Source organism: Chenopodium quinoa, unplaced genomic scaffold (assembly GCF_001683475.1).
Source record: "Chenopodium quinoa cultivar QQ74 unplaced genomic scaffold, ASM168347v1, whole genome shotgun sequence".
In the NCBI taxonomy this organism is placed as follows: Eukaryota; Viridiplantae; Streptophyta; class Magnoliopsida; order Caryophyllales; family Amaranthaceae; genus Chenopodium; species Chenopodium quinoa.
In genome coordinates, this window is record NW_018742963.1 from 1,078,089 (window position 1) to 1,150,177 (window position 72,089).

Below are 72,089 nucleotides of genomic sequence, written 5' to 3' on the forward strand. Positions count from 1 at the left end.
ACAACAACAACAACTAATGATCTTTGTGGTGGTTCTACGGTGGCGCAGCAGCAGCAGCAACAACAACAACAACAACAACAACAACAACAACAACAACAACAACAACATTAAACGCGGCGGCCTGTCACCCACTTTGAAGGTTTTTTGTAGATCTAGGTTAGATTGTAGATCTAGTTTTATTTTTTGTAAAAACAATTGTGATTATAATTAATTTTTGATGTAATTGTAAAGTTATTTTATTAATTTCAGAAGATAATTGTATATTTATTTATTTTGTTTGATTTCAATATTTTTTTTTTGTTTATTTTTTCCGAATCTTTGTGAATGGTCATGGTGGTGGTGGGTGGCTATTTTTGTATTCTGATTTTATTTTGGGGGGCTGTTTTTTTATTTTGGGGGTTCAGATTGTGAGGTGGGTGGTGGTGGTTGGTAGATCTAGGCGACGAGGTGGAGATAAGAGATTATTTGGGTGGTGGGTTGAGGATATGTGTTAGGGTTAGGGTGGTGGGGAAGGATACAGGTTAAGGTGGTAGGAGGGTTTTTCGGGCAGGTGGTTTGGTTGGAAAATGGGTTGGGAAGGTGATTTGGTGGGAAAAGGGTGGACGTGGTGGTGTGGGGTGATTTTTTTTTTTTGTGGTAGGATTTTTCGTCGGAAATTTTCGGCGGAATATAGTCCGTCGCAAATTTCCGACAGACTTTTCCTTGCCGGAAAATCTCTTTCGACGAAGGAATTCCGTCGGAAAAGTATTTTTGACGGAAATTCCGTCGAAAAAGGTCGTTTTTTCTACAAAATCTTTTCAGACAACCGATTCCGGCGGAATTCCGTCGAAAAGGTGTTTTCCGACGGAAATTCCGTCAAAATGGGGTTTTCCGACGGAAGTCAGGGTATTTTCGACGGAAATGGCATGTATTCTAGTAGTGGTTATTGATTATTACTATTATTTTTCATTTTGTGCTTTCCCGCTTCGACCCTGTGATCCGCCCAATAACCAGGTCTAATTGTTACTATTATTTTCCATCATTTAGTGCTTTAATTAAAATAACACCTATAATGATAATTTGAGGAGAAAAAGAGAGATCAAATGATTCAAATCATTGAATTAGAACAAAATGAAATTAAAGATACTACTATTTTTTATTTTATGATGATAAACAAACTTTATTCGTTCCTCTCAATTATTATATGAAAATAGGGAGAGGCAAGTGCACATTTAGGTTCAAGCTAAGCTAAAACTTTAGCATAAATAAAGTATGTATAACTTGGTTTAATAAAAAACCAAATTAACAAATAATGACTTTACAATCAAGTAGAGTCAAATAACTCTTACGCTACACATATCCATAGATCCAACTACTTAACAAATTGTTAAGCTATGTTAAAATCCCCATATTATTGTAATCTTATAGCTTCTAGATGTGATTTTCCATTGAGCTTACTGGCAAAGAACTCCTTGTAGTATTGTATCAATGGTTGCGTTCGGAAAACTGGAGGATTAAAAGGACCAATAATACTCTTAGCTGGTCCTAATTCGGAATCAATGTTGGGGCTATTAAATGTGGCAATTGATATCCTCTCTTTCGTCGAATTCACTGTTGCTTTGTGCTCAATACTTCGATATATTCCATTGCTCAAAATCTGTCAACCATGAAAGAAGTTAAGGGTATGAAATTAATCTACGGAGTATATAAGTAAATTAATTTTAAAAAAAGGCGAATATGAATGTATCAACCTAGAAGCAAGTTAGAGTATTAAATTAATCTATATAAAAGAAATTAATAAATATAAATTAAAAAGACGGATAGAAATGTTTTATACTTGAAAACGTTTAGAAGGATCCTTGGATATATTTTTTCGTTCTCTAACAAATACTACATTTTCATATATTAGCAAGTTCTTATTAACAAATGCTACATTTTCCTATATTAGAAGTTCTATCCATCAATAAGTTACTTGTGTGAATAATATATAAACTAAAGTCCCATAATTTCTATTCCAATCATAAATACACTCATACAAAAGTAATTATATATAGTATCATACTTTAAAGTATATACTACTAGCAAGCATGCATACCTCTAAAGCGTCTCCAACGTTTAGCACAAAAGCATTTTCAAGAGGCATAACGGGCACCCAATTGCCATCTTTCTTGATTTCGAGGCCTCCGATATCATTCAGCTGATAGAGGACAGTAAGGGCATTTGCATCCGAATGAGGAGTGAGCCCTATGGCCTTGTCAGGCTCGGGACATGGAGGGTAGTAATTCATTCTCATTGTTTGATACTCTTCATTGAATAACTCTGTCATTTCACCCTCGTCGATCCCTAATGCTTTAGCCATCTGGTTTAGGAGAGTTTGAGCTAAACCCTTTACTGCTGCTACGTAAGCTTCCATTGTTACCCTGTCACACACATTTTATTAACAATCTCTCATCCGTCAAAGATAATACAAGTTTATAGCTTTGATAAACAAAATTTGGAGGAAGCCTCAGTTTATCATAATGACAAACAAAACTTATTTATTTAATGGTAGAACTATAAATAAATCAACAAGTTTGCCCAATCATCATGACGTTTTCGTAATTAACTCAACATTTGTGTGGCCATTTTTTATAAAAGGTTGTTGAGTTAATCACAGTTTTGCCAATGGATAAACAGATTTTGTTTATCAAGGTGATAGATTTATATTTTCTCCAAAATTTGTTGGTCAAGGGGTAAAACTATTAATAGTGCGAGAATATAGTAAGTTTAAATATTGGCACCATCTTTTATAAAATTTGTCATTTAAACATAAGAGGATAGTAAAATTTAATTAACTCTATTAAAAAGAAGTTATTATAGAGAGAATTAGAGAGGAACCTTAAGTTTTGAGGCAACTTATTGTAAAGCTCAGGCTTTCTCAATTGAGGAGGAAGAGTAATTAAGAAGAACATATCACACCAATCAAGTTTTTGGTCTTCCGAAACGACAAACAATTGCCCAAATCCCTCATGATTGTCTTCTGTTTGCCATAGTTTCTTCTTTTCCTCCATTGGAAGCTTCAAGAAATTGGTTACCTCTAACTTGAATGTTTCCAACAATGAAATACTAACTCCGTGGTTTGTTACCTAGCAAAATTATTGTTCAACAAATTAAAGCACATTACTTGGGACTAGAGAATAGGATTATAGCGGTTTACAATACAATTTCTTTCGCGATTACAACTTAAAAAGGCAAGTTAAATTGGATCATAGCCTTTATAATAATTACTGTTTAATTAGGGATTTAATTGCATTTCTATCTTCCATTATTGAAGTGGAGATTTTCTTCGTCCTTATACAAGAAATAAACTAACCCCGTTACAATGGACCAATGATTATAAAAGTGACGGATCTAGAATTATTATGTTGCTGGGACACTATTAATTACCAACAATATATGCTGAATTTATTTTGTAGTTTTTGTTTTAAATATGATAATTTTATAGCCGATGTAAATAAAATAAAAAAAATAAAAAAATGTCGCTCGATAGGGTGAGTAGTCCCGGTCTAGGGTCTCATAGTGCGAAAAAAACTTTATTCCAATTTCTCTAGCAATTTCATAATAATTTCAAGCCAATTAATTCTCTGAGATAGTTTTGATTGTTAAGAATGGAGGATGAATGGAAAATTTTCAATTAACGGAGGATAAAGGTGTTGTTTTGGGTGGAGACTATGTTGAAACCCTATAATCTAGAGGCGATGAAGCGTACCTTGACGAATGTATGGAAATTAAAGGAGAAGTTTGCTATTAGGGTTGTGGAAACAAATTTATTTGTTTTTCAATTCTTTTGTGGGGAGGATAAAGCGAGAGTGCTGGAAAGGTGTCCTTGGTTCTTTGATGAAAAATTGCTTCTGTTACAGGAAGTGAAGGGATATGAACAACCATTGGAAATAACCTTCAAACACACTCCAATGTGGGTGAGGTTGCTTGATGTGTCGTTCAATAAGCGCTATGTTTCAGTAATGTATGATGTGGGTGAGTTTCTTGGAGGCTTTATGGAGATGGATGACTCCGATCCTCTGGGATGGGGGGAGAATATGCGAATTAAAGTGCTTATAGACATCAATAAGCCCTTGAGGAGAGGATTATTTCTTGCTATGGGCAACAATCAGTCTCGTTGTATTGATATAAAATATGAACGCTTAGCTGATTTCTGCTTCTTTTGCGGGCGACTGGATCACACGGAGAGGGAGTGTCAGCAGAAGGAGCAAGCTAAGGATGATGAGAAGAAGATGGTTTATCAGTATGGACCTTGGCTTCGAGCTTCCCCAAAAAAGTTCAGGTTTGATGCGGGTGAAAAAGAATTCGAGAAAGCTTGGGTGGAGAGTTTGAGGACTTCGATTATCACCAGAAAGATCCCTACCTATAATGATCCTAATGTGATAAAGCTGGGACAAGTTGGTGCGGCGAGAAAATTATGTTTTGCCTCTCCAATTAAGCAGGGCAGTGAGAAGGGAGTTGGTGTTAAGCAAAGTAGGGAGGCAGGTCTGCAGGTGGTTAAAAAGGGGATGGAGGGGGAGATGGTGCTGCAGACAATTGGGATAGGCAAACAGGAAGACAATCATGAGGGATTTGGGCAATTGTGTCGGAAACTAGACTAAAGAAGCATGAAATGGAGAAAATCAAGACAAATTTGAAGTTTAGTAATTTTCTAGTTGTGTGTTGTGAAGGAATAGGAAGGAAAGGGAGTGGTGGGTTAGCTTTGTTATGGAAAGACTCGTTTGATGTGGAAATAAAATCCTTCTCTATGAATCATATTGATGCGTGGGTAAGATGGCCAAATATTGGAAGATGGAAGTTCACAGGGATCTATGGGTCCTCGAAGGAAGAAAATAAATTCAAGACCGGTCTCTTGCTTGATAATCTTCATAATAATCACAGCGGTCCGTGGATTTGTGGGGGTGATTTTAATCTCATGCTCACGTCAAATGAGAAAAAGGGGGGGAGGGAGTTTAACATTGTCGAAGCTGAGATCCTAAGAAATGTTGTTGCGGTGTGTGAGTTTGAGGATATTGGTTACATGGGACATGACTATACTTGGACAGACAATACAGGTGGGGAAGGGAATGTTCAAGGAAGGCTGGATCGTTTTTTTGCTAATAAAGAGTGGTGTGCCCTTTTCTCTAGATCTTTTGTGTCACATCTATCAAAACGAAAGTCAGACCATTTGCCTCTGCTTTTTTGTATTAGTGAAGGGGTTGGTAAGCCAAAGAAGAAAAAATTAAATACAAAAAAACATTACAAGTTTGAGGAGATGTGGTTAAGAGATGAAATGTGTGGGGATATTGTAGCAAATGTGTGGCACTATGGTGGTGTCATATGCTCAAAAATAGCTCATACCTCCATCAATTTGAGTGCTTGGAGCCATAACAAATTTGGCGATTTTGTGAAAGAGTTGAAAGATTGTAGGGCTTGTATGGAATGCCTTATGAAGGAGGATCAAACTGATGATACTATAGCCCAGATGAGAGCTTTAGATGACAGAATGGATAAGTAGGAACGAAGAGAAGATTTATTCTGGAGAAATAGAAGTAGACAGGACTGACTAAGGAACGGAGATAAAAATACATCATTTTTCCATCAGAAAGCAGGTCAGAGAAAGGCAAGAAACCATATACGGGAGATAAAAGATGCGGCTGGCAATCTTTATCGTGAGGAGGAACAGATTTATGAGGTTCTAGCAAGCCACTTCGAAGACTTATTTTCATCAGGGGGTCAAGGGGAAGCGAAGAGTTTCATTGATAAGGTCGATACAAAAATAACAGAGGAACAATTTGCTGATCTTGCTGCTCCGTTCAATGGTGAGGAAGTTCGTGAAGTGCTCTTCTAAATGTATGCATCCCACAAAAGTCGCGGGCCCTGATGGTATGTCTGTAATTTTCTATCAAAAACTCTGGAATATTGTCGGTGATGATGTGCTTAAAAGTTCTCTGAGTATTCTTAATAATGTAGGTAATATAAGTACTATTAATCAGACTCACGTTGTTTTATTTCCGAAAAAAAAAAGAATGCGAGTCTCCTATTGATTATAGGCATATTAGTCTGTGTAATGTCTTGTATAAGATTATTTCAAAAGCTTTAGCAAATAGGCTTAAGAAAGTACTACCTACTATTACAAAGACAACATTTTGTGCCGGGTAGATTTATTACAGAAAACATTTAGGTGGCTTATGAATGCTTTCATTATCTGCGGAAAAAGAAGACAGGGAAGAAAGGATTTTTGGGGTTGAAGTCGACATGAGAAAAGCATATGACAAAGTAGAATGAGATTTTCTGGAAAAAAAATGATGAAAAAATTTGGATTTCCTGAGATGTTTGTGAAAAATATCATGAATTGTGCTTCATCAGTCGGTGATGTTCTTGTGAATGGCCAACCGTCCCGGGTTTTCAGGCCTGGTAGAGGGCTCCGGCAAGGCGACCCTCTTTCCCCCTTTCTATTCATTATGTGTGCAGAAGGTCAATCGGCTCTCCTGAGAGATTCGGAAAGAAACAAATTGATCCATGGAGTAAAAGTTGGTAGATATGTGGAGCCTATATCTCACTAGTTTTTTGTAGATGATAGCCTTCTTTTTGTCTGGCGAATGAAGATGAAACTATAGATTCTTTCAACCTATGAAGTGGCGTCGAGCCATAAACTAAATATGGAAAAATTAGAAGTGTCTTTTAGCCGAAACATTGATCGTGAGAAGAAAAATGTGCTTCATATGAAGTTATCTTGTAAGGTTATCGAAGGACATGAAATATATTTAGGCCTCCCAAACTATATTGGTAGTCTAAAAAAATAGTTTTCCAGAGTATTTAGGATCGAGTTTGGAAGAAACTTAAAGGTTGGAAGGAAAAAAATTTATCTCAAGCGGGTCGAGAAACTTATTAAGTCTGTGGCTCAAGCAATCCCTACATACGCAATGCAATGCTTCTCAATTCCGAGTAGCATTCTGAAAGAGGTGGAGAGAATGTGCAGGAATTTTTTCTGGGGCCAAAAAGGAGAAGGAAGGAAAATTTGCTTGGTCATGTAGAACAAGATTTATAGGGCAAAGAATAATGGTGGCTTGGCTTCCAGAATATGCAGCTATTTAACAAACAAATGTTAGCAATTTAAAACAGGCTTGGCGTACCTTGACAAATGAGACTTCTCTTATGTCTCGGGTGTTAAAAGGTAAATATTTCCCTCAATCTTCTTTTCTATAAGCAAAAGTTGCCTCTAATTCTAGCTTTACGTGGAGGTCAATTTTGAGTGTGAAGGATGTGGTTGAAAAGGGGGCAAGGAAGAGTGTTGGGTTGGGGAGCAGCATTCATATCTGGAATGACCCATGGGTGCCAAAGCTACCTGATTTTGGTGTTATTTCATAGAGGGGAGAAGGAGAAAACATCCCAAATTTTGTCAACGAGCTATGGGATGATAAGAGTTGGAACCTGGTAGTGCTCAGTGAGAGCTATTTAACCAGAGGGAAGTAGTCAATATTAGCAGCATTCCTATTCCAACGTTTGATGACGGGGATGGTTGGACGTGGCATCATTCGAAGGATGGGAATTATAATGTAAAAAGTGCGTACAACTTAATGATTGAGGAGGAGGAGAGGGGAAGAGCTTCTACTTCAGTAGGAAGGAGTGAGTTCAAGTGGAGGACTATTTGACATGCTCACATTCCGCCAAAAGTGAAATTTTTTGCGCTTAAATGTGGACAAGTTGTGTCCAATGTGTGGGGAAGAGGATGAATCAATTTTGCAAATGCTGCAATTGTGCCTAACTGTGTGAGTGATTTGGAGATATTCGGCGCTAAGGTTGGATATTAAGCTTAAAGGGGATGGTGGGTTCAGAGAATGGTGTTCTGCTATGAAGGAAAAAATTAGTGAGGCTAGGTGGTGGGATATGTTTTGGTGTTTGGCTTGGGGAGTGTGGCTGAGACGAAACGGATGGGTTTTTTAAAGTAAGAGGAAGCTGGAGTTGGAAGTCATTCATAAGGCTGTCTGCCTTGTTGGTGAGTATGCTGATGAATTAAAGAAGGATGTGGTGAAGCAGCCTTTACTTCAGATGGGGTCAGTTTGGAAAGCCCCTGACAATGGCGTGTATAAGCTCAATACTTATGCTGCTTTCTTCGACCAGCGGAAGCTTGGGAGTGGGGGTATCTTGCGTGATAGTGTGGGAGATATAGTGTTGGCTTGCTGTGAGTGTGCTCATTGTGACTTCGAGGTTGATGTGGGCGAAGCATTTGCAATGAGGTAGAGCTTCAAGGTTGCAATTGAAGCGGGATTCAGAGATTTTGTGCTAGAAACAGACAACATCAAGCTATTTCATCATATGAAGAAGGGCATTACTCCTCCAAACGAGTTTGGCAAGCTGGTAAAGGATATTTTGAGGCTCTCGAAATTAAAGATTGTCGAAAGGTGTCTTTCTCTTTCATTAGGAGATCGGGAAATGAAGTAGCACATTGTTTAGCTAACTTAAGTTGCAATTTTAATGAGTTTCGTGTTTGGCTTGAAGAGTACCCTCTTGATTTACAAGGGGTCATTTGTAACGATATTGCAAACTTGGTGCCTTAATAAAATTTGTGCTCCGGTTTGTGTCAAAGAAGAAGAAGAAGAAAAAAAAATAGAAAATTTTATTGCCATTGTAATCTTTCAATTAGGATCATGTATGTTCAAATATTATTTCTACACTATCTATGAAATTGACCTTTTAATTATACCTTTCAGATTTTTGTAAAATGCTTGTATGACATCAAGACAATTTTAAAATAAAAGTAATAACAAAACAGCAACAACAACCGCAGAAGCAGCAGCAAGCCAGGAATATTGATTTGTCAAGTAACAAGTAGAATTGGACCACTAAAAATGGAAGTTTTAAAGAAAAGAGAATTAGAAGGAAAATTTTACTCTGTTATTTTATTTATTTTTTATTATTATTATTTTTTATGTTACTCGTTTATTTTTATTTTTTTTAAAGGTTAGATGAAAGACCTTAATGAACACCTCTCACAGGTTTAGCAAGCACCTCTCACAGGTTTAGCAAGCCTAACTTCGCACGTTGCACTTGAGAGTAGAGGGGGAAAGTAAGGGAATCCCCCTACTCCCAAGCATTTTGTAGTTAGTGGGACTTGAACTTGTGACCTCAAAGTCACAAGGTGAGTTCCCCACCAACTCCACACTTATTGTTTAATACACTTCATTGAATATAATTTTTGCTTATTATATTTACTTTTAACATTTTTTTTTTTTTTTACGGAGTATCATTTTAACACAACTATTATTGCTACGAGTACAATTTAGCGATACTTATTGAAAATCTAACATACTTTTTGTATAAAAAAATAAAAAATTTTACTTGTGTTAAATAATAAAAAATACCGTAGAAAGGACCTAAAACAATACTCCCTCCATTTTTAAACACTTGCTCTTTTTTTTCATGTGCGAAGTTTTAGGAGAAATTGGAAAAGTATTAAAATATGGAGGTAGTGGGGTATGTGAAAGAATAAAAAATTGTAAAAAGCAAAAGTAGTTGGAAGACTTAGAGGAGAAAAAATGTGAAATTAATAAAATATGATTTAGGTAGAGTCTACTAGTTGAGATAGATGAATTAAATATTGTAAGAGTTTTTCAAATAAGGAAATGGAGCAAGTATTTAAAAACGGCCGGAAATAGAAAGTAGAACAAGTATTTAAAAACGGAGGGAATAAAACAAGTTGGCAGATCGACCCGGCATGATAAATATTACACTAGTAGTACACTATGGAGTTTCAAAGTACCTGGAAAAATCCCCACTCTTTGCAAGCCAAGTGAAGTTTGTTTAGTTCAGAGTCCTTAGAATCACCATGGAGAAGCCTTTGAAGGTCAATCACTGGAACCGATAACGGCAATGAAGGGTTAATCGGATGATCCGGCTGGTCGCCGTTCTCTACCACATACCTTGAAGGGATATTGGTTATGGACTCCTTGGCTAGCTCTTTTACGCTTGGCACTATAATTGATTTTCCTAAGTTAACCCCTTTTGGTGCTTCTTTCTCCATGTTTCTTTTGCTCTTATCAAGCATTAAACACTCAACTATATATTGGTCTAAATAATATTGATTAGGATGAATATGGAAGTAATATACAAAGTATACATAATTCTTGACTATTACTTTTTGTCTTTATATGATTAAACACCACTATGTTAGAATATTCTAATTATATCACGGACAACCATCCACCTACCAAATCAATTGTCTTTTGTTGAATTTAATTATTTTATAATTAAGGGATACACATCAAAGTATGCCTTTATTTAGCTACACTAGATTAAACCCCGTGCAATGCACGTTTATTAAATAATTACAATAATAATAAATTTTAACAAATAAATTTATATAAAACATTATAAATAGACTTCATATTAAAAAAATTATGAAATATATGTGAAAGAAAATAATTAAACATGTAATAGTTATTTTGGGCAATTTAAGCAAGTTTAATTTAGATTTTGAAAAAAAAAAAAAAAAAAAAGTCATAATTTAAATACAACCTTAATTTTTAGGTTTTTTCTTTTAATATCTTTTCGCTTTTAGTATATAATGTAATTGATGGATCCCTCATTGTAATTTGCCATACACTCAACTTTGATGGCTTCGTAAAAAAATAACCTTTGCAGTCGCTGACAACATTCTACGCCGACTTTCAGTTGTATGTCATCTATGCTTGCAACCTTAAACCTAGGATTTGTTCCAGCATCTATTTCCGAAGGCCTCAACTCTTTAAAAGTGTCTCTTATTCGCAGTTCACCAATGAATAAGACATACTTCCTTAGTCCCCTTTTAAGTGGTGGAGTTGTTTTTTAAAATTTTGCTCGTAAGGAGTTGATAAGAGAGAAGAATGGTTGGGTCATTTAGATATAATCGTCTAAATAATATTGATTATGAAGAATATGGAAGTAATACACGAAGATTTAGAACGATTTTCCAAAAAATTATTAAAATCAAAATTAATTTCTACTTTACATCGTTTTAAAAACTTATTCCCTGAATAGTGTTTATGTAGGATCGGGTTAAATTTATGTCGGATTAATAATATCAATTCGGGTTAAAACAGATCGGATTAAATTGGTTATTTGTCGGGTCATTTTCGGATCGGGTTGAGTTCAAGTCGGGTCAAATCGGTTCGGTTTGAGTTCAAGTCGGGACATATCAGGTTCGGGTTGAGTTCAAGTCGGATCAAATCGGTGCCGGGTTAAGTTCAGACCGGGTTAAATTCGGATTCGGATTAAGTTCAGTCAGTTACAATCGGATTTGGGTCATGAATTTCTCAGATCAAATCGGATCGATTATTATTCGAAACGGATAATCTTTTTAGGATCGGTTCGATTTTAAGACCTCTAATCCTAATCTTATATCACGGACAACCAGCGACCTACCAAATCAATTGTCTTTTTTTGAATTTAATTATTTTTTAATTAAGGGATATACACCAAAGTATGACTTCATTTAACTACTGTGGGTCCCCCTTTGTAATTTGCCATTAAACTCAAGTTACTCAACTTTGATGGCTCCATCCAAAAAAATCTTTGTAGATGCTGACATCATCCCATGCGTCTTTTGTCACATGTCATCTTTGCTTGCAACCTTAAACCTAGGATTTGTTCTAACTTCTATTTGCGATGCCTCAACTCTTATGTGACTCCTAATCGCAGTTCACCAAGGAATAAAACGTACTTCCTTCTTCCCCTTTTTTTGCTCCAAAGGGGTGGAGCTACTTGTAAAAAGTTGATAAGAGAGAAATATAATGGTGGAGTTAAATATACTGGTTGTGACTTTCGAGTGATCCCATTACCAAGTATAATACGGAGTAAACTTAAAAGAACGGACTTAAGAAGAAAATGGGGCAAATATTTAGGGAGAAATGAAGTATTTGTATTTAGGTTGATAAACTCTTAGTAGTTAGCACAATCAATAATATAATATTTGGCAATAAGCGCCATGAAAGATACATACAACACATCATCAACGATATCCAATAAGTGGCCTAATATAATCCGTATTTCCTCTAGATTCTTACTCATGAGTTGTTAGATGTTGCCGTAGAGAGTAGGGCCTCCTAATATATTTTCTTCTTACCTATCAAATAAAATTAACTACTTCCCCCCCCCCCCCCACCCCCAAACCAACCCAACAAAAAAAGAAAAAAAAAAAAAAACACCTACAATATATCAAAACTTAAGGTTTGTAAGAATTAAAATAGCTAAAATTACTCAGTAACAACCTAGCTAATTTTGATTGTTCAATTCTAATTTTGATTGTTTTCCTCAAGCTTAATTTATTTATTTTTGTGATTTTAATTTCAATAAGTCAGATGTAAGTGTAAGAAAAAAGAGACATTGTTATTTACACCCGGTTACACGGTGCACCTAAGGATATTTGATTGCTCATTTGATAATAAAATGAGTAATTAATCATCGAAATGAGCAAACAATACCCATGGGTAAACCGTGCACCCGAGTGTATATAACAATTTCTAAGAAAAAAAAAATGGTACCTGGAAAAATCCCCACTCTTTCCGAGTAAGATAAAGTTTAATTGTCTAATTCAGTCTAAGAATCACCATGAAGAAGCCTTTGAAAGTGAATCGAACATGAATGCATCACAAACTACGCTCTAATATGACTAGTCCATCTAGCCACGCCATATTTAGAGCTCACTACCCTGAACGCACCACAACTCCAATCGAATGATCCAAGAACTTGATTGACAACATACCTTTGTCAATGCAATAATTAATTAATATTGTTGAAATCATACATTTGCATCTAATTACAACTTACCACCGTAAAAGAAAGTAGAAGAAATTTGACTTTTTTATTCCAACTTAAATGCTCCAAATGTGTCTTCTTCATCAATGAGACTGTACAAATATACATTTTTGTGATCCATAGTATCTTTTTCTTCTACAAAACGTTTATGAGATTTCTCCGAAATTGGATTTGTATGTAAGATTAGCACTTGCATTGGTAAAGATACAAGTAATCTTTAATTTCTTTCATATATATATAGCCTCAACAATAGGTTGGTCTCCTAGCAATAGTTTGGAGCTTCTGCAAATTTCTAATTAACTTAGCAAAACTTCATGATAATTTAATTATAGGATTAAATTTCATTGTTTATAGAGTCCAACGCAACCAAAAAAAAATTATAAAAAGAAATCACGCAAAAACTTCAAATAGAACTCCAGATTTGATTGTAAACTATTGTGCTGTCCATAATTGACGCAAAAAAAAGTCCTCAGAAAAAACCTACAAGATTAATAGTTAAATCACGAAAATTAGTGAGATTTTACGGACGAAAACAAGACAAGAAAATATCCAAATTCAAGAAAAGAATCGCTGAAAAGACGCTTGTAACAAAGAAGAATAACGCCAAACAATATAATCTACAAACTGCTTTTTTAGGCCCGAATTTTGCCAAAAAAATACACGAATCTTCAAGGATTGCACAGTGGCGGAGCCACTGTGTGTCCTGCTAGGGCACGTGCCCTACCAAATTTTTTTAAAAAATAAAAAATAAAAAAAATAAAGTTGGTTAAAATTTAATTAAATAGAATACAAAGCGTACTTTAGTTCTTAAACTTACTAGTAGCTTAGTGGTTGGAACATTATCTTGTCTAACAAAGGTCAAGGGTTCTAATCCCTTACCCAACATTCTTCTTTTTTTTATTTCTCTTTTTTTTGCTTTATTTCTTTTATTTCTTTTTTCATCGCTTAATGTCTTATTACGATACGTAGATGTGCCTTGATTTTTTTTAAAAAAAATTTAAGACCTTGATAAAAGTGTTCTGGTGACGTACCATTGTTAAAATCCTGGCTCTGCCAGTTATCGCACCCTTTCCCTCGCCTAACCGCGGTAGCAGCAGCTTCACCAATTTGATGCAGATTTTAATAGTTTCCATTAAAATTTCGATCTTGGATGGATGCATGGTAGTTTAGATTTCGCGCAATTTTGTGATTGATGAACTAAATTAAAAGGATATGGAACAATCTAATATCATTTTCATATCATATAACTAATAAATAAAGTCAGTCTCCCAGTCAGGCTACGAGACAGCGACACTTGTCATTCAAGTTTTTCGTCAAGTTTTGCACCATGTAGGAGATAAATAGGTATTATTGTGACACGTTTGATGCTAAGTAAACGATTTTTGGATAGATTTTTTAAGATAAAATTGTTGTATAGAGTTTTATTATCGATAGAATTCTAATATTTTGTATATACAAAATTATTCATAACTTTTAATAAATATCGTATAACTCATTCTATTTCCATCATCAAATTCGTATTAAAAAGATCTTTAAAATAAAATCCATTTATAATATATTTAATCACAAACTTTTATACGTAGCTGGCCAAACCGTGTCACCACTATTACAAGATCAGAGTTACTTCGTTAGTGCTATAGGGGTTACTTGGTCAGTGTTATAGTGGTTACTCAATCAGTATTATAGATAGGGGTTACTTAGTCAGTGTTAGAGGTTACTCAGTTAGTATTACAGGGGTTACTCAGTCAGTTTTATAGAGGTTACCTTGTTTGGCAAGATGGTGTGGCTAGACGCATACAAAATGCATTGTTATTTAATTTATTTTAAAATAATATGAGAGAATCAGTAAAAATTTTAATCAATAAAAATGATTTTAGTTTGGTAAAAATACTTTCAGTTCAGTGAAAATAATTTAACTTTAATAAAAATAATTTCAAGTCATAGATATCTATTTACAAACGAAACTACAAAAAGTACACTATCATATAAATATAAGCCATATGATATCGTATATATGTCTAAATATCCTACATTATCAGAACGAATTATTGACCGTATTTAACATTCAAGTAAAAATATTATATTATCTTAAAGTTTTATCAACCACCTGGGCATCGCCGGGCACAAAACTAGTCACTAATAAATAAAGTCGGTCTCGCAGTTAGGCCAAGAGGCAGCAACACTTGGCTAGAGGTGTCAAAATCATACCTGACCCGACCTGATCCTAAACCGACCCGAAAAATATCCAATTCAGTTTTGAACTCGCGTGGACATAATAATTTAGCATGACTCAACTTTAAAATTGACCCGATCTGACCCGACCCCATCAGACCCGATCCGATCATCTGAATTGACACATCTACACTTGGAATTCCAGTTGTTCGCCTAATGTCACGCCACGTAGGCAACAAATATATATTATTGTGACACATATGATGCTAAGTAAGCGAAGTTTGGATAGATTTTTAAAGATAAAAATGTTGTATAGAGTTTTATTATCGATATAAATCTAATATTTCATATATACAAAATTAATCATAACTTTTAATAAATATCTTATAATTTGGTAATATTTCCATCATAAAATTCGTTTTAAAAAGTTCTTTAAAATAAGATCCATTTATAATATATTTAATTTATTTACAAATCAGTAAAAATAAGTTTAATCATGAAAAATAATTTTTGTTTTGGTAAAACTAATTTTACTTCAGTAAAAATAATTTCAGTTCAGTTTGTCTAAATATCCTGCATTATCAAAAGAGATTATAGGATCGTATTTAACATTCAATTCAAAAAGCTTATCCTAAACTTTTATCAACCATCCGGGCTTCGCCCGAGCACAAAACTAGTATATATATATAGGGGAGTTTTTTCTCAATATTTTAGAGAGCAACCTAGGATTTTGATTTTTAAAAAATTATTAGAGCGCCATGTAGGATTAGCATTTTTAGAGCGTAACGTGTAGGATTATGCCACATAAGATTATTATTTTAGAGCGTCACGTAAGATTAAAATTAAAGGTTTACATTTATTATAAAAAGAAAATACTACTCTATATCTTTTTTTATTGGAAATTATATCTAAGAGAAAAGAAACAATTAATTTTATTTCATATATATATGTATTTAACTATAAAAATGAATTCCACGTTCAACTGATATTTTTTTTTAAAAAAAAAATATACATTAGATAAAAAAATACAATGAAAATATGACAAGTGATTATATTTTTTTATTGGAAATTATATCTAAGAGAAAAGAAACAATTAAATTTATTTCATATATATATATTTAACTTTAAAAATGAATTCCACGTTCAACTGATATTTTTTTTAAAAAAAATATGCATTAGATAAAAAATACAATGAAAATATGACAAGTGATTATAATAAAATATTTTATTAAAAAAATCACGTTCAATTAAAAAAAAATCACGTTCTATTAAAAAAATCTCTAAAAAATAAAAATAAATAAAAATTCAGTTTTTGATTAGATACAAAAAATAAGAAGAAATCATTGAAATTAAAAATATATCCTTTCTCTTTTTCTAGAAAAAAAATGTTGATCATTTATCATTTGTTCGTCTAAAAGATTAAATTCTACGTTAACAAAATTTATCATATCTAATAATAAACTTTACCAACGCTTTAAATCCAGTATTTTTAAAATCCAATATAAACTCATTTGATGTCCTATGCGATAAACAATGATCATAATTAATAAGCTAGTTCAGTCATAAGTGTTAATTTTGCAAGGATGTTAATTTTGTAAGGGGCGGGTTTAATTATGCAACTTATCAATTGACACGATCAACGATTGATTAACAAGGGATAATGGAAGCCTGGAAGATTATATTTTCACCGTGTTCACAATTTGAAAAAAAGTGGATTAAACAAATATATATAGTTTCACATATTTTATCTTCTTTCTATTTTTCTTCAAGATGGTTTGTATTGTTTTTTAAACAAACAATTTACAAAATGTACCGTATTTATATATGCGTTAACATTAATTGTATAAGATTAAAAAAAAATAGTACTATCATATATTAATATTATGTTATTACAATTGAATATTAAATGTTGAATTTGACTATTAATATAAACACGTGCATCGCACGGGCTAAAATTTCGTTTAATCTAAGCAAGATCAAATTGTAAATAAGATATGGAGTTAATAATTCCTAACAAATATTTAATACTCCCTCCGTTTCATAATGTTAGTCCCATTTAAATATTTTTTTATGTATATTAAGAAAAAAGAGATATTCTTGAAATAAAGTATATTAAGACTATTAAATAACATTGACCATATATTTTTTTGAAATAAAAATACATTTGAAACCATTAAAGTACATTGGGACCATTTTTTTTAATTGAGACCATTAAATTTTTGCATAGGGACCATAATTATGAGGATAAAATAAGAAGATAAAGAGGATATGTGAGGAATTAAAATAGAAAGTGGGACAAACTTTTTGAAACTCATAAGATAGAAAACGGGTCTAACATTATAAAACGAAGGGAGTAAACAGCTAAAGAACTTCGCAATCTTTGCGAATCAATGAAATTCTTTTCCAAAGCAAGTCAAAACTCACGCACAATTAGGGGTGTCCATTCATTATCAAATCCAATCCGATCTGAATTCCTCATCAAATCCAATTCGATCCCATCCAAATTAAAATTCGGTTTTTTGGATCCAATTCGAAAATCCAAATTATACTATGTTGTAAATTTTTTGGGCATAATATGCTTATAAATAAAAATGTAATTATAAAAATTTAATTCACGAAGGTATAGTACGTTGTACACGATTAATAGAAGTATTGAAAACATAGGTTTACATGATTAACATTGATATAACTATAAACATAGATTAACATTATTAATATTAACAATCCTTATTTATAAAATAATGGTTTCATATTTCGGTTATTTCAGATTTTTGGATCCAAACAAGGTCAATCTGATACGATCCGAAAATCCAAATCTCAAAAAAAAATTCAATCCGATCTGATTTAAAGTACGGATTCGATCCGAATTAATATTCGATTTGGATTGGATTGGATTTCGGTTTTAATCCAAATAATGGACAACCTTACGCACAATCCTAATCAATATGCCTACTTATTTTATTAAAACCACAATCGTATAAGTATTATAGGCGTACATCTCATATATAAAATTAAAAGATATAAGATTCTAAAACAAAATAACTAATCCTAAATAACAAAATATATCTATTAATATTAGAAAACAACAACTTTTGTGTGTGGCTGGCAACACCGTGTGGCCAGCTGTAGGGCATATTTCAAACATCAACTTTGAGCCCCACTGTGATCATGCATTTATGCATGGTGGCGTCCAAAGGGAAGAAAGCTAGAGATAAAAGAGTCGCCAACAAGTTTTAGGAACTTAATTGTAAATCGTTCACGGGTGTGAAGGTTACACCCCATTCACGATCACGGAGATCGCTTACTCCATAGTGGTCCGGAACTATGATTGGATATTCGGAGATGATGGTACGAATCCAACCTAAAAGAGATTGAACCCGCTCCAAATCGTCTTCTACTTAATTCTTATGATATTCATGTGTGCTTTCCGATCAACATACATACAACAAATTAGCCCTAAACCTGTTTAATATACGTTGGTTGATTATTAATGCACAATCAAATCTATTAGTGGTGATCACTTGAATTAAAATCATATTAGCCGAAATCAAATTATTAATTATCTTATAAGGCGTGATTTCAAGTACAAATTAAAATCCCTTTAAACCTGCAAGAAAGGGCGTGATCAAGTAATAACAATAAATCATGAATAATCAAGCAACATATGATTAATTGACACAACAATCATCATCATAATAAAAACATGATTAAAAACATGATTAATAGCAAGATCCTAGGCATGATATCAAACGAATTAATAACAAACCCTAATATGTCACTAATAAAAAAGATTAAAGCTTTAGATTAAACATGATTCTAGGAACATGATAGTAGAAATATTAATTAACACCTTAAACATGATACTAGGAATCAAAATAAACACCCTAACATGATACTATAAATCATAAAAGCATCCTATCATGATTTCTATATCAAACTAATAATATTAAGGAGATCAAATTAATCACTTTGATGCCTCGTATCTCTTTCTATCAAAATAGTACACACGTTACTAACTTCAAGAAAGATTAATAAATAAATTAAATAAGAATTGAAATATAGATTTGGGACCAAACCCTCAGAACTATCAACCTTTCACGTCGAGGTCGAAGGAAATTTTGAGATTGACTTGGAGTATTCAAGACGCGTGAATGAGGTATGGTATTTGTTTGGGAAAAGTATCAAGGATATATAAGGATGTGCTTAGACTAAGGCAAGAAATCAAGAAATAAGATAAAGAGAAAAGCTTTAGCTTAGAGAAAGGATTAAATGATGATTGTTGGTGATCAAGCTTGTTGATAATTGAAAACGGGGTGAAATGAGCTCTATTTATAAACAAAAAAGAGGGTCGAAGGATCAGAAAAGAATCAGAATCCGACTCGGAGTCAAACAGGCGCTTTCGCGACGCGGTATTTCTATCGCTCGGCGATATTTTTAGAAGATAGAATCCGTACGGAATCCAACTTCCAATAAAATTGGGTTAATCGAATATCCGTACGTATTCTAATTTTATCAGAATTAAAATCGTTGAAAAACAAGTGTTTTATCCGATGTAAAATTCTTAAATCTTTATCTTTTCAAAAACAAGATAAATTAGAATCTTCTAGAGGATTCCTGAAGCTAATAATAATAAATGCTAAGGGATTTAGGATTGAAAATAACCTCCTAGAGGATTCTAGAAGCTCATAATAAATCCTAATTGGTTTAGGAATGACGTTAAGGTTAATGGACCCTCCACTCAATCATTAGGTCGTAGGTAAGGCTAAGTTTGGGTTCGGTTTAGTATTTTGGCTATAACTTCTTCGTTGTAACTCGGATTTGGGCATATAATATATCGTTGGAAATGTTTCAAACCCCATTCAACTAAACAATAATTGGACCGGGATTATGGACCTAAATAAACTGGTTTTATAAAAAGGACACAAAATGAATGATTTTCAAAGACACGAAATGAATGATTTTGGGTTTAAAGGCACGAAATAAATGATTTTGATTTAAAGCATTTAAGGAAAGGTTAGAAATGGTTAAGGCTAAAGGAAACTTCACGAGACTCTTCAATTCTTCACCTAACACGATAATCAAAGACGTGAAAGGTACTCATCACTGAGTTTGGTTTTTGGGGAGACACAATCAGGAGTCTACAGAAACCCCCACTTTGACTGAGTTTGGAGAAACGTAAGTTTCAAAAACAAAAGTTAAAGTAAGCCGATAGGGACGAAGAAGGATTCAGAACGTCCTTCAATCCTAAATCATTCTTTTTAACGTCGATACTTGCAAAAAAGCGTTAATTTTTCATATAAAGGAGTTAAGGGAAAGAAACGCGTATCTTGCACCGTTGAGTACACGCATCTTGTTAGATCTAATTTGTTTGACAACCTCCACAATGCTTAGAGAACGCCGTTGAAGGCAACAGTGCTTCGCTATCTTCATTTATAGTGACAATCTTCCATACCCTAGGGAATATCGCCGAAGGTGACAGTGATTCGCCATCTTCAATATCATGGCAGTACTTCTCCATTTGACAATCTCCACAATGCTTAGGGACACCGTCGAAGACCACAGTATGTCGCCATCTCCCAAATCTCGCCAACGCTTAGACGGGACCAACTAATGCTGACAACCTCCACACCCTAGGGAAAGCCGTCGAAGAACTTTGCTACGATCGACAATCCACGCCTTGGAACATAACTCTTGAAAGCAATTTACCTTGGAAATTTGCCAATGCTATGCGACAATCCTTTTAGGAGAATATTGCCACAATCAACAATCTGCGTCTTGGAACATTTGCAAAAAAAGTCGATCGACAATCCATCTCGGGAAAATTTGTCACTACTGAAATGAATGACAATCCATGTTGGGGAACCTTTGTCAAAATGTTGAATAATGACCCATGACAACCCTTTGGGAAATTTTGCCATAGGGAACTTGGTGAATGACAATCCAATCTCGCAAAAATTGCCAAGGATTTGATGGATTTATGACAATCCAAACTTGAAAAAATTTGCCAAATAGAGAAGGAGCGCGACAATCCTCTCTTGAAAACATTACCGAAGGAGATGACAATCCAATCTTGGAAAAATTGCCAGACGAAGAAGGTACGTGCCAATCCACTCTTGGAAACATTGTCAATTGAGATGACAATCTAATTTTGAAAAAATTGCCGTATAGGTGATGTGCTTGAGCCCTGCAAAAAAATCAAATTTTGCCAAAGACCTTGATAGTTGGTTGGCTTGAAGTTGACTCAAGGCTTGGTGTACTTGACTCATTGTGTAAGACTTAATGTACTTAGATCGACTCGATGTGTAACTCACGTACTCAAATCGAATCAATGTGATATGACTCGATGTCTATGTTGTGTGTACGACTTGTGTGTATATAGTATTGACTCAACTCGACATAGTGACACGACATGACTCAATGTTCATGACTCGTATGTGCATTGTGTTTTGATTGTGCTCGTGCGACTTAAAAATGCAGAAAAGCAAAAAATTTCCGCCGTTTTTGTGGAGGGTATCGACTTTCTCTCGAAAAGAAAAATGTGAAAAGAGGTTGAAGTGTAGAGTGTTGGTGAAAAACAAGGTTTTTGAACTTCCTCGAGATGAAAAGAATGAATCAAGTGATGATGCATGTTGAATGAGCTTAATCAAGTGTATGCGTTGATGTTGCATCTCATGGTGCAAATTTTGATGATTCGATGAAAGTATTTAGGTAACTTAGGTGTGGAGGCTAAGTACTTCATACTTTGTAATGCAACGATGATTCTGATAATGAGTTATTCTAAAATGACAAGGAATGTTTCAAACTTGTATCAAGATTTCATGACAAAGGGTTTCTAAGGGAAGAATATTTGGCTATGTATGTGTGATGTGTGTGAAAATGACACTAAGGTTAAGCTGCAAAGGCTGATGGTGTGGAAAAATATTGTGAGAAAATCAAATGATGATGACTCTTAGGCTGGGTAAGTTAATGATGTAGGGAACAAACCCCCAAGTCTAGCTCTAAATGGATAGGGATGAGCATTGGATATTCCTTGATATGATCATGCATAAATGTGAATATCAATTCATTTTTATTACGGTCGCACCTCCATGTGAGGTTGCCTACATATCCGTTAGGAATCAGGCCAAACGTAGCTCTAGCCGAACCTCGCACAAGTGTGTGTATACCTCTAGGAGGTCTTTTAAGGGTTGTAATGGGGTTAGGCTAAAGGTTGAAGAAGAAAGGATAAAGGCTCAAGACCCTAGATAAGCCCCCAAGGTGTGCAACCTTGCAATTGAATCTTAGTATTTGTATGCTTGATGTTTCTCACTTTTGAACTCATTTTTCTTTATATTTTGCATTTGAAATTTGTTTTTGAATTTTCTTTTGTATAAGTGTGGACAATCCCGATCATACGGTCTATCACTCACTTGGCATTCATGTTTCTCAGACACGGTACCGAGCACTCGATAAGAGACGTAATCTGAGACATGCATATTCATATCCAAGACATTGGAACACTTGCCCTTTAGCATACTTTTATTATTAGTTTTTTAGATTTTTGATATTTCTCAAGCTTTTGTATTTGGAAATTGCATAAGCTGCACACCATCCTATCCCAAGGTTAGGTAGATGTGGGTTGAAAAAAGAAAGGTCAATCGTTAGACGAGGCTCAAAGTGGTTTATCAAGAAAGGTTTGTATATTCGAAAGGGGTGAAGGTGATATGATGTGGCTACAAGGTGTGCCTTAAATCATTGGTATACCTTGTGCTTAGTCCTGTGGATTTTTTTGTTTTTTTTTTTTAAATGCAATGAGCATATGCAAGAAAATAAAATGCTCATTTTATTAAAAATGGAAAGGGTAAGAATCAAACTCATGAAATAAATCTAAGGGAAATGATAGAGGGTGCCTATGCTAGCATGAAATCTTGGTGAGAAGCTTGCATCGTGCCTTGTCTCCTCATTACTTAGTGTTTATCATAAATTGGTCTTATCAATCACATGACTTGAACTCGATTCAACATGCACATGTGAGGAAAGGTCATAGTGTATAAGGGGAATGATATGTGTGGGGAAAACATGTAAGAGGAAGGTATGTAAATGTGGAAAGTGTGAGGTATGTAATGTATGGAAATGTGATGTATGGAAATGTGGAAGGTATGTAATGTATGGAAATGTGATGTAGAAGGAAAATGTGTAGAAGGGTATATGTGTATTTGGAAAGTGTGTGAATGTGGAAAGATATGGAAAAAAATCCGGGAATAGGAAAGACCCTCAACTCAAATGACGGAAAGGACAACTCATGTATGGACTTAAGACATGGTCATGGTGTGAAAAAAGTATGTACAAGGTGTGTGCTAGGACTTGTGAGTGAAAGTGATATGTTCAAGACTCGTGTAATGACCATGTGACTAGACATGAGAACGGTGTGAAAAAAACGAAGGACTCAAGGACCAAATAGCCGAAAGACTAAAATATAGAGAAACTAACTTGATTAATTTTGTCCAATCTTAATGTTTGTGCTATTTACTAGGTGAAATCAGTCCATTGACAAACGTTAGTCATTAATAAGATTAAACCACAATCAAAGACAAAAAACACATGTTAAAGTTAGGACTCATGGGAATAAAAAATAAAAATCTACAATCCTATTTTATATAAGTTGACACGGATTAAAGGACTACGAGAAGTAGAAGATTTTCTAAGACTAGCTTGACACGAAGAGAAATAAAAAAAAAGGTTGGACGCTAAAAAGAACTCCTAAACTTGGACAGGCTATAAAATTTCAATCATAACTTTTGATATGTGACTTTGATTGGGACGAAACCAACGCCAAATGAAAGATAAAACTCAGGGCTACAGTTCCATAGGTTATACGACTTGTAACTCATTCTATAACTCCGGCTATGACCAAAACAAGTTGACGCTTGTGCAGGATACGGGAATAAAAATTGGGGTTGACTCAAAATATTATTAAAAAAAAATAAAAATAAAAACTATGACTTGACTTAATAAACAAAGAAGAGGTTTAAATAAGAGAAACAATTCCTTGGTTAGTATGTTTAAAATGTATAAATTCAAATTGATTAACCAATTAATTAAGCAAAGTCCTTAGTCATTGGTTGGTTAATTAAGACTTTATTTACAAAAAACAAGTCAACACAAGAGGTTAGTTTATCACAAGTAAGATATGCACAAGTAAGGAATGCACAAGTAGTCAAATAGTCACAACAGGATGCAATGAGTTTGCAACCTAACCATGGCTCTAGTTCTCTAAAGTTCAAGGATTATGGTAGTTAGAGAGGGTCCATGGTTATGAGTCTGGATGCATCGCGCGGAAGCCTTACCTTTGGAAGGGTTGGCACGTATGGATGGGACCCCGCAAGTTAGACTTGCTTCCATGGTTTGGTGAATTCACAGACTCGGATGTACCCGTCGTTGCACGGAGCGTTCGATTGGGTAGATGGAGTGTGAATTCCCAGGGGCTAAGACCATATGTAGAAAACATATGGGTTCAGAAAAGATGGAAAAACTCAATCAGGAAGTAGAATCGACGAGATAGTACTAGAATCGGTCAAAACAAGAAGGAAAATTCCTGGCACGATGTCGAAAGAACTCGCCCCAAGAAAACAGGGTCTATTGCGCAGCGATAACAATATCGCATCGCAATAAAGCTATCGCATGGAGATAGACACTGCTGTCTCGCGAAAGTTCCCGTGCTTCGCGGCAGTTTTCTGTGTTCTACAGATTTTCGTAGTATCTTTTCGATTCTAGTTTTGAAAGATATTTCCGACTTTTCCCTACGTGTAAAAATCCTATGCTTTTGACGCATTTCGTATGGTCTTTCCAATGCACACCTTTTTATGCTTATGCCACAATGTTAATCAAAATTACGCACATGAATATCTAGAATCTTTCAAGTCTCATCCACTCATTCTAAAGTCAATTGCCAAAATAAATTTTAGGAATCAAAATTAGAAATCCTCCCCAGCGGAGTAAAAACTGTAGGTAATATTTCAAACATCAACTTTGAGCCCCACTGTGATCATGCATTTAAGCATGGTGGCGTCCAAAGGGAAGAAAGCTAGAGATAAAAGAGTCGCCAACAAGTTTTAGGAACTTGAAAACCGTTCACGGGTCTGAAGGTTACACCCCATTCACGATCACGGAGATCGCTAACTCTATAGTGGTCCGAAACCATGACTGGATATTCGGGGATGATGGTACGAATCCAACCTAAAAGAGATTTAACCCGCTCTAAATCATCTTCTACTTAATTCTTATGATATTCATGTGCGTTTTTCGATCAACATACATACAACAAATTAGCCCTAAACCTCTTTAATCTACGTTGGTTGATTATTAATGCACAATCAAATCTATTAGTGGTGATCTCTTGAATTAAAATCATATTAGCCTAAATCAAATTATTAATTATCTTATTAGGCGTGATTTCAAGTACAAATTCCCTTTAAACCTGCAATAAAGGGCGTGATCAAGCAATAACAATAAATCATGAATAATCAAGCAACATATGATTAACTGACACAACAATTATCATCATAATCAAAACATGATTAATAGCAAGATCCTAGGCATGATATCAAATGAATTAATAACAAACCCTAGCATGTCACTAATAAAAAAGATTAAAGGTTTAGCCTAAACATGATACTAGGAACATGATAGTAGAAATATTAATTAACACCCTAAACATGATACTAGGAATCGAAATAAACATCCTAACATGATACTATAAATCATAAAAGCATTCTATCATGATTTCTATATCAAACTAATAATATTAGGGAGATCAAATTACTCACTTTGATGCCTCGTATCTCTTTCTATCAAAACAATACACACGTTAGTAACTTCAAGAAAGATTAATAAATAAATCAAATAAGAATTAAAATATAGATTTGGGACCAAACCCTCAGAACTATCAACCTTTCACATCGAGGTCAAAGGAAACTTCGAGATTGGCTTGGAGTATTCAAGGCTCATGAAGGAGGTATGGTGTTTGTTTGGGAAAAGTATCAAGGATATATAAGGACGTGCTTAGGCTAAGGCTAGAAATCAAGAAATAAGAGAGAGGAAAAAGCTTTAGCTTAGAGAAAGGATTAGATGATGATTGTTGGTGATCAAGCTTGTTGATGATTGAAAACGGCGTGAAATGAGCTCTATTTATAAAGAAAAAAGAGGGTCGAAGGATAAAAAAAGAGTCAGAATCCAACTCGGAGTCAAACAGGCGCTATTGCGACGCAATAATTCTATCGCAGCGCGATATTTCTATCACAGTGTGATAGGTTTATTGCGACGTGATATTTCTATCGCTGAGCGATATTTTTTGAAGATAGAATCCGTAGGAATCTGACCTCCAGTCAAATTGGGTTAATCGAATATTCGTATGTATTCTAATTTTCTCATAATTAAAATCATTGAAAAACAAGTATTTTATCCGATGTAAAATTGTTAAATGTTTATCTTTTCAAAAACAGGATAAATTAGAACCTTCCTGAGGATTACAGAAGCTAATAACAAATCCTAAGGGATTTAGGATTGAAAATAACTTTCTATAGGATTCTAGAAGCTCATAATAAATCCTAATTGGCTTAGGAATGACGTTAAGGTTAATGGACCCTTCACTCGGTCATTGGGTCGTAGGTAAGGCTCGATTTGGGCTCGATTTAGTATTTTGACCATAACTTCTTCATTATAATTCATATTTGGGCTTATAATATATCGTTGGAAATGAATTTTCAAACCCCATCCAACTAAGCAATAATTGAACTAGGATTACCTAAATAAACTAGTTTGTAAGATTTTATAAAAAGGACACGAAATGAATGATGTTCAAAGACACAAAATGACTGATTTTGGGTTTAAAAGCACGAAATAAATGATTTTGATTTAAAGCATTTAAGGAAAGGTTAGAAACGGTTAAGGCTAAAGGGAAGTTCACGAGACTCTTCAATTCTTCACCTAACTCGATAAATAAAGACGTGAAAGGTACTCATCACTGGGTTTGGTTTTTGGGGAGACACAATCAGGTGTCTACACCAGCTAACACACAAGTAACCCTTGACCAAGTAACCCCTGACCAAGTAACCCTTGACTGAGTAACCCTTGACCGACCTAGTAACCCCTGACCGATCGACTGATCGCGAGTAACCCCTGACTAAGTAATTCCTGACCGACCTAGTAACCCTTAACCGACCTAGTAACCCCTGACCGACAATCCCTAACCGACCTAGTAACCCCGGACCAAGTGAACCCTCACCGACCGAATAACCCCCGACCAGCTAAGTAATAACCCCTACTGACCGAGTAACCCCTTTACTTCATCTTCTTCTTCTTCAAAGTATATCCTTTAATTTGAAGCTACTCTAATGACGCCGAAGAAGAAACCCCACCTCCCACCACACCAAACCAACCCAGAAACCCAACAAAGCTCTAAATCCAAAATTCATCATGCAATCAAACCCAAATCAGCTAAAACAACAGCCAAAATCAATATAATAAATTCTCAATTCAATAAAATATATGAAAATTCAAAGGATAAACCCTAGAAAAATCACCTCAGCGCGAAAGTGAAGTATACGACGAACATCAGATAGAACATTATCTTTGACATCGTGGAAAGTGCCATGGTGCCAGTAAGCAAGGGCTTCCAGGGTCTCTTTTGAAGGCTTTGTGCACTGACTCATTTGATGGAAGCTCCACCATTAACAGAATCAATAGTATCACCATTGTTACACAGTTTCTTGCTAATTTCATCTTCCATGGAAATTGAATTGGAATCATCAATCAAATTTGCAATTCGTAATTGATCCAGTTAAAGGATTTTGACGTAACTGTTGAATTTGGGATAGAAAAGAGGGAGTAGCAAGGAGCTGAGAATGTAGTAGAGAGGTGGAGTTGTGGTGTAGGATTAAAAAAAAAAAAAAATTGTGGCTAGCCACACGGTGTACTGTGGCCAGCCACATATGAAAGTTTGTGATTAGAAAATAATATTTTATCATTTTATTTTCTCTAACACAACTCTAATTTGACTAATAATTGCACGTAATTTTTGGATTTATGTACCTCGTGATTAGTAGACAACTCAACAAATTAAGAGTAAGTAAAGACAGTATAACGATGATATTAATTCCTTGGAACCACATCAACGTATGTATAGTTTCAACTATTTAACAAATTGTTAAGCTATGTTGAAATCCCCATATTATTGTAATCTTATAACTTCTAGATGTGATTTTCCATTGAGCTTACTGGCAAAGAATTCCATGTAGTATTGTGTCAATGGTTGCGTTCGGAAAAGTGGAGGATTAAGAGGACCAATAATACTCTTAGCTGGTCCTATTTCAGAATCAATGTTAGGGCTATTAAATGTGCCAACTGATATCCTCTCTTTCATCCTGTTCACTGTTGCTTTGTGCTCAATACTTCGATATACTCCATTGCTTAAAATCTGTCAATCAACCAAGATCAACTTGAGGACGCATTCAGAAAATAAAATAATGAATAAGTGATTGGGTATGAAACATACTCTTGGCCTCAACCATTAGCTTAAGCTTTTGATTGAGATGGTACTTTAACGTGGTATTAAGAGCCAGTGTGATACAAAGTTCACGGTTTCAAATTTCATCCACCCCCTACTTTCAAGTGGAATATTAAATTAAGCGCTAGGTATGAAGAGGGTCCATGCTGCCAAGGACGGGTGGATGATATCTGAATAAGTGACTTTCTTATCACACAGGATTCCTTTAATTAAAGTTCAGAAATATGTTTTATACTCGATTAAGATATAGTTTTTGAAAACAAACTTTAACAAACGAACAATTATAGTATATCATATGCATACCTCCAAAGCGTCTCCAATGTTAACAACAAAAGCATTTTCAAGGGGCATAACGGGCACCCAATTGCCATCTTTCTTGATTTCGAGACCTACAGTATCATTCAGCTGATGAAGGATGGCAAGGGTGGTTGCGTCCGAGTGAGGTCTGAGCCCTATGGCCTTGTTAGGCTCGGGACATGGCGGGTAGTAGTTCATCCTCATTGTTTGATGCATTTCATTGAACAACTCTGTCATTTCACCTTCGTCAATCCCTAATGCTTTAGCCATCTGGTTTAGGAGAGTTTGAGCTAAATCTTTTATTGCTGCTATGTAAGATTCCAATGTTACCCTGTCACACACATTTTATTAACAGTCTTTCATCGGTCAATAATAATACAAGTTTATAAACTTGATAAACAAAATTTGTTAATCAAGAAATGGTTAATAGTAAGATAATAGTAAGTTTAATTATACATTCTTCATGCCATCTTGTACAAAATTTGTCGTTTAAAAATAAGAGAATAGTAAGTTTTAGTTAACTCTATTAAAAAGATGTTATAGAGAGAATTAAAGAGGAACCTTAAATTTTGAGGCAACTTATTGTAAAGTCCTGGCTTTCTCAATTCAGGAGGAAGTGTAATTAAGAAGAACATATCACACCATTCAAGTTTTTGGTCTTCCGAAACCACAAACAACTGCCCAAATCCTTCTTGATTGTCTTCTTCTTGCCATAGTTTCTTCTTTTCCTCCATTGGAAGCTTTAAAAAATTGGTTACTTCTATCTTGAATGTTTCCAAAAATGACGCGCTAACTTCGTGGTTTACTACCTAATAAACAAATTGAAATTATTCAGCTAATTAAATTGTCAAGCTAATAGTATGATCTTCCAATCCAGGTTCGATGATACTATACTTTTTACCATCTAATCAAATCTTTTTGTTTTGTGACACAATTTTTATTTTTATAGTTTTTTATTACTACTTGTTGATAAATTATTATTTGTTTGACTCTTTTTATCACTAAGGCCTCGTTCACTTCACCTTATATTTGCTTAACTAGAATTGTTTTTACTGAACTGAAATTATTTTTGCTTAAATTAAATTATTTCAACTGAACTGAAATTAATTTTAGTAAACTGAAATTCTTTTTGCTGAACTGAAATTATTTTTAGTGATTCTCTATTATAATTCTTCTTTAAAGTTACGAAGTACTGAATATTACTGATATAAAATTAATGTTATTGATGTAAACTTATTTTTACTGAAATGAAATTACTTTTGCTGAATTGAAATTTTTGTTTTTTTACTGAATATTATGTTTTTAAGGTGAAATAAATACGGCCTAACATATTCTTTTAAACTTGAAGTAATTGATAGAGATTTCACTTCTGACCGTTTGATTAGGGATGTATAATTCTTACTATTTTTAGTTCTTGGGTGGGGATTTTCTTTGTTTTTACCATCACTGGAGTAATTTTGGATACGACATGTCAAATGACAAGTAATATTGGATTGGAACTTTTGACAAATAAAATGAACTGCATGCGAAAAAATATACTCCCTCTATTTTATTTTTTGTGCAGCAATCTTAAAAAAATGTATAATAATAGGCCATTATTTATTTTTTATACTCTATAGTTTTTAATTATTCAACAAACAACACATACACGGTTTTTTAATAGAATCAACTCAATCAGGCCACCTAAAAGTCCGTGCTAGACTATCAGTTAAGTGGTGCATTAAAAAAATAACGGAGGGAAGATTTTTATAAGAAAAAAAATGAAATAAATGAATGGATAAAATTATTATCTCAATAATGAAGTGTTCGAATTCTAACGGTACGTTTTTATTGTTTTATAATTTTGCATGTGCTAGTTATTAAAAAAACCATCCTAAAATAATAATACTACATAACTTACTAATAAAACGTAAGTTGGCAAAAAACATGATAAATATTTTATGTTAACGAATTAGTACCTGGAAAAACCCCCACTCTTTACAAGCCAAGTGAAGTTTGTCTAGTTCTTCATGGTTCTTAAAATCGCCATGGAGCAGTCTTTGAAGATCAATCACCGGAATCGATAACGGCAATGAAGGGTTAATCGGACGATCCGGCTGGTCGCCGTTCTCTATCTCATATCTTGAAGGGATATTGGTGATGGACTCCTTGGCTAGCTCTTGTACGCTCGGCACTATGATTGATTTTCCTAAGTTAACCCTTTTTGGTGCTTCTTTCTCCATGTTTCTTTTGCTCTTATCTAGCATTAAGCTCCCAACTATATAATGGTCTAAACATTAATTATGATGAATTTGGAAGTAATTAATACATACAGTAAGTATACATAATTATTGACTATTACTTTTCGTCTTTTCATGAACATATCCAAAGATTCAACACACAAATGTTAGTATATCCGAATTATATCGCGGACAACCAACCAACCACCTATCAAATTATTTGTCTGGTTTTTTTTTTTTTAATTTTAATTGTTTTATAATTTAGGGATATACATCAAAGTATGACTTCATTTAACTACTATATGTATGAGTCCCTTTTTGTAATTTGCCATAAATTTCAACTTCGATTGCTCCGTCTAAGAAAAACCTCTACTGCTACCGACATCATCCTATGTCTGTAAACCATAAAAGTGCAAACATGCAATATTTAAATAAATAGATAGAAATTATAGGGAAACAATTATTTCATTTATGATTTAATTTGTGAGTTAGAACTCTTGTAGATAGATCTCTTTGATTCCTCTTTTCAAAGGCCTATGATTTTGATATTTATACTATGAGGCCGTGTCAGCTTATTTCATACTATATGCCTACAATAATGCTTGGTAGTAGGGAGAAGATGGAGTATTTATGACTTCCTCCATCTGAGCCTCATTAGACCCTCTTTATATAGAGAGAGTCTTGGAGTAATAAACAAGATAGTTATAACTTATACTGGATGAAGCCCGTGCGATGCACGATTTGTTTGTATTTATCAAATAAAATATTCTACTAAATATATATTTATCTCCTTAACTTTGTGATATTCGCTTATTTACTACTTGAATTTTTTATTTTATTTCACAAAGTATCATATGTGCAGTGGCTGGTCACATCATATGATCAGGATTATTTGGTCAGGGGTTACTCGGTTGGTCAAGGGTTACTCGATCGATCAGGGGTTACTCGGACAGTCAGGGGTTACCCGATCAGTGTTTTGTTATATCGTAGCCGGCCATACGATATGGTCAGCCACACGGAAAATGTGCTGATTTTATTAATATAATTACTATAAAATTTTAGGTCTAAAATAAATTGCAATTCTTTTTTGTTTTCATTGGCTAAAATATAAATTTTTCTATGTACTGCTCTAAAATATCTTAAAAAACTCTCCTTTATTTAATTTTTGTAAAATTTTATCATAATGGTTCCATTATCACCCAAATAAATTATTTAATTTTATTCATGATAATTTTTTAAAAATAATAATCTTATGCGTTGCTCTAATAATTTTTAATTTATTATTATAATCCTACATAGCATTTTAAAAAAAAAATTATCTTACATGGCATAATCGTATTATAGATTTTTAAACATATTAATCCTACGTGGCGCTTTTTTTTATTAAAATCCTACGTAGCGCTTTAAAAAAACTTATCTTATGTGGCATAATCCTATTGTAGCGTTTTAAAAATACTAATTCAATGTGGCGCTCTAATAATTTTTTAAAAATTAAAATTCTACGTGGCGCTCTAAAATCTTGGAGAAAAAACTCCCCTTTATATATATATATATATATATATATATATATATATATATATATATATATATATATATATATATATATATATATATATATATATATATATATATATATATATATATATATATATATACATATATATATATACATATATATATATACATATATATATATACATATATATATATACATATATATATATACATATATATATATACATATATATATATACATATATATATATACATATATATACATATATATATATATATATATATATATATACATACATATATATATATATATATAAATACATATATATATATACATATATATTATGAGATTTTGAAAATAATCTAATCTAATCTAATCTAATATCATATCACTAATAAATAAAGCCGGTCTCGCAGCCAGGCCACGAGACAGCTGATTAGGGGATTTTTCCCACCAATCACCATCTGACAAGTGGACCAATCAGGTTTCGCCACGTGTCCTTCACATGGGCCAATAGGAGCTTGCCACATGTCAAGTGGTGATCCGTCCATCATGGACCAATAACGACACGACACGTGTCCTCCCCATGACACATGGGATAATCGGCCACCAAGGCCCAATTCTTGTGGAAGGCCCAGTCAGCCCTAGGTTTAACCTAAACCTAGGAATTAGCACGCATCCCAAGGCATATAAATATGCTCATTAATCCTCATTAAAGGGGATTACATACATTAAACACTCTCACCTAGAGAGACTCATTACCTTTTTCTGCATTAATTACTCCATAAACAAGTACTAACTTGACCGTTAGAGGCGGAACTCCAATCACTCGGAGTCTCCGTTTGTTTTGCAGGTACAGGCGTCCGGTTCCAGTCTCGGAATTGTAACTCTCCCGCAGGACATCAGAAAACCCCGAAACATTTTGGCGCCGTCTGTGGGGAGAGTACTTTTGAGATGGCATCAACACTCGTACCGACTCCAGAAGAGAGGCGTCCCCTGGACGACCCTCAAGTTCACTCAGATCATGATACCGAAGATGAGGTTGAAGTTGAAGCGCACACAGCGTCAGACGGGACCCTAAGGGCCGGACGTACCAGTCACACCGAAAGAAGAGAACGGGTAGATCTCCAAGTTAGACTCAGTAATCCAGTCGGCACACCGCCTGATCAGCAACAGGCGCCAGAAGGGTCTGCTCCCATTACAAGAAACGAACTCATGACCTTCATGAGAGGGTTCAAGAGGGAGATCCAAGAGTTGATCAATAAGAAGACGCCTGCTCTCTCTAAGGAGCAGTCGGCTAAAAACCTTCCCAGTCAGGAAGAAGGAAGCCTGTTCAAGGACGAGAGGCGACCCCTCATCCTAACTCTAGGAAGTAGGAGCCGCCTGTGCTTGATTTCACAAAGTACCGTTTTCCCACGCCAGGGAAGAGGAAGCCTGTTCGTCATATACAGACGGACGGGTCAAAGAAAACATACTCAGACGCTCAGCTACTACTGGAGTAGAAGAAGAACGACCAACTGTCAGAGTCGGCCTCCACTTCAGAATTCCAAGATAGTTTTCACAATACCTCTATGAGGTATACACAGTCAAATCATGAGAGTGAGACAGACGGTACCTCCCGTCGGTCTGTATTTCATAACGACCAGGCGGTACCAAACTTACCATTTGTACCGCAACAATATTTTTTGCAGCCGCCTCTGTTTGGAGGACAGGCGGCAAAAAATGTCCAGCCTTTGGACTGGCAACTACGGTTGCAAGACTTGGAGAACAACCGTCTGCTTTCTCCAAGGAAATTACTAAAGCCGCTCAGCCGGCCAAAGTTAAAAATGTGTTAGTAGGCGCCTATGACGGCACTACTAACCCTGAAGATCATTTGATGGCGTTCACCAACCTAATGTATCTCCAAGGGTTGGATGATCCCACCTGGTGCAAGTGTTTCCCAACGACTCTCAAAGGAATCGCACAGCAATGGTTCGGCAACCTGCCGACTGGTTGTGTGAACAATTTCAGGACGCTTGCTTACTTATTCACCTCCAATTTTGCCATAAACATACCTGCAAAGAAGACGACTCTTGATTTAGGGACGATTCAGCAGGGCGGGAAGGAGGGGCTTCGTTCTTACATCAGGCGGTTCAACCTGATGAGGATACAGATTCAAGGGCTATCGGATGAGATGGCCTATACTGACTTTTTCAGAGGTCTCAAGGACGGGTCGACCTTCAAGTTTGACCTGGTTCGAAAGAGGGTTGCGACTCTTCAAGAAGCCTTGATCGAAGCAGAAGCCTATATACAGGCGACTGATCTCTGTAGTACTGGTTAAATAGTCGGACGGAAGGAGGTCCGACAAAAAAGAAGGCCAACCAAAGCAGTCGGCCAATAAAGATGATAAGAAGAGAAAAGAGGTCTAGGCGGCCGATTCCTCTAAACAGCCGGCCCAGAAGAAGAAAAAAGAGTTCAAACCGTACTCTCCAAAGTATGCGTTCAACAAGGATAGCCAAGCTATCCTCAAAGAAATCAAGGGACGGATCTCAATTGAGAAGCCGGCCCCCATGAAGGGTTCTACGAGCAACCGGAACTAAGATAAGTTCTGCAATTATCATGAAGATGTTGGTCATGAAACCAATGAATGCATCAGTCTCATGCGATACCTAGACCGCCTGGCCAAACAAGGCGACCTTGACTCCTATGTCAAGAAGTCTAAAGGGAATACTTCCTCAAAGAATAAGAAGTCGGCCAAAAAGAACAAACAGGCCGACAGTTCTGATACAGATGATGTAGTCGTCTACACCATTGCAGGCGGCTTCTCAGGAGGCGGCCCCACTATCAGGGGCAACAAAGACAACATCAGGCGGCTAGATGTCAATTCCGTTCACCAAGAACGGCCCTCCAAAAATTCATTCCCTGAAATTGTCATGACATAAGAAGATTTAGGAGGGGTTAGGGGGTCGCATGACGACCCCATTGTTATTGAATGCAAAGTGGCCAACCAAAGAGTTGGCCAAATCCTCATAGATACCAGTAGTTCCTCCGACCTTATCAGTAGCAAGTGTCGTCCACCCTGTTGGGCAAGTGGATTTACCCATCCGCCTGGGTGAAAATGGGGAGGGTCTCCACATGGTGGTCCGGTTCCTGGTAGTTGAGGAACTCTCGGCCTATAACATGATTCTGGGACGACCTACCCTAAATAATTCAAAAGTTGTCATTATCCCATCTCTTAAGTTGTTCAAATTTGAGAAGGATGATGGAACAGTCGGCTTCCTAAGGGGAGATCAGAAGATGGCCCGAGAGTGCTACCTCTCGGATATCAAACCCACTGTCGTGGCCGCTGGGTCAAGTGGCGAAAAAGCAGATCTTGACGTTGTCAAGGAGGATGCGCCTGATCCAGAAGCAGGCGGCAAGAAAAGAAATGCTACCCAGTTAGGGGGCCGCAAGAAAAGAAAAAAGATAGCAATCACTGACAGAGGAGCGGTCAGATGAATTCCGCCTTCAGCCGACTGGTGAGCATACGGACCTGGACCTGGACGACTCCCGCCCTGACTGGAAAGTCAAGGTTAGGACGACTGCTCTTAGAGTTCTGGGTGAAGATTTTCACCAACTTTTAAAAGAATACAAAGACATCTTTGCATTCGAAGTCCATGAAATGCCAGGCATCAGTCCTGACCTTGCGGTACATAAACTGGCCGTGGATCCAAAAAAGAAGCCGGTAAGGAAGAAGAAGCGGAACCATGGCGAAGAGAGGAGGCAGGCAGCAACCGCCGAAGTTAAGAAGCTTCTTGATGCAGGGTTCATTCGGCAATGTTACTTCCCAGATTGGGTAGCAAATGTTGTGCTTGTTAAAAAGTCGAATGGTACCTGGCGAATGTGTGTGGACTACACGGACCTAAACAAGGCGTGCCCTAAGGACAGTTACCCTCTGCCCAAAATTGATAATCTGGTTGACTTAACAGCCGGCCATGCTTTGATGAGTTTTATGGACGCCTACTCTGGCTTTCATCAAATTCCTTTGTGGAAGAAAGATCAGGAGAAGACAGCTTTTGTCACGGATCAAGGGTTATACTTCTACACAGGGTTATACTGCTACACAGTCATGCCGTTTGGTCTGAAGAATGCCCCGGCCACCTTCCAAAGAATGATAAATATTGTATTCTTTGACTAGATTGGGAGGAACGTTGAGGCATACATTGATGATATGATTGTTAAGTCTAAGCTTCAGATAGATCATCTGTCAGACCTCCGAGAAACTTTCGCCACACTCAGGCGGCACCATGTCATGCTCAATCCCAAGAAATGTGTATTTGGGGTTGAGTCTGGGAAATTTCTCGGATTCCTCATCAATCAGAGAGGAATAGAGGCGAACCCTGAGAAAGTGCAGGCGGTTATCGACATGCAGTCCCCTCGAACCGTCCGAGAGGTTCAGAAGCTAACAGGTTGTCTGGCGGCTTTGGTAAGATTTCTAAGCCGATCAGGCGACAAGTGCCTTTACTTTTTCCAGGCTAGAAAGAAGAAGGCAAGGTTTGAATGGGGGTCGGATGCTGAGGCGGCCTTCCAAAAATTGAAAGTTCACTTACATTCCTTGCCGAGGCTGGTCAGTCCTTTGCCCAAAGAAGTGCTTTACATGTACCTGGTCGTCTCTGATCATGCTCTAAGTGTTGTCCTTCTTTCTGAAAGAGACGGTTGTCAGCTCCCGAGCTACTTTGTCAATCATGTACTGAAAAATGCCGAGTTGAGATATCCTTTAGTGGAAAAGTTTGGTCTTGCCCTCTTCATGGCCGTCAAAAAATTGAAGCCCTATTTCTTGGCACATGCAGTTGTTGTGTATACATATCAACCAATCAAGCGGCCACTGACAACCATAGAGTCGTCAGGCCGGATGATCAAATGGGCAATAGAAATTCAGAGCCTCGAAGTCACATTCGAGCCCAGAAAAGCAGTGAAGGGGCAAGCCTTTGCTGATTTTATTGTATAGATGACTCGGCCCCCTAATTCTCAAGTTCCAAACCAAGTCTGGAAGGTATATGTGGACGGGACCTCCACCTCAAATGGTTGCGGAGCAGGCGTCATATGTCAGTCGCCAGAAGGCGACAGGTACGAGTATGCTCTACGCTTCAATTTTCAGGCCTCGAACAACGAGGCAGAATAGGAAGCTTTACTAGCCGGAATCCGCATGTGTAAGGCGGCTGGGGCAAGAAAGATATACGTCTGTTTTGATTCACAATTGATAGTGAGTCAGTACAATGGTGTATACGAAGCGACCCATCCGACAATAATCAAGTATTTACAGGCGGTACGACAAGCAGTCAGATCCCTTGAAGATTTTCATCTGACTCAAGTACCAAGATCTGAAAACAACCAGACGGATGCTCTTTCAAAGTTAGCATCCTCGGCCTCCTATGATACGCCTCGAACTGTTTTTTGGGAGGTTATGGAAAGAAGAAGCATTAAGGAAGATCCTATTGGAATTTTAGATAGAAGTTCAACCTGGATGGATCCAATGGCACACCTGACAGACGAAACCTTGCCGAACGACCATCACCAGGCGGCCACACTGAGAAAACAAGCGTCCAGTTTTTAAATGATAAGGGGAGAACTTCACAAGAAAGGGTACCTCCAACCCTTCTTGAAGTGTGTTACTCCAGAAAAAGGGTGAGAGATACTAGAAGATCTTCACTCTGGTTAATGCGCTTCCCGTGTAGGCGGCAGGTCGCTTGCTCAACGGGCAAGGCGGCAGGGTTACTTTTGGCCTACCTTAGAAGCAGATGCAATGGAGATGGTGAAAAAATGTGACAAGTGTCAAAAGTTTGGCAAGCTAATTCACCGTCCGGCTACTGATCTCACTACTATCCATAGCCCACTACCGTTTGTTAAGTGGGGCATGGATATTCTGGGTCCCTATACGCCTGCTACAGGTGGCAGGAGGTACATACTTGTGGTAGCCGATTACTTTACTAAATGGGTAGAGGCAGAGGCTGTCAAGGGAATCAAGACGAAGGATGTGATTTCATTCATCTAGAAAAATATCATCACTCGGTTTGCGGTTCCCATGTCTATGGTTTGTGACAATGGTCCCCAATTTGAGATGCTTGTTCAAAAAAACTGGTTGGGAGACCAAGGTATTTCACATTACTTCGCATCAGTCGGCCGTCCACAAGCAAACGGCCAGGTAGAAGATTTCAATAAGATCATCTCAGACGGTCTTAAGAAGAAGATTGAACGAGCAGGCGGCCTATGGGCAGATGAACTACCGCATGTTCTCTGGGCCATTAGGACGACTGAAAAAGGGTCAACCGGAGAGACTCCATTTCTCCTAACCTATGGTGCGGAAGCTATTCTCCCAATTGAACACTATGAGTCGACTCTTTGAATAATGTTATACGACCAAGAGGCGAATTGGGAGTCCATGCGCCTGGCCTTGGACTCACTCCCAGAAAGGAGGGGCAATGCAGTCTTGCGCTATGAAATTTACCGCCTGAGAATGACCTGATCATATAACAAAAAAGTGCACAGGCGTCCACTCAAAGTGGGGGACTTTGTACTAAGAAAGATGGAAGCAGTCGGTAGGGCAAATGAGTCCGGCAAATTAACACCCAATTGGGAAAGACCCTACCGAATCTGTGAAGAGGTTCGGGATGGCACCTACCGGCTGCAAACACCAGACGGCCAACCCTTGCCTCGAACTTGGAATGTAGATAATCTCAAAAAATATTATTTTTGAATGATGTAAATAGCCGAGAGCTACCTAATAAAAGTTTGCTATTTCACTTCATTTATTTTGTACTAAGAGGGGCATGCCTACTGATAAACAGACGGCTACTCTCCATGCTTTTTATTTATACGTTTAATTAAAAGGGGCATGCCGCTTGTTCTACACAACAGGCTACTCTCCCATAACATAGTTCACCAAGAACTATCTAAGGCCTATGGCCAAAATAATCAGACCAGGTGCCAGGCCAACTGATTAAACTTTTAAAATAATTCGCCCTGTCCCAACATCATAGCAGGCATCCGGCGGCATCCATCCGGATGAAATTCGTCGCAGAGAGCAGCTCCCTTTCGGGTGGAACATTGTTCTATAAATTAATTACACGGCCCCTATACGACTGTCTAACTAAGACAACCACGTAGCCGTTTCTAAGACAAGGATAATTCTCCCTAGTCCAAACAAGTGTTTGCAGTTAGCATCCGTGTCAGATAACCGACTGAACTACTTGGGATAAGTACAGCCGGTTCCTTCTGAGTTAATAGCCAACAACCATTGGCGCATAAAGGAGAACAATCGGCTTCCGCCGCTTGATACCTCTAATACTCAAACAATAGTGGCGGCGACTAAGTAACGATCATGCTTACTAATAGTCACTCCTTTAAACTTGCTTTGAAACTAAAAAGGTGTTCATATACCGCATGTTCTTACTAAGTTATCACATCAGGAACTAGCCGGCCTATGCCGCTTAGTGCCTCTATTACTTAAACAATAACAATGGCAAGTGGATAATCACTATCCCACTTGGAAAATTTCAAAAATATGACGGAACCGCCTTCCAAAAGAGGAACCAGTCATCAAGATACGTTAGAGACCGGTTGAATAAATGGCCGACTGATCGCCTAGCCTGAAAATAGACAATCAGTCGTCCAGGGGCATAGGCAAGGCTGTCCCTACATTGTACCTGTCTACAACTATCGGCCATACAAACCAGTCGGTATGACATGCAAGTGGATATCAGAGTTTCGACACTTAGAAAAAATAAGAGCACAATTTGAAAATTGATAGCTAAGGCGACCTAAAAAGAATGGTCTCCAAAATTCTATTAACAGCCGGCCATAAAGACCGGCACAAATATTCAAGACCCCGGCCCCTTGAAAATAAGCCGGCCTTAAAGACCGACAAAATATTCAGACCCCGACCCCTTGGCCGGGTAAAACAGAAACAAACGGCATGCAGGCCGAAGAAAAAAGAAGACAAAAGCTTAAGATGGGGGCAGATCTTCAACAATAGCAGCCGCCTGATCAGCATTCTTCTTGCTTGACTCGGCCTCAGCTGCACCCTTTTTGGACGCATCTACCCCAATCGGCACCAAGGCCACTATCGGATCCTCCGCCTCCTCCTCTAGCGCCTCATCCTCAGCAGCCGCTAGGACTTCTTGGTTATACCTTTCAGAGCATTGGCGAAATTGTTTTTCCCGAGAAGCAAAGTCGGCATTTGGAAAGAGGCGGCTCCAAGTCATGCGCTGGATTTGGGTTGAGTCCTCCATCATCTCTCGAACCAAATCCTTTTTCTCTTGCTCAGCCTTGGCCGAGAGCTCTTCAGTGAGACTTTTCTCCTGGTTTGTCAGGCGTTCCTTGACATGCGCTAAGGATTTCTCCAAGGTGTCGTATGAGGACATCTTTTGACGAAGAGGCCTCAGCTCAGACTTGAGGTTCTGGATGGTTGCCTCCAGCTCATTATTTCTCTTCTGGGCCGCCTCCAACTGAGTCCTGATAGCAGAAGTGGCCTGCGCCTGATAATAAAGAATATCAGTTGTCAAAATTTCATTTTGGGCAATTTGAAACATTGCCTTATCACAGTCAGAGGCGGCCATAGCTTTAGCAGCCTTTACCTCTTTGTTCTTCGCATTAAGGGGCTTGCGAAGGCCGTTTACTCGGAGCAGGGACTGAGTAAAAGAAAACAGGCGTCAGATTTCAAATAAAAAACAGGCGTCCTGGAATTAAACAACAAAAATACGCTAAGTATACCTTAGCAAGGAGCCCTCCAATTCCATCTAGGTCAAGGGTGCCGACACCCCTGACCGCGTCTCTCTCTGCTGGAGCGACGACTTTTATCATGGACTTGGCCACTTCGACCAGGTCCGGTTCTTGAGGGCCGGCTGCATCAAGAGTGAACAAGAATGTTAGATAAAGCGAAAGAAAAGTAGGTCCAAATCTAGAACAGCAGTTTCATACTTCTAGGCGGCCTGCTGGGAGTTTGAGAAGGAGTGGTCGGCTGCTTCTCAGCAGCCGCGTGTTTCCTGGCAGAGCCAGGAAAACTCGCAACAGTCGTCTTCCGGGCTTTAAAGTCCGGCTGTTGGGAGGAGGAAGTTCTTGGTGTGCCCGTCTAAAAAAAATGATGATTAGTATATGTATAAACCCAACCTTTTAACATAAAAAGGGGAAAGGTGAAAGCTGGGAACTTACTAAGGGCGTCTCCTTGTTGGGAGAGTCAGCCGAAGATAGTTGTTGCATGATGGATGCACGCAACATAGCAGCCGCTGTCTTGGAGGCGGTAATCTTGCTCATGGCTTCCGCTGCATAAATAAATGCAAAAGTTAGGAAATTTCATAAAATAATTCCCACAAAAGCACGTGTTCGACAGGCCGGCTACCTCTCAAGCACCGACTGCTGAGGCCACAAGCGTCCAGGAAGTACTCATCATAGAGCCATTTGTAGCTCGGGACGCAGTGCAGGGGTACTTGCTCTCGTACCCCTGTAGTAGAGTCGACCCTGGTCTCTACTTTAAAGAGCCCTCGGTCTAGGATCTCTTTTTTAGCTTTTGGAGGAACAAGCGGCATGCTGCGATCGCCTGCAAGAAGAGGCGGGTCTCAGTTCCACCTGTTAAAGCGTTGGTTCAGCTCCTTGTCTGAACTCTCAATGATGAGGAAGGTGCTTCTCCAATCCTTCCATTTGTTTTATTTGCCTCTTGTCATGAGGTAGCCTCTGTGGCTCGTCAATTGATACCAGCCGGTACCGCCTGCCTTAGGGGTCCGGCTGAGATAGTTCATGTGGGCGAAAGCCTTGAAATTTGGCTCCACCCCTACATTTCACACCCGGCTACGTAGCCGAGAACGTTGAACCAGGAATTCGGGCTAACTGTCATAACCCCAACTCATATCCGTTCAGGATTCGCTGAACAGCCAGGTGTAGGGGGAAGCGCAGCCCAGCTCTGATGGCCGCCTCATAGCAGCCAAAGCAGGCGCTATCATAACTGATCCCAGTCGGCCAAACGACTGTGTCTTCCGGATCTGGCACAAAAACTAAAAAGCCAGGGCCCATTACATGGTTCGCAATGAAGCTACCCACTTTCTCTTGCATGGCCTTGATCCGGCCTTTTGGAACAGTGCAGTAGTAGGGGGTGTTTTGCTCTCTATAGGTGGCGGATGGCTCCGCCCAATTGTCCCCTTTCTCTACTGCATGAGAAAGCCTCGCCTCTTGTAGGCGGTTGCGTCTCTCCTCTTGTAGGCGGTTGCGTCTCTCCTCTGTGTCTAGAGAAGGATGACCAGACGAACTAGAGTCGGACTCGTCCTCTGAAGAGTCCGAAGAGGACGACTCCTCTCCTCTCCCAAAGGGGCCCGCCTCCTCTCCTTCAACAGGAGAGAGAGAATATGTAGACATATCTACGGTAAAATGGGAAGGGACTACCTTGATCCCTCCCTCAGAGCTGTCGGCGGCCAAGCCGCCTTGGTTCACTTCAACATCTGGCGCCTGGTCAGATGTCTCACTAATCGGCACCTGGTAGGAGGAGTCGTCCGAATTTGTGATCCTAGCGGTTCTTTTTGTTCTGGCCATTATGTTCTGCATAGACACAGAGACAGTCGGACTTTGTATAAAGGGCAAAGATTGATTCGAAAAGGGGCAAGCGGCACTCCTAGTCCTAGACTCAGCCGTCCCCGGTGACTGGCTGATCACTAACCTAGGTCGTGTCGAGTGCTTCCGTGGTGCCATTTCAAAAAGAAAAAATAAAGAAAAGAAAAATAATGAGAGAACAGACGGTTACCTGAATGAGAGAGAAGTTGACGAAGATCTGGAAAGTAATCTGATTATCAGCCGACTTGTCAGAGCAGGCGGTAGGCTGGAAATGTCCGAAATGTCAGAGAAGGTTCAGGGGTCCGAGTGTTCTCTTATAAAAGTTCTCAAGTGTGAAAATATCTGAAGTCAACACGCCCTTATATAGGCAAAATGAGAAGACGAAGAGTCACTTCCCAAATTTAAAATTTAAGCGGGAAAAATCCTCGACCTTTCACCAAGTGATACCTGTAGCAGGTCGTCGCCTGTTACGAGCCGACACCTGTCACAAGTGACATGTGACCAGTCACGTGCCACCTGTGAGGGTCAAATGATTAGGGGATTTTTCCCACCAATCACCATCTGACAAGTGGACCAATCAGGTTTCGCCACGTGTCCTTCACATGGGCCAATAGGAGCCTGCCACGTGTCAAGTGGTGATCCGTCCATCATGGACCAATAACGACACGACACGTGTCCTCCCCATGACACATGGGATAATCGGCCACCAAGGCCCAATTCTTGTGGAAGGCCCAGTAAGCCCTAGGTTTAACCTAAACCTAGGAATTGGCACGCATCCCAAGGCATATAAATATGCTCATTAATCCTCATTAAAGGGGATTTCACACATTAAACACTCTCACCTAGAGAGACTCATTACCTTTTTCTGCATTAATTACTCCCTAAACAAGTACTAACTTGACCGTTGGAGGCGGAACTCCAATCACTCGGAGTCTCCGTTTGTTTTGCAGGTACAGGCGTCTGGTTCCAGTCTCGGAATTGTAACTCTCCCGCAAGACATCAGAAAACCCCGAAACAACAGCGACACTAGGCATTCTAGTTTTTTGCCATGTGTTACGCCACGCAGGCAACAAATAGGTTTTATTGTAAAACATATGATGCTAAGTAAGCGACTTTTGGATAACTTTTTTAAGATAAAATTGTTGAATAGTGTTTTATTATCGATATACTTCTAATATTTCATATATACAAAATTAATCATAACTTTTAATAAATATCTTATAACTCAATTCTATTTCCATCATAAAATTCCTTTTAAAAAGTTCTTTAAAATAAGATCCATTTATAATATATTTAATTTATTTAAAAAATTAATAGAGAATGAGTAAAATTAAGTTTTAATTAGTAAAAATAATTTAAGTTTAAATTCAATAAAAATAATTTCAAGTCAATAATAACATAGATATCTTATTTTATAGTATTTGAATAACTCGTTCAAAAAAAAATACTATTTGAATAATCCTTTTTGATAAATTAAATATATTTTTAAAAAAAGTACACTATCATATCATATCATATCATATCACTAATAAATAAAGTTGGTCTCGCAGCCAAGTCACGAGACAGCGACACTTGGCATTTCAGTTTTTCGCCTAGTGTCGAGCCACATAGGCGACAAATAGATATTATTGTGATTAGATTAGATGTCACATTAGATTAGATTGGATAGATTTGTTTAGGATAAAACCAGTATACATAAAATAATTTATAATTCTTTTGAAAAAAATTTATCTTTTTATTGACAATAAAATTTTACTTATACTAACACACCACATTAGATTAGATGCCAGATTAGATTGGATAGATTTATTTAGGATAAAAAAAAAAGAATATATAAAATAATTTATAATTCTTTTTAAATAAATTTATCGTTTTATTGACAATAGAATTTTACTTATAGTAACACACCACATATTATAATTAATATGAATATCCAATTAGCAATATAATTTTACTCCTATACGAATAGCCACATAATTATAATTATAAATATGGCCATGTATCATTAATTTTTTTAGTCTACCATTGATTTACGATTAAACCTTTTGAATCAGGTATTCTTCAGATTCGGTTGTAATATTTTTGTGTATGTTTGTGATTTTGTTAATGAAATTAAAGAAGTCAAAAACTACTAAAATTATAACATAACAGAAACTGTACAATACAAGGGAATCTTGAAGTAAATTCAGATCAATGGTAGCAAGGTCATAGAACTTTACGGATTTTATAAAACCTTCATAGCCCATTTACCAGCCATATATTACAAATGGCCAATTAAACCAATAATATAATCCGTTGATTTTACGTGTTAACAAAATAATTACTTTTAACATTTATTTATTTATTGTTTTTTACTGATGCACTCTTCTTTTCACAAAATTATACTCCCACTATTATTTTAGTGTCCCATTGAATTTTAGCCCTATGTCGACATAGAACTTTGATAAACAATATCTTAATTATATATTTTTTTTTATGTATAATTCACAAACATTGGTCGTAGTAGACAAAGTGATTATAGTGCAACTTACAAAAACAAAAAATAATAACAAGCGTGAAAAAGAATAATAGGTAGTATTTCTACTCTCTTTTTGTATCTAACAATTAAAAAAAATATATAAATACTAATAATAATAATTTTATTATAGTTATTATGAAAATTATAATTATAATAATTATACAAAACATGTCCACAAATAAGTACACTCTATAAAATGGGTATTCAGGGCGCAACGCTTGAGGCACGTACTATATCATATCATATCATATCACTAATAAATAAAACCGGTCTCGCAGCCAGGCCACGAGACAGTGACACTTGACATTCCAGTTTTTCGCCAAGTGTCGAGTCACGTAGGCGACAAATAGATATTATTGTGACACATATGATGCTAAGTAAGCGATTTTTGAATAGATTTTTTAAGATAAAATTGTTGCATAGAGTTTTATTATCGATAAAATTCTAATATTTCATATATACAAAATTAATCATCACTTTTAATAAATATCCTATAACTCAATTCTAATTCCATCATCAAATTCGTATTAAAAAAATCTTTAAAATAAAATTCATTTATAATATATTTAATCACAAACTTTTATACGTAGCTGGCCAAACCGTGTCACCACTATTACAATATCAGAGTTACGTCGTTATTGCTATAGAGGTTACTTGGTCAGTGTTATAGTGGTAACTCAATCAGTGTCATAGATAGGAGTTATTTAGTCAGTGTTAGAGAATACTCAGTTAGTATTACAGGAGTTACTCGATCGGTTTTATAAGGGTTACTTTGTCATGCCAGATGGTGTGGTTAGCCGCATACAAAATGCATTGTTATTTAATTTATTTTAAAAAAATATTAGAGAATCAGTAAAATAAGTTTTAATCAAAAATATTTTTAGTTTGGTAAAATACTTTCAGTTCAGTGAAAATATTTTAAGTTCAATAAGAATAATTTCAAGTCAATAATAACATAGATATTTATTGTTTACAAACAAGACTACACAAAATACACTCCATATGATATCGTTTATCTAAATATCCTACATTATCATAACAAATAATTTGGTATTTAACATTCAAGTAAAAATGTTATCTTAAAATTTTATCAAACATTTGGGCATCGCCCGGGCACAAAACTAGTATATATATAAGGGGGAGTTTTTTCCCGAGTTTTTAGAGCGCCACGTAGGATTTTAATTTTTTAAAAATTATTAGAGCGCCACGTAGAATTAATATTTTTAAAACGCTACAGTTGGATTATGCCAAGTAAGATTAGTTTTTTTAAAGCGCTACATAGGATTATAATTAAAAAAAAATTAAAAAAAAAAAAAAAACTCCACGTAAGATTAATTTTAGTAAAACGCTACAATAAGATTATGCTACGTAAGATTAGTTTTTTTAAAGCGCTACGTTGAGATATAATAATAAATAAAAATTTATAAGAGCGTCACATAGTAAAATGTTATATTTTAGCCAATGAAAAAAAGAATTGCCTCGTGTGGCCAGCTAAGACACACCAAAACACTAACCAAGTAACCCCTAATCGATTAAGTAACCATTGACCAACCGAGTAACCCCTGACCAAGTAATCCCGGCCACACGGTGTGACCAGTCACGTATAAAATTTTGTGAAATTAAATATTATCTTTTCATATTAGGAATTTTATCTAAATATGAAAAACAAACTTAATAATTCATTCCTTTCAAAAAAAAAAAAAAAAAAAAAAACTTAATAATTCATTTTATAATATTAAAAAAATTGAAGTAATACCATTCAAAAAAAAATGAAGTATTAAACAGGTGAATATCACAAAGTTTATGAGATAAGTATATATTTAGTAAAATATTTTGTTTGAAAAAATACAAAAAAACCGTGCATCGCACAGGCTTTATTTAGTATCTTATATTTAAAAATTATCTCCTTATTTACATATATTTAACACGTAAAATTTAACAAAATTTTGGTGTCCGCAAATGCCCCCTCAAGACCGCCGTGGAGATTTGATATAATATGCAACATGGTCTCGAAATTTTTCTTATATAATTTAAAAGCAAATTTGACATGCCCCCATTGATTCCACATATTTTGAAACTTGGAGAACGGAGATGAAGAGCGAAAATTGTCCCACCAAGCGTGCTAAATTTGTAAACACAAATTTTAAATTTAAAAATTATAGATTTAAAATAAATGAAACAAAGTGTTAATTCTATTGATTTGATAATTTTCTAGGTACAATATCTAATTTGCTCCTCTGATTCGATCTCCACTTTAGGTTTGACTTGTTTCATAGGCTGACTTGAATTTCGATCAAAGGTCGACGAGGCTTGATCACGAATAAGATAATTGATGCAAAACTTTGACTTGGGTTTTTGATTGAGGGTTGATCGATGAGGCTTGATCTCGATTTAAGATTGTTGATGTAGACCTTTGGGTTGAATTCTTGATTGAGGGCTGATGAGAGGCTTGATCTCTATCGAAAATATTTGATGTAGAGGCACGAATTTATGATGTGCTTGATGATTTGATGTTCTTCTCTTCTCCGTGTTGAGGATCGTCGAGGCTTGATATCTTATACGGATGATCTTCTAGACTAGAGAATATTTCTATTGAGAGGTTTAAAGTTTTTGACAATTGAGTAGATGGGGCTTGAAATTTTTCTCTAAACAAGAAAACTCGAGAGTAAAATGGGCAAAACTGCCTAATTTTCCGTACCATGCGCGCAAGGACCAATGTTGCGATCGATGTTGCATGTCACAACCCCCCACACACACACCATCACTACGTACCCTTTCGGAAACAACCACCACAAACAAATTAAAGATGGAGGAGTAATATATAAAATGAAGTGTTTTTTTGTAGTTTATTGTCTATCATCATAAACTATTATTTGGAAACAAACTCATACATTGTTTTCATAAGAGACGAGCTTATTTTCCCTCAAGCTTAATTTCAAACACTCCGAGTAATAAAACTCGTGCTACCCACAATACATACATTCATAGATCTGCCTACTAGGCTTTGCATATTTTTAACTGGTGTTGAGATCCCCTTGTTGTAATCTCATAACATCTAGATATGATTTTCCATTTAGCTTTCTTGCAAAGAACCCCCTGTAGTATTGTTTCAATGGTTCCGTTCGGAAAAGTGGAGGGTTAAGGGGACCAACAATGCTCTTAGCTGGTCCTAATTCATAATCAATGTTGGAGCTATGAAATGTAGCAACTGATATTCTCTCTTTCGTCGAGTTCACTGTTGCCCTGTGCTCAATACTTCGATATATTCCATTGCTCAAAATCTGTCAACCAACAAGGAAGTTAATCTACATGCTTCTATTAGGGAAGACCATTATGTTTTACTCCGTATTAATACTTAATCCATCCGTTTTTAAATACTTGCTCCACTTTCTATTTCCGGCCGCTTTTAAATACTTGCTCCATTTTCTTATTTGGAAAGCTTTTACAATATTTAATTTATTTCTCTCAACTAGTGGACCCTACATATATTATATTTATTAATTTTATATTCTCTCTCCTTCAATTCTCTCAACTGCTTTTGCTTTTAAAAATGTTTTATTATTTTACCTACTCCACCACCTCCATATTTTATTACTTACTTTAAAATCTCCTAAAACTCCGCGCATGGAGAAATGGAGCATGTATTTACAACGGAGGGAGTATATGTTTATAAAGGGATCACTTTCTCTCTTGTTGAGTTTATCCCGTTCTCACCTTCAGTTTAAAACACATGAGCTAGGTAGCAATATCAAAAGAGAATTGTGTGAATACTGTCAATAGTGTAAACGTTGTAATATTAAAGAACAGATAAAGTATGTTAATTTAAGTATTGTTGTTAACAAGCATACCTCCATACAGTCTCCAAGGTTTACCACAAAAGCATTCTCAAGGGGTATAACGGGCACCCAATTCCCATCTTTCTTAACTTGGAGGCCTTGGATGTCATTCAGTTGGTAAAGGATTGTGAGGGAATCTGCATCCGAGTGAGGCGTGATCCCTATAGCTTTGTGAGGCTCGGGACATGGTGGATAGTAATTCATTCTTATGGATTGCCATCCTTCACCGAATAACTCTACCATCTCGCCCTCGTTGATCCCTAGTGCTTTAGCCATATGATTCAAGATAGTCTGAGCCAAGCCCTTCATTGCTACTGCATAAGCTTCCATGATAACCCTATCACACATTAATATAATCATATAAATGTACTTGTGGTGGCCTAGGAGCAAGGTGAGCAATTGTTAAATCGCTCAATAATAATAACATAATGTAATGGAAACAATTTCTACAAACATATATATATTGCATTAGCACATGTACAATCTAGTATTACATAAACAATCTCATTTATTAGTAGGTGGCCGAAAAAAGATTTGTAACATTGAATGTTTGGCCAAATATGCCATAAGCTGAAATAAAGTATATACAAATGGTATTATGTTAATAGATAATACAAGTATAAGTGTCATTGTTGATTTTTATTGCATTGGAAGTTTTAATTGATGTTGATCTATTATTTACGAAGTCCTTTTTCTATGGGTCAAACTCATTAGAAGTGAGGAATAATGATAAGGGAATCCTCACTCCCAAAGAGCCCTTAGAACACTACCAAAGGTGAACATTTTTTTTGCTCATGGGCATATTTGATGAGCAAAAAATATGATCATCAACCACAATAGTGAGCAAATGTCAAAAACCAAAAAAAATCCCATGGGCAAAATGAAAAACGCCCAAACTATGGGCATTTTCTTTGATGAACAGTAAAACGTGTGGGCCCCACACAGGCAGAAGAAAATAAAAAAAATTTGCTGGCCCCATATCAAAACGACGCGTTTTGATGAAGCAGCCTGAAAGGCGCTCGTCAAAACGCGTCATTTTGACGTTGCTAAATTTAAAAAAAAAAAAATTCTGCTTTGACTGAGCACGTCAGCGAGCTGGCCAAGGGGAAGAAGCCACATGGCATGCGCAATGTATTGTCCAATGAGAAAATTGTAGCCGTTTACAACGGTTACAATTTTTGTAATTGATTTTCTGAAAAAATTATTTAATAAAAAAAAATTACCAACGGTCATAAAATTAAATTCTCTATAAATAAACATGCATTTTGATATCTTTTGATATAATTTCGTAAACACTTTAAATCCTCCACATTTTTATTTTCTTAAGTATTTTAAAATTGTAGAAGAAGGTCTTTGTTGCAATTTACACATATTCAGGTAATTTTTTTTTTAAAAAATATATAAATTCAGTTATGTATTAAAATTAGTATATATGTGATTTTTTGAAAAAAAAAATATACATTATGTAATTGAAGAAAGTTGTTGATATTTTCTTTATACATTACTAAATTTGTAGTTAATAAAGTGTTGCAAATATTGGGCATTTTTTTTTAATATATAAATGTAGTTATGCATTGAAATTAGTATATATGTGATTTTATGAAAAATATATATATATATATATATATATATATATATATATATATATATATATATATATATATATATATTGTAGACCATGTAATGGAATTGCATTATGCAATTGAAGAAAGTTGTTGATATTTTCTTTATACATTACGAAATTTGTAGTTAATAAAGTGTTGCAAATATTGGTTAAATTTATTTTAAATAATAAACGTAGTTATGTATTAAAATTGGTATATATGTGATTTTTTCAAAAAAAAATGTATGATGGCCATGTAATGTAATTTCATTATGTAATTGAAGAAAGTTGTTGATATTTTCTTTATACATTACTAAATTTGTAGGTAATAAAGTGTTGCAATTATTGGTTAATTATTTTTTTTAATATATAAATGTAGTTATGTATTAAAATTAGTATATATGTGATTTTTTGAAAAAAAAAATAATATAGACCATGTAATGTAATTGCATTATGTAATTGAAGAAAGTTGTTGATATTTTTTTGGATTTGTTGTCATTTTAATTTGTTTTTTAAATTAATGTTTGTAAAAATATTTATCTTTTGTTTTTTGATGCAGAATCTTTTAATGGATCCAAACAACCCAAATTTCCGACAAAAATTTCCGGGTTTTAGTGATGATTTCCTAACTAATCCCGAGTTTCAATTGTTCTTGCAAAGAATGGGCAATACGTCTTCGTAACCACCTCCACTGCATCAGACACCCACTGAGTTTCCCCTACAAAACCCTGCTAATGAAGATCATACACCTGAAACTGATCTTGATAGTAACACACTCTTCGATGAGAGCGAAGAGGAAAGCGTACCAGAGACGCCGCAGTATCCTCCACCAGTTCGCAGATTGGAACCCAACCAGGTTCCTGCACGAGCGACTCGTATTTGGTCTGTTATGAAAGATGAAACTCTGATTGGGTTGTACTTGTAGCTCAGCGAGGATGCTATTAAAGGTATGAGCCAGAAAGCAACTTCCCTATGGCGCAATGTACACGCAACATATCAAACTGCTCACTCGGAGAAGCCGCATATAATTCCACCAAGACCTATGAAGAGTCTGACGTCCCACTGGAGAAGGTTGGCAGCAGACGCACTATAGTGGATTTCTTGCTATGATGAAGCGGGTAGACTGTCGGAGGGAGGGAGTGGTTACAACGAAGCTGACCGTTTAAAAAGTTCTTCGAAACTTTTTCATCTCTCCCAAGGTCGCAAATTCACTTATCATCACGCAATTGAAATGCTTAACAAAGATCCAAAGTGGAGGCCAAAGGTGAGATGGTCCATGTCAAAGAAGGAAAGAAAAGACGCTTGTGATGCTGAGGAGGAAGGTAGTGCTGGAAGTGGGAAGAGGTCCAGATATAATGTAGGGGATGAAACCCCTACGGATGGTTTTTCATCTGGAGGTTTACAACGACCAAAGGGTGTGAAGAAAGCAAAGGCGAAGCGTAAAGGGAAAGCAGTAGCAACAGAAAGTGGTTCGTCTGAGCTTAGCAAACGAATGAAGGAATTCGCTACAATTCGCGAGAGGGAGGCCATTCTGAAGGAAGAGAGGATAAAAATTGAAAAGGACAAGGAACAGAGGAAAAGGGAGGAACTTGACATTCACAAGATGAGAACCATGTTTGATATGCTGCAAATTCTGAAGAATTCGCCTACGCCACTGACTCCTCAAGAAAAGGCATACAAGGATTTTTTACTGGGTAAATTACAAGGCTTTTAAGCTTGTTTGGTTGTTTTAGTTCTACTCTTGTATTAGTTAAGTTTAACATTATGCGCAATGTAGTATTTTATTTTTAAGTTGTATTAGTGGTGTGGTTAATTTCAATGTAAGATGTACACTTGTATTCTGATTTTCCAATATTGAATGACAAGTTGTTTAACAAGTTGATTTCAGTTGTCATTGATACCGACATAATTGCTTTAAATCTTTGTCATTGTGTAGTCACTTCTTTCTGAATTCACTTTATTAGAATGCTTTAACTTTGTGTCATTGATACCGACATAATTGCTTTAAATCTTTTTCATTGTGTAGTCACATTTTTCTGTTTTCACTTTATCAGAATGCTTTAACTTTGTGTCATTAATACCGACATAATTGCACTCGAGATTTGTCACTGTCAACTAGCATAGTATACCTATTTCGTGGCTGAAAATTTGATTTCTTTACTTTGTGTGGTCATTCGGATTTGTAACCACATATTCATTTGATATATTTGCTATATATAGTAGGCATGGCACATATCCACAACCACACCAATTCATCAAGTAACAATATTAATACATGATGTATTCTAGACCATCAACAAGCTCAAGCTCAAGTTCATCTTCTTCAAATACTGAAGAATATGATCAACTTGTTGATGAACTCTTCACATACCAACCCCCATCTGTCCTCATGCCCCAAACACAATCCCAACACACTACAAAAACACCTAGAGGGGGTACGAATAGAAGAGATGGGAAATTGGACATGTTAGGCTGTTTAATGATTACTTTTCCGATAATCCTGTGTACAACACCACCCAATTTAGAAGAAGATTTCGTATGCAACGACCTTTGTTTGTACGTATAATGAACAAGGTCGTTGAAGGTGATGTTTACTTCCAGCAGCGTAGGGATGCAGCTGGAAGGTTAGGTTTATCACCTCTGCAAAAATGTACAGCGGCGATAAAAATGTTAGGCTACGGCATGGTTGCGGACGCCGTGGATGAATACGTTCGAATCAGTCAGTCAACCGCTCAAGTTGCCCTTCAACGTTTTTGTGCCGAGGTCATTGATCAGTTCGGAACCGATTACATGCGAAACCCTACACCTGATGAATTGGCCCGAATACTGCATCAAAATGAACAGCGTGGTTTTCCAGGCATGATAGGCAGCATTGATTGCATGCATTGGGAGTGGAAGAACTGTCCAACGGCTTGGAAAGCGCAGTACCCCGGTAGGAACAAGAAAGCAACGCTAATACTGGAAGCCGTTGCAGATCAGGATTTATGGATATGGCATTCCTTCTTTGGTATTCCTGGATCTTGTAATGACCTTAATGCCTTATACCATTCACCAGTGTTCGATGAGGTTTTGCATGGTCGAGCTCCTCCGATAAATTTTACAGTTAACGGCCATGAATACAACATGGCATATTACTTAGCCGACGGCATTTATCCGAAGTGGGCAACTTTTGTTCAGGGTATCACAACCCCTCAACTTCAGAAAGATAAAATGTTCGCTGACCACCAGACTGCTGCTCGAAAGGACGTTGAAAGAGCATTCGGTGTTTTGCAAGCTCGATTTGCAATAATACGAAAACCGTCACTGGCGTACGATGAGGACATACTGCGGGACATAATGAAAGCATGTATCATTATGCACAACATGATTGTTGAAGATGAGCGCCACAACTACACTCAAGCCGAAGTTCTAAGAGCCTTCTACGAAGAAGATCAACAAGAATTAACACCAGCATCAACGTCTACAACGCCACCGTTTGAATTCAACGTAGGTCGACCTACCAACTTTGACTTCGACGCATTTCTACAGCGAAAAGCTTCCCTCCGTGATAGAGAAATTCATCTATCTCTGAAACGTGATTTAGTCGAACATATTTGGCAACGATACGGGCCACGTAATTAGGGAGAAATTAGCACGACTTAAATAAGGCCAAGTACTATGGCGTACCTACTTTTTCGTACGCAGTCGAGTTTTTTTTTAGTTGTTTTGTTTATTTTAATTCCTAAGTTTAATTACGCATGACGTTGCAAATGTAATTGGTTCCTAGTATTGTACCGCTATTTAAAATAAATAAAAATATTTAAGAAATTTTGAGCTTTTTTTTTACAATTATTTCATATAACTTACTTAATTTAACGACAAATTTTAACGATTAAAAAGACACAAATAAAAAAAATAAGTTACACAAATTTAAACTAGTTTTTATTTTTTGAGAGTAATGTTGTTAAAATATAAATGAAATTAATAAATAAAGAAGTGTTGTATATGAGAGAGAAAGTAATGGTGGGGTATTGAAAAAGTAAGAGAGAGAGAATGGTGGGTGAGCATTTTTTTTTGCTCACCATTGGGAGAGAAATTGTGAAAAATATTTGCCCATGGGCAAAATTAATTTGTTGAGAGAGAAAGTGGGTAGAGAGAGTGTGGATGAGTATTTTTTTTGCTCACCATTAAAGATTTGATCTCATGACCTTATAGTCATGATCCACGCTAAATCTTGTCAAACCTTTCTTGATAATAATCCTTAGCTTTATGGATTTTTCTTACGATAAAACGACATCAATATTATCCATAATACTTCCAATTAAAGATTTGTTTTATACGGAGTATGAGGTGAAGAGATGGATAAGATACACAACTATATAATGTTTTGTAAACGACACTTCAAATTTAATGTCATCCCTATCGTTGTCTATGCGGGCTTGCATGGCTCTTATCTACTGTTGTCTATTGTTGTAGAAAAAGCAATCACCGCAACATAAGAAAATTATCGGTATTCTCTTCCCTCCGTATTTTAATAAGTGTTACACTTACCAAATATATTGTTTTAATAAATGTTACATTTCATTTTTTTTAGCAAAAAATTACATTTTAATACTACCTCCGGTTTTTTTATGTGCAACCTTTGGCACATAAAACGGTTCACGAGGCAAAAGATTGAAGGGCAAAGGTTAAGAAAGTATAATGGTGATTAATATATTATAGGAGTATGTAATTAAGGTGGAGAATGTTTGGATAATTAATCAAACCACCCACTGCCACCACCAAGACCAGCCACCACCGCCGCCGCCTTCACCACCACCACCGTCAGCTTCACCACCACCGCCGTCGGCTTCACCACCACCACTACCACCCCCACAAAACCACCACCACAACCAACCCCACGAAACCACCACCACCCTCACGTCTTTCCCTCTTTTTTTCGGCAGCCCCCTCCCTAACCAAAAAACCCAGATCTAACCCAGACCACCTAGACCCACATCTAACCCAGACTACCCCACCACCTAGACCCACATCTAACCCAGACCACCCCACCACCCACGCCACCAAGACCCAACCCTAACCCAGACCACCCCACCACCCAAACCCACCTCTAACCCAGACCACCCTACCACCCAAACCCACCTCTAACCCAGAAAATCAAAATCAAAACCCAGAAAATCAAAATCAAAGATGAAAGAGAGAAAGCCGGTGGTCATAGGGAGCAACAATTGGGCCGGAATCGTCACCGGTATCCGAGAACCCATCACCCGGGCGCCGTGAACAAACTTGGAGGCGTTACCATTCTTACAGAAACCTCTAGAATAGTAAAGACAAGGTTTAAAACCAAACCCAGAAAGGGTAAGCACCCATTGAATCACTTCTACAACCTGGGGTCATTGCTAAATCAATGGAAGAAGATACTTGATCAAAAAACTCCACATTTTTCGAAAAAGGGTTGTTCAAGAAAACCAGATTTTGTTCCTGTAAATGGTAATCATCCAGGAAGAGAGAGAGAAAGTGGGTTAGGTCTAGAAATGGTAATAGGGGGAGAACGCCGGTGGTCATAGGGAGAGAGAATGGTAGTGGGAGGGGCGGTGGTCGTGACTCTTGAGGGAGAAGGGTGATGAAGAAGGTGAAGGTGAAAGAGATGAAAAGATGAAAGGGTGAAGCAGAGATGAAGAGGGTGAATGGGTGGTGGGTAGATGAGTAAATAGGTGGGTAAAATTAGGTTAATGATTTTAGATTAGACAAAAACGTTATTGTGATTAAAATAAGATAAGGGTAACATTAAGAAAATCAGAATTTTTAAGTAAGGGTAAATTTGTAATTTTCAGGGTTTTTGTTTACTAAAAATAGAAAGTTACACATAATAGTGAGCGGACCAAAATGGCAAAAGTTGCACATAAAAAAAATCGGAGGTAGTATTATAATTTTTCCTTTCATAGTCCCCACTCAAACCCACTACTACTTTTTTTTTATTATTATTTCTTTCCTCTCATATTCATTACTTTTCAATAGATTAAACTATTAAACCCATTATCCTTTTTCTACAATTTTAATAATCCAACTACCCTACTTACCTCTTATTTTGTTTAACTCAATTAAATTGACTAAAACTATATACCGATCAAAGTGTAACAGTTATTAAAACACGGAGGGAGTAATATTTTCCGACTTATCTTATCTTTAAATTTGCTGTACAAAAATAGTCACCACAACATGAAAATTATTAGTAATGCATGTGGGCCGACTTATTTGACATAATTGAAATAACTACCTTGTTAAGTTTGCAATAAATAAATAATTTATGTCTCACATAAAATACCTTTTAATTGCAAATTAAACGAGAGGTAATAATTTAGAAATAGAATTTGTCTGATTTTTTCATCTGATTAAAGAAAGAGCTAGAGAAGAACCTGATATTTTGAGGCAAATTATTGAAAAGATGAGGCTTTCTTAATTTAGGAGGAAGAGTAATTACGTAGAACATATCACACCAATCAAGTTTTTGGTCTTCCGAAACCACAAACAACTGCCCAAATCCCTCATGATTGTCTTCTTGTTGCCATAATTTCTTCTTTTCCTCCATTGGAAGCTTCAAAAAATTAGTTACCTCTTCCTTGAATGTTTCTAGCAATGAAATGCTAACCCCATGGTTTATCACCTGCCAAAATTGTTGAACACATTAGATTGGTTTAGCTGTATACTTCCTCAGTTTTCTTTTAAATACAACACATCACCTTTTCGGCACGCACTTTAAAAAAGAGATTAAGTAATGTAAACGGACAAATTAATCAAAATAATTTATACACTTATTACTTAACCTTTCTATAATCTTGATGTTAAAATTATTTTGATAAAATAGTTTGTTTATATAGTCTAATCATCTCTCAAAAAAGCGTGTCAAAAAGGCATAATGCATTTAAAAGAAAACAGAGGAAGTACTTATATTTTTCATATCTAAATTCACAAATTCTTGAATAAGGCAGTTTTAACTTTCGTTCATTGTAAGACTGGTTACAATTATCCTAAAATGATTTAAAGTTGTCAGTATTACCGTATACTGTATAAAAGTTCCCATTTTTAACATTTATTACCCTTTAAAAACATTCATACTCCGTAATAATGTATTTAATTGATTAATCATATTAGCCTTTATAACATATATCCAATAGAAAATACACATTAAAATACAATCAAATTTATTACAAATTAAAAGTTACGCTTAGATTAATGAGTTAAAGCTACAGCGAAATAGCATTAAGAGGTGTGTAAGTGGAAGGAAAAATATGTACCTGGAAAAATCCCCACTCTTTGCAAGCAAGATGAAGTTTGTCTAATTCAGAGTCCTTAGAATAACCATGAAGAAGCCTTTGAAGGTCAATCACCGGAACTGATACCGGGGATGTTTGATTAATCGGACAGTCCATCGTTGAGTCGTTGTCGTTCTCTTGAACTCTCACGTACCTAGAAGGAACATGGGTGGTGGACTCCTTAGCTAGCTCTTGTACGCTTGGCACTATAACAGATTTTCCAAAGTTAACCACTTCTACTGTTTTGTTATTCTCCATCCTTTTTTATTATGTTCCAATCTACCTAAACCTTATGAATGAAGTAAAATAAGAAGTATACTTGTATGATATTTCGTCTTCAATGAATATATGCAAACGATTATTCTACACCACAATATTAGTTTTTAGCTGAGTTAATGTTGTCGTTTGTCCTTTTTTGAATTATATACAAGTATATGAAATTTCAATGATACTTATATTACATTTATTTTGAAATTTAAACATTTTTTTAGTAGCTTTTTGTTGATTGTCATGCCACAAGATAGCAAAACTTGATATTCTAATTTTTTACCAAGTGTTGCGCCACGTAGATGACAAATAGGTATTATTGTGACATATTGTGACAAATAATTTATACACGTAGTGCTTAACCTTTTCGACACGTACTATAATCTTGGTGTTAAACTTGAATTTTCTCCTTTTTGTTGCAAAGGTCTTTTTTATAAAAAAAGAGGGCACAAAAAGGTCTTTTTATCGGATTTGGGTTGTGGCAAGGGTCCTTTGACCGAATTCCGACCATTGATTTTTTTCCCGGTAAAGTCACGTGCATTGCACGTGACCACTACTTAAGATTCGGTTTTTTTTTTATTATTTTTTCCCCTTTCCTCCCTTTTTAACTTCTAATTTCTTCATCTTCAACCTGGTTGCAATCCCTATTATGTGATTGTAGTCCCTCAAATTAAAATTAAAGGCAATTCAAGGGAAATCCTACGAGGTAAGGTGAAAACCCCTTTGCTAATTACATGAATTTTTTGCATTTCCATTTTCGAGTATACCAAACTTCCAAGTCACACCTTCAAAGTCACGCCTTATTCATTCTTTCAATTGCAAAAAAATTTTCCCCTTATTCACCCTTTGTGGTCAATTTTTTGCGTTTAATTTCCATTTTCAGATCAAACAAGTTGGCGATGGCAACCTTAATTTTGTCTCCTCTTCTAGTTCTCTTGTCATCAACCAGCTTTCCCCTTATCTTCTTCTTGTATACTGTTGTTATTTCTGGTTGATATGTTTGATTTTAACTGTAAAAGGGAATATATATACTTAAACCCAATGTATGGTTCCTACACCCAAGTGTACCATGTTTGGTACACCTGCAAAGAACATAAAGCAAAATAAAAAGAACACGTTATTTACAGAGGGGATATTTCAAATATAGTAAAGATGACTACTGAATATTTTTTTTTCCCCAAAATTAATGTTTAGATTTCAAAAATATTTACTTTCATCCCAATCATTTCATTTCTTTCCCAAAAAAAAAAAAAAAAAAACAATTCCTCGTTAGAATAATTATCACTCCCTAAAATTTTTTTCAATTAAATATAATTTAAGATTTCATTTTCAAAATTCAAAATTTAAAATTTAAAATTTTATTTTCAAAATTTTATTGTCATGTGATCATGTGTATTATTACTTGTGATGTTCCTTATATGATTTAATATTGTTATTTATCTGAAAACATGATGTATTTTATATTTGTTTGTAATGTATAATTAATTATTAACGTTATGTTATTTCATATGTCTATTTTGATATTATAATGATCTTTATTATATCTTTGTAATAAACTATTTTATATGTTAATGTTCTTTATAGTCACATGTTCATTGCTTACAGTAAAATGTTCTTTGAATTTTGTATCCATATCATGTTCAACTTTCATGATGTACTCTTTTCGCCACATAATGTTCATTCTTTATTGTGAAATGTTCTTTGAATTTTGTTTTTGTGTCAAGATGGGTAAATATGCATAATATTCATTACATAATACAATTATGTTCTTTATTAATATTACGAATGTTCTTTATCACTAGAGAAGATCCCAAAAGAATATCGTTATCAACCTTCATGATCCTGATTTCAAAAAAAATAATAGATGATAATAAATATACAAAATAAAACATAATTAATAAATGATATTCAAAATAAATATCATAATAATTAAAAATGTCATATAGATCATATGAATATAAGGGTCAAGTTCAAATAACTTAAGAGATAAATTCAAAGAATGTAGACCTTAAAGCACATAAAAGTTTAACAAAAGAGTATTTTTAATCTACAAACCTTGAATAATATAATTGGTAATGTAAAGAACATATAGGTTAGACCCATAGAACATATTGATCAAACTTAAAGAACATATTCATTAAAATGATAAAAATTAAATATGTATCAAAAAAATGAACAAGAACATTCATCATAATTCGAAGAACATCGTCTTCAACCTCCAAAAAATAACACAAATTTAGAAAAAATGCAAAAACTAGTAATAATTGAAAATTAAATATAAATTATAAAAACTAATATCAATATTGATTTCACATAATCTAAATTCTGAAGAATAAAAAACAATAATAATAAAAAAAAAACTTAAATACGTAAATCACTACAAAAAAATGTCCATATAGAAACGGAATTCTAGCGACGGAATTCAATCCGTTTCTAAATTAGAGACGGAATTAAAAAATCTGTCTCTAAATTAATTTAGAAACGGAATTAAAAAATCCGTTTCTAAATTAGAGATGGAATTAAAAAATCCGTCTCTAAATTAGAAACGGAATTGAAAATCCGTTTCTAAATTAGAAACGGATTTTTTTCCGTTGCAAAATTAGAAACGGATTTTTTTCCATTGCTAAATTTAGAGACGGATTTTTTTTTCCGTTGCTAAATTAGAGACGATTTTTTTTTTCCTTTGCTAAATTAGAGAAGGATTTTATTTTTCCGTTGCTGATATGAGCGACGGATTTTTAATTTCGTCTCTAAATTATTTTCAAAACAAATTATGTAAAATATTACTTTAGCGACGAATTATGTAAACTAAAATCCGTCTCTAAACTAGAGACGGATTTTAAATTCCGTCTCTAATTTTTCTTTCACTTATTATCAATTATGTGCATAGAAGTAAACAAATGATATTTGGTATAGTTGGTAAGAGTTTCACTATGTGACTATGAGGTCACGGGTTCGACTTCTACCTATTGCGATTCTTGAGATTGGAAATTTAAGGAGTCTTACATGGAAAGTCGATTCGGGTTGACCCGAGTGAGGTCGAACCGAATAGCATCTACATATAGACACAAAATAATTTTTCCGTTGTTAAATTTAGAGACGGATTTTTTTTTCCGTTGCTAATACCAGCGACGGATAAAAAAATCTGTTGCTAAAACCAGCGACGGAAATAAAAATCCGTTGCTAAAACCAGCGACAGAAATAAAAATCCGTTGCTAAAACCAGCGACGGAAATAAAAATATGTTGCTAAGTTCAGCAACGGAAAACAAATAAAACGTCACTAGTCTCATTTAGCAACAACAATTTTACTAACGGAGTAATTCCGTTTCAAAATCTGACGCTACCTATATTTAGCGACAGAAAAGTACCATCTAGCAACGGATTTGACCTGTTGCTAAATGTCTAGTTTTTTGTAGTGAATATATAAAAATTACCTTCTCCTTTGGATTCAAACTCAACAATATTACCACCATCATCAAAAAATTTCTTTTGCATGATCCTCCATTGCAAATCGGCGATCCAAATCATAACGAAATTCATCTTATACCGCCATTTTTGCTATTAACCTTCTACTTCTCTCTCTAATTATTCAATTTCTCTCTCTACACTTTTTCCTCTATGTTTCTAAAATTTAAAAATGAATGAATGTAGAAGAAAATCTAATTTAGAAATGTATAAATATGGAAGAGAATAACATAATGCTTTAATTAAGGAATTAGTTACAATTTTTTTAATAAAAAAAAATGTTGTAGATTTACACAGGCTTGGTACACCCTCGTGTATGATAGAATTTTCAACTTAAACCACAACTTTTATGTATCACAAAGGGTGAGGAGGATGAAGCAATTAGGGCTTAAGAAAGAGGGAAAAATGCACGTGACTTTTTTATTGGCCGAAAAAAAAAATTAAAAAAAAGTCAATGGTCGGAATCTGGTCAGAGGACCCTCACCACAACCCAAATCCGATAAAAGGACCTTTTGTGCCACCTTAAAAGGACCTTTGCAACAAAAAAGACTTACATAAAATTACCTTTCTGACAAATTTTACTAAATATTATAAAAACTTGATATTAATAAAACACTAAATTAGGTCCCGTGAATTTCACTACACTTAATCAATAGAAGAAAAAAAAAATTGTATTAAAAATAACTTAGATAATTGAAATGCAAATTTCCCTCAAAAAAAAGATAATTAAAATATGCAAATATGACACATATTTATAACTCCTTACGTCCCTTAATTAAGAGTCTATTTGCATTTTTTCAAGAGAATTAAGAAAGCTGGTGGAAGTACATAAGTGCATGTGGGGTTGGAGAGAGATTAAAAAAAATAAATAAATAAATAAATAAATAAAAGGTTAAGTATTGGCGCATGGCAAGTAAATAGCAACTATAAGAAAAAAAAAGTTGTGGAATTTTTTTTTTTCTGGTGGTACAAATAAGTATATAAATTGTCATCAAATATTGTACAGTTGTTACCTATAATAGATATAAATAGTACTACTAAAACAACCTATACTCTAGTAGTATAAATACATGTATAATAGTAGGATAAAAATACCACTGTAAGTATAATAGTACATTAAAAATACCAATGTAACAATAAAAAATCATAACAATTATGTGATTTTACCAGTTAGCCCTCCTATATACACTCCAAATAAATAGCAACTATGCGCCTAGTTGCACTCTAAAAAAAGTGGTTGAGAATTATTGAAGAGATGGAGAGATAAAGTGTTGGGAATTGATGTAAAGTATCATTATTACAAAAAAAAGGAAGACAATCTTTTATATAATCTAATAGTCAGTTAACCACAACCCTCCAAAAACCCAATTCTCAAATCTTTTAAATATATATATATATATATATATATATATATATATATATATATATATTTATATATATATATATATATATATATATATATATATATGTTATAACCTCTAATTAAATAACTTCCATTTCTCCAATTATATTTTTTAAAATTTTTTATAATAATAATAATTTTAATTACATTGGGTTGTGTGGAGGGAACGACGGGGCCCTCAGACCTACATATGTGTTACTTTATTCCTGGGATCGTGGTCGTGATGTCTGTGTTGACTTGACAAAGTCTTCTCCTTTGACACAATTTGGGTTATCTGACTTTTTCCGGACGGGTTGTGGCTGATGCAGCTCATCGGAAGCATGTCAAGTACGAATCTAGTTGTCGGGTGGTTGGATATGGTTTCCTTCCCTTCTCTTTTTCTTTACTTGGGGAATTAAAAAGGAGGTTGTTGCGTTTCTTGAGCGGATTTAGAAGTTTTCAACAACTCTGGACATTAGGGCTCGTGTTGCTGCTCATATTTTTACTAGGATAGGCTTTGCTATATCTAGAGGAGTGGGGGCCTAGATTGTTTCTCGGCATCCTACTAATTTTTTATAGGTTGTACGATTTTGAAAGTTTTTAAATAATAATAATAATAAAGGTTGACATAGGGCTGTTGGGCGGTCCTTATTTCTGGGTTGGGTCAGACGATGAACGCAAAGACCTACCGATGTGTCTTGTGCTACCGGATGGGTGTTCTATTGTTCTCTATCTCGACGCCGTGCTCTGCTTGTTGTCGGGTTTTTACTGGGGATATTTTCGGTGATCACGCGGTGTCGTTTGCTAGTATTGTGGGTATTAAACATCGGCATAATGTTGTCCGGGAAACCCTTGTTGATATTTGCTATAAATCTGGGATTTCAGAAAAAAAAAAAAAAAAAAAAAAAAAAAAAAAAAAGGAAGTTGACATAGGGTTGTCTGGAGGAAATGATGGGGCCCTCAGACCTGCAGATGTGTTACTTTATTCATGGGATCGTGGTCGCGACGTATGTGTGGACTTAACAGGGTCTTCTCCTTGACACAGACAGGGCTATCTGACTTTGTTTGTGGACGGGTTGTGGCTGATGCGGCTCATCGGAAGTGGGTGAAGTATGAAGCTAGTTATCGACTGATTGGATATGGTTTCATTCCCTTCTCTTTTTCTTCTCTTGGGGAATTAGAGAAGGAGGTGTTGCGTTGCTGAAGCGGGTTCAGAGGTTCTCGGCGACGCAAGACATTGGGGCTCATGTTGCAGCACATATCTTCACTAGGGTAGGCTTTGCTATAGCTAGAGGAGTGGGGGCCCAGATTGTATCTCGGCTTCCCACTAATTTATTGTAGGTTGTATGACTTTGTCTGTTTTTGAGATATAATGATAATAATAATAATTTAATTAATAGATTCATCATTTAAATATTGTTACAAAATTACCTTATTTATAATATATTAACCATTTAAAGGAATAAAATATGATGTATTAAAGATATGGCATATAGACTAATATTTATTATGATGTATTGTCCTATTATTATAATATATGGAAAATGGAGTAATAGCTATACTATGAGACGATTCCAACAAGATTCCATATAGGGGGCGTTTGGTTCATAGGTTTTAGGTATGAGGTATGGGGTTGGAATAAGTAAAACCCATACCTAATGTTTGCTTAAGAAAATCTAATTTTTAAGTTTAGAAATCCAAGGGGGAAGGTGGATATGGCTTATACCACACCTTTAGGTATCAAATAAAAATAAAAAACTCAATCCTGAACAACAACCAAACACAATGAATTAAGAATCAAGTTCCAACCCTATACCACCTTAATTTCATTCCTAATTCCAAACTCATACCACTTTGTGAACCAAACGCCCCCATAAATAGATTATCACTTATAGATTAACAAGAATTATGGCTAATATTTTAAAAGTTTGACCTAAATATATGCAAATGGAGCAAAAAATAAGGGACACGTGAAGTATATGATATGATATGATATTACGTTAGCAATATTTGACTAGAAAATTTATCTATACTTTATATATTAAAAAGCGTTCCTAAAACATAATATGTTTCACGTGTCTCTTTTTTAAGCACTATAAACATGACATGTCAGCAATACGTGTCACGTGTCACACCTTTAAACAATAAGATAATATGTCACCTCCACAACATGTATTAGATTTGGCAACTAAAAAAGCTTATAGCAAGATTTGAACTCAAGACCAACAAGTATTGAGTTACAAGGCTTACCATCTTAGCTATTCATTTATTGTGCTTTTCTATCAAACAAATATAGTATGAAATTTCAAGATAATTATCAAATCAGTCGAACATGATTAGCCTTCAAACTAGCATACCGGGGCATCGCCCGGGCCATATATATACTAGTTAGTAGTTCAAAAGTTGGATTTTCGCGATTTCCAATGTGATACGGCGGTTGTTGTTAGTTGGACTCGAGACCAGCCAACTCTGGTTGGTCCCTCGTTCAGAAATGAACATTTATTATAACAAAAATGAACATTTTCTAACTGAACATATTTTACAATAATTTTATACTTCTCAATAATTAAATGTTCATTTTCATGTAGTATGATGTTCATTCTTATAAAATAAATGTTCATTTTCATGCTGTATGATGTTTATTCTTATAAAATAAATGTTCATTTTCTTTTTTAATTAATACAATTTTTTGTGTTTTTTCACTTGTATAAAATGTTCGTTTTTATAGTAAAGGAAGTTCAATTAACATCAGCATTTAATAATGTTAGACATTAGCATTTTGTTCATTATTAAAAAACATATTGTTGATTTATTTAATTGGTATTAAATCATATAGTTCAACAAATTGCAAGATATTCATTCAAGAGAATTGAACAAATCAATGTATTCACTTGAAGCTTAAAAAAAATGTTGATGAATAAGCAACAAAATGATATGTTCATTTTTATTTACAACTGAAATGTTCAGTCATATAACATCTGATGTACAATCTGTTTTTTTAAGTTTCATAATCTCTTTATTTTATTTTTATATTATAAATGTTCATTTTTATATATTGCAATGTTCAATTATAAAATGTTCATTTTTTTTCTAGTAAATGTTCATTTTTTTCTAGTAAATGTTCATTTCTATAGCACGAGACCAGCCAACTATGGTTGGTCGCGAGAGGCTGGTCTCGAGACCAGCTAAAAATTTGCGGTGATACAGTTTGGAGTCTTTGGAGTTTGGACATAAAGTCTCAATTCTCAACACCATTTTTATTTGGGCTCAACTATAAGAAAACGGTAACAAGCCCAAGCCTCAACAAAAATCTTTAAATCACCCCCCAAAAACAACATTCACTATTCTAATTTCCCAGAAATATAAAAACCCCAATTACTTCATAATTTCTTCTTCACTTCCATTTCAAGCTCAGAAATCAATCATCAAAATTTCCTCAGAAAGTCGAAAATCCCACTAAATTTGAAAGATTTTAGAGAGAGATACAAAACTATGGCAGTAGAAGAGCTTGAGAAATCAATGGCGGCAACTGAGATTGAAGACAAGAGAGAAGACGATGATGATTTGGAGGAAGGCGAGATTATCGACGACAACTCAAACGCCGGAAAACCCAGAAAATCAATCGCAACAACTCATCCTCTTGAGAATGCTTGGACTTTTTGGTTCGATAATCCTACTGCTAAATCGAAACAAGCTGCTTGGGGTAGCTCTATTAGACCCATTTACACTTTCTCTACTGTTGAAGAATTCTGGAGGTTTCACTTTTTATCTTTGTTTTTCAATTTTATTTGTTGGATTTTTTTATTTGATTGTGTATTTATTGAATTTGGTTTGTTTCAATCTTTTTGTGATGTGGGTGATTGAATTAGGGTTTTGATTTCGTTTTCTTGGAGAAATTTGATGTGGGTGACTGAGAATCTTTTGGGTGAAATTATTTAGTTTGATATGTGTGTTGATTTCTTGATTAGCGTAGCAAATTGTTAATCATTAAGCTTGGATTGAAAACGGGAGTGTTGAATTTGTGAATTAGGGTTAATGGTTTGATTGGTTTCTATGAACAACTTGACTTCTTGGGGCATTTGATGGGATGAATAAGGGTTTCTTGCGAAATTTATGGATTTTCTTGTAAGATGTTGATGGTAATACTGGGGGAGGGGGGGTGGGGGGGAAGAGGAGGGAAGAGAAGGCTTTAGCTATTTCATACAGATGGGAGCATTCATTACGGGTATTGGTGAAGAACCATTCGTTACCGGGTTATTGGATTTGCTTTCAAGAACAATATCATGGGTCTATTGGATCTTTTAAGTGACACTACTTAGGAATTATTCATTGGATTTTGGATGTTGATGAATATTACGTTTCTGATATCAATATTACTGATGTCCCTATATTACTTTTTGCTCATCAAATTGCGCAACTCATGCCTTTTAAATACGGGGGGTGGATGAAGTAATAGAGGTTAAATAGTGTTAATTTGCAAAGTGGTTCATGTCATAGGTTATAAAGAATTGTCTTATGTCTTTACTATCGGCATGTGGCATATTAGAATGATATTGAGAAATCTGAACTTTTGTTTGAAATTTTTTTATAGAATGAAAACAAGAGCTAGCAACAATTTGAACATGTTGTAGACTTTAAAGTTTTGTTCTTTCTAATTATATGATTAAGATATATCCTGAATGCTATTTCTCTTAAGTCAGATCTTGAGTCTTTCTTGTTAAAAAATATACCAAATTCATTTAAGTAGTAGCTAACAATGAGCTGGTGTGCATCTAATAACGTTAATGTGAGTTGTGACCTTTATACTGTAAATATTTCCATCCTGTAGCCATTTTTATTCTTGAAATATTCTGGTGCTGTGCCTTTTCCTTGATATCTTGTTCTACTGATTTGCATGGCCAGCAATGAGCATTGAAGTAGATGTTCATCTGTATAAACATATAGCATGTGTTATCAAGGAGTTATATTGCATTGAACTTTCCTTTTTATTATGATTGAATGACTCCTAGATAATGATTCATTTTGTTGTTCCTTGATACAGTCTGCTTTCCTATACTTCATATATCTGTGTCATATTATTTATGTTGTAAGGCATGTGCATGAGTCAATCAATTCCTCAAGGAAAAAGAGAGAGGAGGGTAGGGGGGTATTCTAACCATTTTTAATAACTTTTGGCTAGATGTTGTGTATAGTAGCACTTGTGCATATATGATTTCCGAATACTGATATTCCTCCAGCTACTTTTTTCTGTGCCTAAGTTTGATGTATGAGCTTAAGTAAAATATTTGTGTAATACTAATGCCTAAGGTATTCTGAAATATATCAAAATCATAGATATTTGCATTTGTTTGCCAGATTTGGACGATCATCCTCAGTCTGGAGATTCTGCTATTTTCTTTTCATTGCCTATCTTAATTTATGACCTTCAACAATCAGCTAATGTTTGTATAATTTTTTTTTTCCCCATTTCAGCCTTTACAACAACATACGCCATCCAAGCAAATTGGGGCCAGGGGCAGATTTTCACTGTTTCAAGAATAAAATTGAGCCCAAATGGGAGGATCCAATCTGTGCTAATGGAGGCAAGTGGACTGTTACCTTCCCAAGAGGAAAATCCGATACATCCTGGCTCTACACGGTATGCTTTGAGAACCTGTTACAGTTTTTTTAAAATGCATATCTCTATATTGCTTCTGACCTAGGTGATTGATTTCCAGCTGCTGGCGATGATTGGAGAGCAATTTGATCATGGAGATGAGATATGTGGAGCAGTTGTCAATGTTAGGGCTAGGCAAGATAAAATATCCATATGGACAAAGAATGCTGCCAATGAATCTGCTCAGGTATGTCTATGCTTCTATGGCTGCACATTTATATTCCTTATACTCTCTTTGATTTTCACTACACCTGTGCTGGCTTAAATGTTTATTCTATAGTTATTGAGAAAAATCCCTTTTTACCATGCCATAATTCTGCTTACTGTATATTAAGAGTTTGATTTTATTAAATTGGCATTAAAGATGGCTCCTTAGTTCTATACAGATTGTGATTTGGGTAGTTAAGAGCTCTTGCTGAACAAATTTTAACTCTGATGTTCTTTCTAACATCAATTATAAGCAATTATTTGTTGTGTTGGGAATTGTTGGAAATGCAGAAGCATGAAGACTACTATTGATTCAGCCCTCTTAACCTCCTCCCAGTCTGTTTCTATGTAGATAAATCCTTCATGTGTCCTGTCTTCGTTCATAAGATCATTATTAGCCAATCAAAAATAAAAGTAAATATAAGCGTTATATGCATTTCCTGATTTGGTATAAGTTTAGGAATTCATGCCAAAAACACGCATCAATTGATGTTCTTAATGCTTTATTATTTTTCTTAATCTCTCCTTTCTTATTTTCTTGGCTTCTTAATCTTTCCTTGGGGCTGCATTCATAATTCTCTAACAATTCTATGGCTTATAATCTTTTTCTAAATTTCTTACCTTCGTTCTTTTCTCTTACTTTGTTTCCTCTACATATGTTCTTAAACTTTCTGCAAATTTTTACATATGCGTCTCCTATTTGCAACAAATTTGAGCGTTAAGAATTCATGATCATGAGACTTATTGGGTGCTTCTGAGAATGATTCAGTACTTACAATATATAATTTGGATAACAATTAATAATTTTTGAACTCTAAGTATTTCCTAATAATATCCACTGTCAACCCCCATTTGTTGATGTTTTGACGTTTTGTATCTGTTTTCGGATCATTTTAACTTCTGTTTTATTGCCATAGCTGAGCATTGGAAAACAGTGGAAAATGTTTCTTGATTACAATGAGACTATTGGATTCATATTTCATGTAAGCTGTATTTCTGTTTTTACAGTTTCTGTATTCCTCTTGCATATGTTCTGCTTAAATGACGGCTTAATTTGTACTTTCAGGATGATGCTAAGAAACACGACAGGGGTGCCAAGAATCGTTACACTTGTTGAGTTGTATAGGTGCTGTAATGGGAAGGCTAGAGACAGCTGCTTGGAGCTGGAATGTTGATTTTAGTCTTTTTGATGTAGTGCTGTTACTGAATTTCTTTTTTGATGCTAATGAAAATCTTAATTGTACTCTTGAGCTTACAAAATCTAAAGATACAAAGATACATGCTTATATTTTATTTGATGGGTGTTAGCATTTTAGTCAAGCCCCTTAGCTTGTATGTTCTCTCTATGATCCTTGGTTATTTTGTCTAATATACTGTCTAATCATTTCATTTATTTTGCTCTTTGCTCCTTCCTGGAATCGGTCTGATTGATGAAACCCTTTGGTGCTCTACATGCTAAAATAAAAGAGCAATGTGGTGCTTTTAAATCAGACAAAGGATAAAGCTTTGGCCGAAGTATATTAAATAAGTAGATATCCCTACGTTTTGATGTAAATATGGCTATATGAATTGTGCCTTATGCGGGGGTTGAAGCAGGTCCAAATGTGCATAATTTTGGAAAATCGTGGCTGTATTACGTTTCATGCAGTTGCTGTTATAGATGTTTTGCCATTCATTCTCACTTAGGTTTATAATTTTTCTAGTAGAGAAGTGTTGGACACTAGATTCAAATGAACTATGTGACATGTCTTTGAATTTCATGTTTCTTATATTGGCGATTATTCCCATAAAATGGTATGGAAGTGGGTTGTCATTAAACCAAGGGTCTATTAGGAAACAAGTAGAGGAGGTGTGGTGAGCGAATAAGAAATTCACTACTCTTGTTTTGATATGAGAGAAGAGGAGGGGAAAAGAGGGAAAAATCATAAAGTAATAATCATCTTCGATGACAGGAATATTATATGAATGCTGTTTTGCTGCCATGAGAGTTGTTAGCCCCTTTATTTGCTATTTCGCTAGCTAGACAAAGGAAAATGCCTTCCTTCCATTTCCCTTGCCCCCTTTATTTGGGATTTGCTATCTGCTAGCCAGACAAAGGAAAATGCATCCGTTTTTTTCTTTCTCACCAATTCCTTTTATCCAAACAAAGTGTTAAAGTGTCGTCATTTCATTTAACACCTTCCATATCTCCTATGTTCTCTCACCAATTCCTTTTAGTCAAGCACATGCACATTATATGTGTGATGGAACTGGGACAATTTGGGTTGGCTTTGTGAATTCTTTACTTGACTCCTAAGAGTGCCAGAATTGGTTAACTCTGTTAGAATTTTCTTTTTACTGTAACTCTGTTTAGGTGTCTGAGGACAAGTTGAAGTACATGCTGGACAAAGGATTACAAGGTTTCTACTGCTGATGATATAAAGTATCTGTATGCAAACGAAAAAGCATTGGAGGACATTAGTGGACTGCTGGATACAAGAACCATTGGCAACAAGTATTTTGAGTTCGGCATTATATTGTAATTTTGGGTTCGAGTATATATTGTAATTTTGGTAAACTTAGTCCAATTAATTATTGTAATTCACATACAATATTATATGAAAATTATGTATTGTTATATATCTACAGGTTGAAGATTACCCTGATGGGTATACCATTTTTGCAATTTAGAAGGGAGAAATGATTGTTGTAACTTTTGTATATACTCCGTAGACCATATAACTTACACGTTTGGCAATATAGCTTATTATAAATGACTATATAAAGTATTTTT

At 35.5% G+C, this 72,089-nt stretch overlaps 4 protein-coding genes across 5 annotated transcripts; 1 reads left to right on the forward strand and 3 right to left on the reverse strand.

The window, feature by feature from the left end:
- Positions 1–1,111: 1,111 nt before the first annotated feature.
- Positions 1,112–10,115, reverse strand: LOC110728826 (protein SRG1-like). The gene is made up of 4 exons (XM_021908493.1): positions 9,761–10,115; positions 2,857–3,104; positions 2,075–2,399; positions 1,112–1,636 (listed from the first exon to the last, which is right to left on the reverse strand). Exons 1-4 carry the CDS (start codon positions 10,043–10,045, stop codon positions 1,391–1,393), a joined length of 1,104 nt encoding a protein of 367 aa, XP_021764185.1. The 5' UTR covers positions 10,046–10,115; the 3' UTR covers positions 1,112–1,390.
- A 17,990-nt stretch (positions 10,116–28,105) lies between these two features.
- Positions 28,106–31,027, reverse strand: LOC110728827 (protein SRG1-like). Its single transcript, XM_021908494.1, has 4 exons — positions 30,763–31,027; positions 29,366–29,613; positions 28,811–29,135; positions 28,106–28,417 (listed from the first exon to the last, which is right to left on the reverse strand). Exons 1-4 carry the CDS (start codon positions 31,024–31,026, stop codon positions 28,172–28,174), a joined length of 1,083 nt encoding a protein of 360 aa, XP_021764186.1. The 5' UTR covers position 31,027; the 3' UTR covers positions 28,106–28,171.
- Positions 31,028–48,408: 17,381 nt separating this feature from the next.
- On the reverse strand, positions 48,409–58,751 carry LOC110728825 (protein SRG1-like). Its single transcript, XM_021908492.1, has 4 exons — positions 58,322–58,751; positions 57,443–57,690; positions 49,457–49,781; positions 48,409–48,889 (listed from the first exon to the last, which is right to left on the reverse strand). Exons 1-4 carry the CDS (start codon positions 58,595–58,597, stop codon positions 48,623–48,625), a joined length of 1,116 nt encoding a protein of 371 aa, XP_021764184.1. The 5' UTR covers positions 58,598–58,751; the 3' UTR covers positions 48,409–48,622.
- Positions 58,752–66,784: 8,033 nt separating this feature from the next.
- On the forward strand, positions 66,785–70,709 carry LOC110728828 (eukaryotic translation initiation factor 4E-1-like). 2 transcript variants are annotated; one of them, XM_021908496.1, is made up of 5 exons: positions 66,786–67,208; positions 68,926–69,091; positions 69,171–69,296; positions 70,234–70,299; positions 70,383–70,685. In XM_021908496.1, the coding sequence occupies exons 1-5, from the start codon at positions 66,946–66,948 to the stop codon at positions 70,431–70,433; spliced, it is 672 nt and encodes a 223-aa protein (XP_021764188.1). In that variant the 5' UTR covers positions 66,786–66,945; the 3' UTR covers positions 70,434–70,685. The 2 variants fall into 2 exon arrangements, with proteins under 2 accessions (XP_021764189.1, XP_021764188.1); XM_021908497.1 differs by lacking the exon at positions 70,234–70,299 and having other exon boundaries at positions 66,785–67,208; positions 70,383–70,709.
- Positions 70,710–72,089: the final 1,380 nt, after the last annotated feature.

Excerpts from the sequence above, each read along its gene's own strand:
- LOC110728826 (XM_021908493.1), bottom strand. The coding sequence starts at position 10,045 with ATGCTTGATAAGAGCAAAAGAAACATGGAGAAAGAAGCACCAAAAGGG. Across the intron at positions 3,105-9,760 it reads AAGAGTGGGGATTTTTCCAG|GTAACAAACCACGGAGTTAG; the intron begins GTACTTTGAAAC and ends TAATTTTGCTAG. Across the intron at positions 1,637-2,074 it reads ACGTTGGAGACGCTTTAGAG|ATTTTGAGCAATGGAATATA; the intron begins GTATGCATGCTT and ends CATGGTTGACAG.
- LOC110728827 (XM_021908494.1), bottom strand. The coding sequence starts at position 31,026 with ATGGAGAAAGAAGCACCAAAAAGGGTTAACTTAGGAAAATCAATCATA. Across the intron at positions 29,614-30,762 it reads AAGAGTGGGGGTTTTTCCAG|GTAGTAAACCACGAAGTTAG; the intron begins GTACTAATTCGT and ends TTTGTTTATTAG. Across the intron at positions 28,418-28,810 it reads ACATTGGAGACGCTTTGGAG|ATTTTAAGCAATGGAGTATA; the intron begins GTATGCATATGA and ends GTTGATTGACAG.
- LOC110728825 (XM_021908492.1), bottom strand. The coding sequence starts at position 58,597 with ATGGAGAATAACAAAACAGTAGAAGTGGTTAACTTTGGAAAATCTGTT. Across the intron at positions 57,691-58,321 it reads AAGAGTGGGGATTTTTCCAG|GTGATAAACCATGGGGTTAG; the intron begins GTACATATTTTT and ends CAATTTTGGCAG. Across the intron at positions 48,890-49,456 it reads ACCTTGGAGACTGTATGGAG|ATTTTGAGCAATGGAATATA; the intron begins GTATGCTTGTTA and ends GTTGGTTGACAG.
- LOC110728828 (XM_021908496.1), top strand. The coding sequence starts at position 66,946 with ATGGCAGTAGAAGAGCTTGAGAAATCAATGGCGGCAACTGAGATTGAA. Across the intron at positions 69,092-69,170 it reads ATACATCCTGGCTCTACACG|CTGCTGGCGATGATTGGAGA; the intron begins GTATGCTTTGAG and ends ATTGATTTCCAG. Across the intron at positions 70,300-70,382 it reads CTATTGGATTCATATTTCAT|GATGATGCTAAGAAACACGA; the intron begins GTAAGCTGTATT and ends TTGTACTTTCAG.